General features: G+C 42.0%; 2 protein-coding genes across 2 annotated transcripts; one reads left to right on the forward strand and one right to left on the reverse strand.

The window, feature by feature from the left end:
• Positions 1 to 9,578: 9,578 nt before the first annotated feature.
• Positions 9,579 to 54,998, forward strand: arhgef39 (Rho guanine nucleotide exchange factor (GEF) 39). Its single transcript, XM_034217655.1, is given in 12 exon segments — positions 9,579 to 9,602; positions 9,604 to 9,729; positions 11,565 to 11,659; positions 16,354 to 16,474; positions 18,511 to 18,629; positions 28,376 to 28,446; positions 32,860 to 32,988; positions 41,373 to 41,602; positions 48,506 to 48,594; positions 52,516 to 52,645; positions 53,430 to 53,527; positions 53,675 to 54,998. Coding segments are annotated over 12 exon segments (1,272 nt in total). The 3' UTR covers positions 53,715 to 54,998.
• Positions 54,999 to 55,781: 783 nt separating this feature from the next.
• Positions 55,782 to 56,871, reverse strand: LOC117547146 (inner centromere protein A-like). Its single transcript, XM_034217677.1, has one exon. It carries the CDS (start codon positions 56,869 to 56,871, stop codon positions 55,903 to 55,905), a length of 969 nt encoding a protein of 322 aa, XP_034073568.1. The 3' UTR covers positions 55,782 to 55,902.
• Positions 56,872 to 72,089: the final 15,218 nt, after the last annotated feature.

Here is a 72,089-nt window from a genome sequence, read left to right on the forward strand (position 1 = left end):
GTGCTCCACAACTACCCGAAGGGGCAAGTCTCCTGTACCGGGTGCACTGGGTTCGCAGAGAATCCCACTTCTTCCTCAGCTCTTTCTCTGAAGCACACAAATAAACGATGTAACCATTGTGGTTAGCATGTCCAATTCATATCTATATGCAGTGCCAAACTGCACAGCTAGCAACAACAAAACACAAGGTTGAAATAACAAATTACATTTCACGTTAACGTCACTGTACGCTGGCAAACAATAAAAAGCCAACAATATCTGCTAAAGAGCTCAATTGATGAAAAAGATAATCTTACCCGAGAAACCAAGTTGCGTTTCAATCTCTCGCCAGAGTCCGGTTTTCACTACTCGGTTCGAGTACCTTTTCTCAGTGATTTCGTACAGAGCTGGCCTCTCCTGGATCAATGTGATGAGCAGGTCTTCGTTTGCGTCAATCCAGATCGCCATGATGAGATGAAAATGAATATCAGTCTGTGGTTGCGTTCCGATCATCCAAAAATCAGCTCCTAAATTCTAACCCTATCTCCTATTCCTTGACCTCTGAGTGAAACGTCACGGGGTTAAGGGATAGTGGATAGGAGAATTCAAAAGGACTTAGGAGAAGAGACTGCGGTACTTTAGAGAATCCGAATGCACTTTCACTATCCGACGTGTTTATGATGCGCCAGCGGACGTCATGAATGTGCGTCTGCTGCTGTGGGGAAACTATGGAAACTACAGTTTTCTATACAGCGGACTACAACATGGATGTTCAATAAGAAGGAGGGACTACTGTAAACTCATCTAGAGACTCTGCACCGTGCTCTGATGCTTTATGCTTTATGAACGTGGACAACAGAGAAACATATTCTTCATGACCAAAGTTGGAATTGAAATAAAAAAGGAAAGTGAAACTTATGCTCGTCACCCTCTCCCTCCGGTCCACATTAATACAAATGATCCCAATACGTACGATTGTATGAACTATGAAAATATCTTAAAATCAATACAAATGTATTTATTATAAACGTTAGTCCTTAACATCTATCACTGTGTATATCACCATTCAAACATCTTTTAAAAGTTGAACAAACCCCACACAGCTCAGTAAAGACTGTGAGATGTTGACTTTATTTGATCATTTCAGTAAAAACTAACGTTCATATTTCTCTTTTTGATTATAATACTGATGAACGTTCAGAAAAAAGCACTTTGGCAACTTACCACATACGTTTTAAAAAGCTTAATAAGCACCGTAACTTTCATGATATCATTTCTCGGTCATAATCGGTTGTTTCCGTGAACGGCCGACTGTTGTGATGGCAAATGCTGCGGCTGCATTGCATTGTGGGGCAGCATTTTCTCCTCTCCTTTCGGTTAGGGAGGTCCAGTGGTTCCTAAGCTAAAGGAGGTTATAAAGGAAGTTTGAAACCTCCTTTCCTTTCATTTGGAGAATTGGAACGGCACTTATCATGGCTGCCAGTGACGTACTTCCGGGTCATTTCACTCCGTTAGGAAGGTTCCTAAGCTAAATGGACTATTGGAATGCAACCTGTGTGTGCCTTCTTAAATCGTTTGTTTACGTCCCTCACTTCCGTTTCGCTTCTCATGCACTGATTCGCTAGCTGAACAGCCAATCAAAGTGATTGTTAGGTCGGACTGCCTGTCCCGATGCATGGCCATTCGGCCATGCATCGGGACAGGCAGTCCAAATAAGGCGTGTCACGGTCGACGGTGCGGGACACACCAAATTGAGTTTGGGCGACAGGACACGCTTCGTCTCCCGACTTACGAAAACAGACGAAATCGGCCTGGTGTGTCAGGGCCTTAAGGTCTTTCAGAATCTGTTGATGTTTTTTTTCAGCTCTTGGACCAAATTTCAGCACTTTGGTGCAGTTTTTTGATACTGATTTAAAAGGAACAGAGTACAAACATGGCCCAATAGTGTGCTGTTATATCCTGGAGCCTTTTCCCTAGCCCCTAGACCTTGTCTGTCCAACAATTCAATACAGGCCCATTTTACCGTTTGATGCTTAAGCGAGAGCTTTTGAGTGAGTTAGTGTCCCTGACCGTCAATTATAAGCAGACCTCATTGACACACATACACAAATCCTGCCATCCAGTGCTTTCAGTAATTGGCATGACAGTTTATCATTATCTATGAAAACCGCTGGGTTTTGCAAACACATGGCTGTTTTGATGGCCCTCCACTTCTCGAGTGTCACTCAATTTTGTACAGCTGTTTGTTTCCATGTGATTTTCTTTTTCCCCCTCTCCCAAGGCCAAATGGTCATTTTCCTTTAATGAGCTCACCATTGTACAAAACACAAAGCAGCACTGGGGTGTGGAGTGCAAAGTTCTAGAGGCTGATTGAGAGTGTTAACCAATGGTAGACAATAGGCAATTACTGCTAATTGCTTATGAACAACGTCAAAAGAACATTTACTTTATATTGTTTCTCTTTACATATGTGTTCAAAAAGAATGCTTTATCTATTCTTTAACACCAGATTCACGAATGGGTTAATTACATCTCTAAATGGTTTGTGGGAGATAAGACTTTACTTACGGTTTTAGGCCCAAAATACATTTCTGACCTCCTGCTAAATTATGAACCATCCAGATCTCTCAGGTCTTCAGGGACTGGTCAGCTTTCTGTCCCCAGAGTCAGAACTAAACATGGTAAAGCAGCGTTCAGTTATTATGCTCCAAATATCTGGAACAAACTCCCAGAAACCTGCAGGTCCGCTGCATCTCTTACTACTTTTAAATCCAGGCTGAAGACTTTTCTTTTTGTCGCTGCTTTTAATTGAACTATTAATATCTTAGACTGCACTGTAACTTTTATCCATGTATTTTTTCTTTTAATGTTTATTTTATTAGCTTTTCTTTTTAATGTTAAATGCCATTTTCTTAATGTCTTTCATTTTTTGTAAAGCACTTTGAATTGCCTTGTGTTGAAAAGTGCTATATAAATAAACTTGCCTTGCCTTACAGCTATTCAGATATACTTTCTGAGTCTTCTCATGACAACTGACACTTAAAGAGTTCTTGAACAATTGCAGAAAATCCCCCGACACTACAGTTTGTATTACTTAAGACCAACTGATACAATTATGTACTTGTCAGAAGCCCAGAAGAATTGCTCAAGTATCAACACTTGATGCAATGATTACCATTTGACAAAAACATTGTTAATTACAACTCTGCAGTTAAGTGAAGAGCTGGCACTAAAGCATTACAACATAAATGAAGCCTTTGCCCCCCTTCAGCAGAGGTAGATAATGGGATTCCACATCGATAAACACTTAAGAGATTTTTTCACATCAAGTGCCAGCATACTGCGAAAAAAATGTTATTTGACAGTAATATTTTCCCTGTATTCACTTAAGCGATTTCTGTCCAACAGTGCTCCTATTTATTTTGACGTAAGTTTTATTTGTTGTTGGGTTTTATTTTTCTTTGAGAGCCGACTCATTTGAAATCTCTTGGTCTTGCAACCTTGTTTCATATAACATCTTCCAGCAAAGGTAGCCTTGCCTCCTGTGCGTTGAATAATTCATGAGTTGCAATTCAATAAAATTGGATTGGGGAAAGGGGGACTCAAAAGTTGAATTACAAAACATCACATTCTTTCATCTCATGAAGTTTTTTCTACAAAGTGCAGAGGTCAATTATGAGTCCTCTGGCAATAGCTCGTATGAATAATACACCGAAGGGCTCCAGAACCTTGGGAGAGATCCTCCACTTGTGTAGATTATTGACGCTTTTACTTTTTTTTCTTTCTATCCTCAGGTTAAAAAAAAATGGACCCTTTGTCTGTGGTCTCCTGTAACATTCATGCCTTCATAGCCTGAAGGCAAAAGAGACCTAATTTGCACCGGTCTGTTTTGGGGCCAATTATTATAATACCAAATGTACTGGAAACACAATAAAATTGAAAACAATAAAGAGTGAGCCTACCAATATCATGCATTTTAATAATCCTCATTAAAAATGCATTTTATCTGTTCAGCAATTTGCAGAGTTTTGCCTTACTCTCTTTACATTCGGCCACATTACCTGCAGAACATTGACGTCCTGTTCCTGTTGTGCAGAGAGCTGCAGGGAGGACTTCACTTCTGCTTTACAGAAAAGGCACATGTGGAAAAAAATCACCTGAGCAAGAGCAACACCTGAAAGGGAAGTGCTTTTTAACATAACAACAAATAAAGACTACAATCATAAGTCATGACATTTGACTCTACTCACATCTGAATGAAGGTGAAAGGCGGATCAAATTGCATTTTTACATGGGAAATCCTGGGTCCCAGAAAGTCCTGAAATAAATTATGGAGGTTTAAGCATCACAATTAATTGTCAAAACTAAAAAGTGTTCATTATGCACGGTTAAAAATGATATATGTTGCATGACCAGTATTGATGCATTCATGTAAAAGCATTACTTGTTTCAGCACATCTCAAAACATTCTCTTGCTCTATTTTATCTGTTTCATTTGTTTTATGTCCTGTTGCACTGTTGGAGGAGCCTGTGACTTAAGTTACACATGACAATAAAGCGTTGAATCTTAAATCGTATGAATGTGAGGATGATTTAAATTATTTACTTATTGCTTCATTTGTTTGTTAATTATAATTTGTATAGTAACCAGAATTGTATTAGTGGAAATGGTCAAATGGTTCATTCTGAATAGTGCTGGAGTAGTAAGGTTGCTGAAAATAGAAAAAAATACAATCGTACTTAAGTACAGTAGCGGGCTATTTGTGGATATTTGGATCATGTATTTGTGTCGTGCTTTACACTTTGTACTTCTAGTCTTATAATAAGTTAAAGAGAAGAAACACATTTATAAAAAACTTTGAAAAGTAGACGTTATATAAGGCGTGTGGTGCAGTGGGTTGTGCGTTGGTGTTCGGATTAGGGGGTCACAGGTTCAAACCCCACTGCAGTCAGCATGTCGTTGTGTCCCTGGGCAAGACACTTCACCCCAAATTCCTCCTGTGGGGATTGTCCACAGTACTGAGTATGTAAGTCACTTTGGATAAAAGCGTCTAACAAGTGACATGTAATGTTATAACAAAGGTAAACCCCTGATTGTTCCTTAGCCAGACACAAAGAGACAGATGGTTTTGTAATTACCAGTCGAACTAAAACTAGATGTGAATTTAATTAAGTTACCAGCTACTTTAAAATGTACTGATCAACTGGTTTAACAATATTGTTGTACTTGTAATACGTAGGTGGAAACAACGTACAACTCCTGACACACCAGGATATCCACTGACTTACAGCAGGACTTGGCCTCTACCGGCACTAGATGTCAGTGTTCTCGCTGCTCTGTGGAACTGCAGGCAATATGAATATACAGCTCGAGGAAAATGCATCCTATTTCTCTCCCTTGAAAGTCCTCCTCGTGGATTTCATTCTATAGCCTCCTGCGTCATGACCTGATTAGTGAGGGCATCACTTTTATCTCATAATGAGCAGCAAACTGCTGAGCTGCGCTTTCTTCACGAGCCACTCTCATATCAGCCAATTCACCATCTACAGTAGCACCACTTGTTGCCAGTTCACATGTATCTTTAAATAGAAAGATAACTGTACACACTTACAAAGGGAAATCCAATGAAAGTTTGAGAATAATTTGTCCTGAGAAGGGTGAAGAAAAACAGATAAACCCAAACAGTTCCACTCCTATACAAAAAGCAATTATATTACTTAATACTTTTAAGCTAGCCTATGTTTAGTTATGACTGAAAATGTTATTTTCCGGTATAATATACCATTTGTATTTATTCTTAAAGCATTTATTTATGTTTTTATTAGGGCCGGGACTCGATTAAAAAAATTAATCTAATTAATTAGAGGCTTTGTAATGAATTAATCGCATTTTTAATCACATATAAATATTTGACCTGAGAACAGTGAGAAGCAATTTTTTTCACATGGATTTTAGTATACCAGGCATTAGGCGCATTCACCCTGCGGTACTTTTCCCACAAAGGTTCATGTTCAAGCTGCTGGGACTCCCAGCAGCTTCTACTGAAGCCTTCCGAGTAAATCGCCAGAACGCCGACACCTCCTCATCTCCACCGCTCCCATGTTTTATTTTGTGTTGCCATAAGTTAGTCTCTCTGCGTTTCTGCGCTGGGCTAATGCTAATAATGCTAATGCGAGGATAATAAAATGGCGGCTTCACAAAACTTTTTGGGAGTTTTACGGGGCGTGGTTTGCAATCCGCCCAGCCAATCAGACATATAGCTCTTTTCTCACAAGAGAGCCGTACGAAAGTCCCTGCTCTCTATCAGCTCTCTGCTCTCTAGCAGGGACTTTCGTGGGGGTAAAAAGGTTCTCATGAACTAATTTTAGTACCGGCTCTTTTTGGTGTGAACGCGATAAAAGAGGCTAACGTCCACGCTAGCTTCCACGCTAGCTGCTATATGTTTTGCATTGAGGTGATACTTGAGGCTTGATGTGCTGCGGTGATATGCGAATTCCTTTTTGCATAATTTGCACACAACCGTGCTCTTATCGACGCTTCCATCCGTCCGTTTTTTAAAACAACATTTCCCACTGTTGTTCACTGTGGTTTGTTGTTGTCTGAAGTCATGAACGTTAGTTGGTGCTCCAGTATAATCGGTACGCCTGAAACTCATCCAGTGAGAAACGTTCCGCGGTGCAAAAATAAGTGCGATTAAAATGCGTTAATTTTTTTAACGCGTTAATTTTTGTGTAATTAATTAATCTTAATTAACGCGTTAAAGTCCCGGCCCTAGTTTTTATGTTTAAAAGACCTAAAGATACGTTTTTTTAATTATACCTTACATAGACTACTTCTACACAAAAACTTCAATATTTTTTTGTCCAAAAATCTTTAAATTCTTGTTAAAAATAGATTATCCGTTACTCATATGTCAAAATGTTATAATTCATAGTTGAGCTTGGTAATGGAATAGAAAAACATTTCGTTTTTTTGTAGGGTTATTTTGGTTATTTATTGAAAAAAATCTTCATTTGGAAAACTCTAAATCAAGTTTTAGACACATTTAATTAACTACAGCACTATGGCACCACTATAAAATAAAATAAGAAGTAAATAAAAACTAAATGTGAATTTATTTGACAAATATTTATATCTGAAATACCATTTTGTTTTTTCTTTCTTTACTTTTTCTTGTTACTTTGTCTGTATACGTGTTCTCCTGATGTGAAGTTCATATTTGTCTTGAATAAAAAAAGGAAAGGAAGTTCAGAGTGGAGCTGCTGGGAGGTATTTCCTGTCATTGTCCCGACGTGGAGCAGCCAATCAGAGCTCACGTCAACATCGCAACCCGGAAGAGGGAAGCTCGAACCAAAAAGAGCGCCTTGGTTGAAAGTGGAGACGTTACCTCAAGGTAAGGCCGTACTTTTTAACATACGGTATATAATATAAACCATGTAAAGACATTTAATGTTATCTACAGCAGCTTATTCCTAACACGAAGCAGCCTCAGTGTAACAAATAACGTTATTGTTTTGTTTTACGTGATACATTGGTTGCTCATAATGCTTCTTCCCAGATTCAAGCGATAACATACTTTCGTCAAAAAGTGATATCGACGTTGCAAAAAAGGAAACATGTGTTGTATCTTTTTACTTTGCATGTGTCAAGCCGTATATTCCTCTATAAATATACAATAACTGGCAACACGTGGTAGTAGAATAACTTTCTAATGTTTGTTTAAGTAGCCTATTTTATTTATGGGGTGATTTTCCGGAAGTAATGTTATTTTAAAAAAGACAACACAACGCATATAATCATTAAAACATGTTGATCTTCTCACCTGAATGTCAGAGTGAAGTCTATTGGTTAGATTTAATTAAACTTTGAAGGGAAAAACAATTACATTGATCCACAGTTATCCAAAAAATCCCTAATCTAAGCAAGGTTAATTACAAAAACACAACAACAAAAGTTAAAATAGAAAGTGTATAAGATGTCTTACCAGTGCGAAATAAAATAACAATCAAAGGAGGATTCATTGAAATCAACCAGAACATGATACTTTATTTATCCTGGGGGGGAATTGGGACAGTTGCTGGATTTTAAAGTGAAAAAAAGAAACAGTTGATCCATTTTAATACCGTCATAAAATATGAGATCAAATAAAATAAAATAGGAATACAAATATTCATATTGTAAACATAAGAAGTTGTAGCTAAAAGCTGCAATGAATTTTGTTAATATTAACAAAGAAGCTACAGTAAAATGTCCAATAAGATAACATACAATAGATACAAAATATGTATATATAAACATAAGAAGTTAAAGTAAAAATGTGCAATAAAAAGACAATAAAATGAAATAAAGATATCCAAGGCAATGCCAGTTTATTTATATAGCACTTTTCAACACAAGGCAATTCAAAGTGCTTTACAAAAATGAAAGACATTAAGAGCATTAAACACATTAGAAACATTAAAAAGCAAAGAAAATAAAACATGAATAATAAACACATAAGAAAATAAGTAAAAATGTGCACATTGTATATCAATATATAACACATATCACAACAGTGCTGCATTACTATTAACAAGCTCTTAATGCTGAAATGCACATTTATAAGGATGTGTCTGCTGAGTGTCCTTGTGTCAGTCTATGGGGTCACAGTGAGGACATGCTTTCTACACTGAGGCGTTTGCAGCTCTGGATTCTGGCTACAGCTTCATAGTTAACTGCAGAGACGTGTTGTTGGATGGCTCTGTAGTTTCGCTCGTCCTCCAGTCACAGCGAGGCTCACCATGTGAGTGTCTCCCCGTGGGAGAGGTGCACCCTGGGTAGCATTGATCAGGCCCTCTTGTTTACAGTGTATCCTCCTCGGGGACAGAACAGGGGTTAATTGCTGTTAAAGCTCTGCTCTCTGCCCACTCCTCGCTCTGCTAATACAGAGGAGATGACACTAATGAGGGGAGGGGGGGTAGAAGCTTCTACACTGCTGTAAGTCGGCTGGGGGGGGGGGTTACCACAGCTGGTTAAAATGAACAGACTCATTTATGTCTGTTTTATCAAGTCATCCATTTTCTCTGTGTTAATGATTCGAGAATTCAAACATTTCCCAATTTGGGATCAATAAGGTATCTCTCTATCTATTCTCACTTCTACTGTTATGCCACAATTATAATGTATCTCAGACAACATTTGTTTACGTGAGTTATTTTTGTTTGGCTTAGTCAAACAGCATCAAATAGGAGAAGAGAAAGACACTTTAAATGTCCAAATGATCATATCTAGAAGTGACCTGCTGGTTAGGGTGTGGATTTTAGTAAATAATAAAAGGTTTTCATTTTGAACTGTTACTCTCCCCTGTTCTTGTATCAATATGAAGGGACGTGATGTTGGTATTAAAAGTGCTCTACTTTGAGTTTGTTTAGTCCAAATAGTATTGGCCAATCATGTTAGAGCGCGCTTTGTTTGACTGCAGGTATCAGCGGGCAAAGGAAGGAGAACGCATTGGCCGAAATGCAGTCTCTAAACCGATTGGCTATCATCTGTAAAGGGACTACTTGTGAGAAAATCAATGTGTCTCTGTCTTTACAGTGTCCTCCTCGTCACTACCAGCATGAGTTTCTCCCCTGATCCAGTCGGCCCCCCCCGGAGGAACAGATATCCAGGAGCAGAGGGACCGCTGGGAGCGCAAACGCAGCCGAACAGCCAAAGAGTTGGTGCAGACGGAACAACGCTACTGCCAGCAGCTAGAGCTGGTCACCACCGTACGTACTGATCACTCAGAGCCACCTGATCTAAAGTATCAGTGACATCTCCTTTTGCAATGATGGGTTTATTTAAGTTTGATTTATAAATGATTAGGTTCAATTCCTTCCTGAGTTTGCCTGACCTCTTCTCTCCTTGGATCCTCTCTTCTTTTTCCTCTTCCACATGCTATTTCCATTACCTTCTATGTTATAAGATAAACAAATCACATTTATGATGGCTACAAAAAGGTACCTAGTTGAGTTTAGGAAGTCTGAGATCAAATCTCTGTGAAGTAACATCTGCATCAACACTCTTTTGGACATGGTGTCATGGAGGCAGACAAAGCATCATAAAACGAATCTCCTCACTGCAGTCTTACTATTAATCTATGACTGCTTCTTTTCTAAAATGTAGAAAGATATTGGCATGCTACGACTGCTGTTACATCTGACCAAGGTTTACCTCTTCTAAAAGGCCAGTTTAGCCAAATGACCTATTATCTCACTTTTATCCAACTATGTTCTGCCCCTTATCGCGGGCAGGAATGTGTTGGCAGCAGACTAAGCAGGGTTTGAGGGTAGGGAGGTTTTTCCATGCAAGATGAAATATATAAATACATTACCATTATTTACTTTTATCCAAAGAAACTACCAATAATGACGTAAAAGGACTATTTAATAAATAGTTTTTACATTTGAATATGTCATTTTTACTGCCCTGAGCACTCTCGCCATGGCAGGATACCACTAAACGAAAATGTGTATTTCCATAATTAGGGTATACCAACCCAAATATTTTGTCCACACTGAAAATATCAGGGTTCTTACGGTCATTAAAAGCCTGGAAAAGTCATGGAAATTCAAAATGCTAATTCCAGGCCCTGGAAAAGTTATGGAAAACAATATTTTTCCCAAAGTTTTGGAAAAGTCATGGGAATGTAACTAAAGTTGCATCAAATATAATTTATATTTTATCTAATCGCCGAAATAGTAATACTATAATGATAATAAATACTGTATTGAATAGTAATGAAACGTAAAATGGCATTTATCTGACGAGGTATTTTGCTGGTGAGATTGTATTTGCTTTAGCGTGTAGAAGCTAGTAAGCCTACTATTTGATTTGTTTTAGATAGGCACAACATGTTTCAGAACTTATTTTCATGTTCCATGTTAAAATAAACCATTTTCAGTGGTACCGCTGAGAAAAAGTAATTTTTTTGGTCATGGAAAATGAGGTAAAGGTCATGGAAAAGTCATTGGTGAAAAAGTGTATGAACCCTGAAATATACAGTAAAGTATATACAGCGAATAAAGACAAAAACGAAATTCTTAACATTCCCAGAGGCCACCGCAACATTAAACACGTGAAGTGCACTTTCTGAACAACACATTAACAGAGTAAAGGTAGCATTGGGGGAAGTGGTCCTCCCTGTGGAGAGAACAGACTCACCACTGCGACCTCATTTCTACACAATTACTCACCCTCCACCCGTTCACTCCAATTAGGAGTCATTTTAGGCCTAATGCACATGCAATTTGCTAATCCCATTTTCACTTCAAATGACTTGAGACCGGCACAGCTGTCACTGTGTTGTGAGCCTTAATGTACAACAACATCCCTCTGTACTGTGCTTCATATGAGCCATGCAGATGAGTCCCGTGTAATGGTAACATATAATGGATTTAGCTTTAAGGCAAACCAACCTCTAAGTTAGTATGTGTTTTGTTCATCTGTTTGCTTAGTTTGGAGAGTGAGATGTCTGCACCTCATTAAAAAAGAAAATCAAAGGCTTATCCACTCAGATAAATAACATAATTGTATCTCTGCTCTCTTGTTTTTTTTTTCACAGTTCTTTGTGGAGATCTTGAAGGCCAAAGGAACCCTGAGGCAGGACATTAGAGAAAGCATCTTCAGTTCAATTAAAGCCATTCATTCTGTAAACCAGTAAGTATCCTCTGAATAATTTACACAATATCTGTGGGATATTGGCACGAGGATTAGCCATTCTTTCTTAAGAAACGCCATCTAGATAAGCTCTTAGTTTACCAAAGCATATTCCTTATCTTCGCCATTAGTGGAGTCAATGATATTGTGTTGCAGCGCTGAGATGTTCTCTTTCCCCGGTGGATGCATATCAGGTATAATCACTCCAGGTGGTATCACAAGTGAAGAGCTTTATTGTTCTTCTAGACAGTTCATGGCTTCTCGTTGCCTACCTGATTTGCTTATGAACGTCTCAGAGAGCAGAGACAGAGCTGAGAGAAGCCCATCTCTTCACATTGAAGTTATTTTTGGAGAAATAATACTGGAAAACACAAAGAGACTGCTGGAAGCTGGAACTGCTGTCTTTCAATACTGAAGGTTGACTGAAAGGAAAACTTAAATGTAACAATTTCAGTAAAGTACCATCTATCAAACACATTTGCCTCTTGTCTACACTCCAATCACATAAAGGCACCACCTTAAAATTCATACAGACTTCAAAGCGGTTCATTTGTGAATGATGTCACCCAAGGCTTACTTAGATGATTCCCAACAAGAAAACGGTCCTTTTTATATCAAAATATGTATAAAGTCTAATGTTTGAATTGTTCAAATGACCTCACATAATTTACATTGATCTTTCTCTCAAGGTGCAGTAAAAAAGAGATCTCCAAGAACACTTGAAAGACTTGGATATGTAAATAAAAGGTTTATGTTTGAAGTTAGTGAATGTGTTTGTACTAGGGCATGTTATATATAAATCAATGAAGTAGAACAATTTGGGGTTTTTGAAAGCTGATAGCAAAACTGAATTATTTTCTTTCAATGTGTTAAAACATTTTTTTTATATTTGTTGGATTTTAGTCTTGATTCTGAGGCATTTTACGAATGGATACACACAATTTATTGGAGAAACTCCCTCCAGGTGGCACTTTGGGATGTAGCCTTTGCAGACCATTTACATGCACAAAAACACAACACATTACAGGAAGTTGAATACCCCTAAAAGCATAAAAGGGCCCCTTTAATAATCACCCCTATTGGCTGCTGCTGGTACCAGGCTTCACAATTACGGTCAGTCGGCCTCTAAATTCGAGGAACCCACCGTATTGGCTTTCTATTGTCTGAGAACAGCTTAACTGACAAACATGCAATTCCCTATCAGAAATACACAGTTTAACAAACAGTGGAGCGAGTGGTTGGGATACCTTTGATTGGGAGTTCCATTTCCAGACTAAATAATGAGCGGTGCCGTTCCCTCAGGCTCCCATCCTCTGCAGACTGACAGGCTTTCTTGTTGAGAGTGCTACGATGAAGATTGAAGCATACATTACACAGTCTGATGTATTGGATAAATGGTTCTGCAGTTCCCATACATCTTCATTATGAGCCCCTTATTGAATCAATGGTTGAAACATAATGGCAAGCACCCATTTAAAAAGCGGTCCATGGAGAGACAGTGTGTTAGTGCTAGACTGATTTACCACTGCTCAGTGATTGATTATGGATTTTCCCATATTCTTCCACTTTCTTCACTGTGACATTTAGTATACATTGAATATATGTAGGGTAGAGCCAGGAATAATAAGCGTGGTGATAATTAGCTATCAAAGATGGATGGATGTGGGGGACTTCCTCAATCCTCTGTCAAAACATGACACGTCAAGTAAGTCAATCTTAATGCAATAAACCGTATCTAAGTAGCATGTTGCTATCGTGTCAGCCAGGAAGCGCACTGTCTCTTTAAAACGAAGGGCTGGGAATCAAACCGTGCAACTAGGCAACACAATTCATTGACATGTTATCACAAAATGGGTTAGTGCAGTATTCTAATCACAGTAGGCGTAATATTTGTGTTCATATTATTTTTGAAATAATAACCTTGCGGTGCTGCAGAGACATCCCGATGTTTACTGCAGACTTCCACAGAAATCTATATTTGGTATAGATCCTCCTGAAGAGAATCACACCTTATCATATCAATGATAATGAGAATAATGATGCCAAACCGATCTATCCCTCCAATATTTTGGATCATATTGCAATATGAGTCAAAAATAATCGTATTTCTTCCAAATGTTGCAGCCCTGCTACCAACATATATTCTTGTGTGTACCCAAATGTGCCAAAACAGTATTGTCTGGTTGGAAACAATTTTATATTGTTTTAACAGTTTCTTATTTGAATATTTTATTTGTTCCGAATCATTCTTGTTTAACCGCTCGTGTTTCAAATGCCGTTTAACTTCGACTTTTTTTTATGGCTTGTGTGACAACAAAATGAGTTTGGTTTAAACCCATAAACCCAGTAATCAAAGCCCTGTTAGATGTAAAATATTTATATTTTACGTTGAATGGTACAGGAAAGACAAATAAAACATACAGCTACGATTACCTACTCTCTTACAACTTAATTCTGTTGTAAAACAAATCAAAACCCTAAGAAAGGTTATCAGAATCAGTGCACCAACAGAAAGCTTAACAAGCAGGTCACATTATGATAGAGCTCACTTTAAACTCCAGCTGAATGCGAAATATATTGCGGATGTGAAGTGAATCGACGTCTCCATGAGAGAAATATATTCGCAAGATGATTTCAGCAGCTGGACACTGATTCCTCAGATGAGCTGTTGATCCTCAGCAGCAAGAAACCACTCGAATGGCAGAGTGAGAGCGTCAGCCCTGCACAGCCTAATGGTTCTCTGATAGTAACACAAGTGTGTCAGTGTGCGCACAGTGGAGGTGTATTCATCTGATGTTCCTCTCTTTATTTACTTAACTCCATTTGGTGTGCGGTGGAAATCGTAGTATTGAATTCTGCCTTCATTAAGCTTTGTTGAGTTTCATAAGAAAAAGGAGCTGTGAATATATTGATATGCCACGCCATTCATTCTGCTTCTGACTGTTTATGGAGAGCAATCCAATTATCCCCAGCTGCTAACAGGAGTCAGCTACTTGAAATAGCTGTCAGTGGATCCAGTAAGGAGGAACAACAATCGGCAATAGATGTGAAGGGAAGGAGGGGGGGTCACAATGAAAATAGGGTCGTGTTGAGACGACATAAGAGTGACATGAGTCAATATGTCTCAAGAATCTCATTTTACATTTAAAGCGAAGCAAGAAAACGTTTTTATACTGCTTTGTTTCTTCTCAGTGACACATGGCAACCGTTATTTCATTAAGTAGCCGTTTATGTGACACAGTGTCCTAACAATTAGTATTCCTCTGTTGAAGACGTCCCCCAAACCAAGGCGCCTTGTCCTGAATTGTTTGGTCGAGGTTGCATCCGCCCCAGATGTCGCCACCGCTCGGAATTAATGTGGATTAAAGCGACACGCACAGAATGCTAATGCTATCTCCGTCCTGCTGCTGATGGCCAGACAATTTAATTGCTGCGGGAAAAAAGCATAAAAAATGTAATCCATAATTTCATATTCATCATAATAGCCTCTGGCAGTGAGAAGGAGAAAAAAAACGGAAATACAGTTTTTCCCGCCCTTTGCCCTCGTTAGAACTCTCTCGGCTGCTCCTGCATCTCCTGATTATGAACAGAGGCTACCTTGGCGCACAACTTCATTAAAATCTATTTAAATCAACTTCAACGGCAAAGTGCTCCTTCTTTCTGTATGTACGAATGGAAGTCTCTGGGAACATCATTAGAGGGTAGGATTGTGTGTACGTGTGTGTGTGTGTGTGTGTGTGGTACTTCCTCTAAGTTTGGATAACAAGCTCCTTCACAAGTGTCAACACCCCCAACCAATTGCGTCCGTGTTACTGTAATGTGCCTGACAGGCTGAACGACTGCCATGCCTCCGCCTTGATCCAGTTGTTTTGTTCCTGAGTTCAGCGTGGCGTGTTCTCACTACAAAGTGGCCCTGAAGGTAGACCCACCGCCTTGGTCCCGAGTAAATACGACACCCACAGGGAGAGGCCTTCAAATGAAAACCGCGGAGCCTCGCCCGCTAAACCTCCCATTAACGGGGAAGCAATCCTCTGAGCTTTGCTCAACCTCCGCACTCTTTCTAAACAAGTGTGTCTTCGCCGAAAACGACGCCTCAGATATGATCTCTCCTTATTTGAGCTCCCTTTTTCCCACTGATGCGTAGCAGCAGTGCATTGTCAGGCAGTAATGTGCACTAACTCAAAGTCCAATGCGGTTTGACTGCAGGCTAAGTGCTCACTGGGGGGCACTTTGAAAATGAACGCGGCAAAGATCTGTGATGCACAAAAATATGCCGCACATATTGAGATACTTACCTCTGCCATGTCCTGGGTTAAAATAGGCGTGTTTTCTGATTCAGTAATGAGGGCTGCCTGTTTGCATGCCATGGTCAGCATGTTGTACAAATGTATGATGTTTTTTTATTTAATCCTACTGGACTTTGAGGAGTAAAGAAATCTAATGTTTCTGACCAATGCTGGCAACACTTTTGGTAAAATAAACTATAGGACTTGTGGTTCCTTTAGGAAGTAGATGCTATGTTTCTAGATGCTTTAATAGCTGATGTAAACCTTTTATCTCCAGAAGCACTTAAGAAAATTACCGATTTATAATATAATCTCAGCTATTTATTTCCATTATTTTGCAGTCATTCAGCCCTAGTATGATTATTTTATATTTGATTATGTGTAAACTGTTATTCGTTATTTTTTCAGATCTCTGCTGGTCCATTTGGAGAACAGCTACTTTGGCCGAGGTTTCGAGCAATTCTGTCCCCACCTTTCCCACTACAACACGTATGCGGACAACATCTACAAAGCCAGAAAAGCGCTCACGGTAGGAACACAGTAATTCCACATGTAAACACACTGCTCTCTCACACATTACATTACATAGCTGATGCAATGGCAACACTTTCATGTATAGCATTGCTGAACTAGTTTGCAATCCACTTTCCAAATAAATTGGTTATATGGTTCTATTATGAACTCTAAATAGTTTTTACTAGAAATTGCATGCTGGAACTATTTCTTGGCGAACAAGTTATGGGTGTAGTAACTTTAGTCTTTATGGACTTTACTTTAGAAGTAATGGGCGGATGCATTTATTGTTTGTCGAGAAATCGTTTCCGCATGTAACGCCTGCTGAATTGATTGTCAGTGAGCTTACAAGGTGTCAGTAGGTGTACTTTTAAACTCCATACAAAGTTTCCCGGGCTTCCAGTTCTTATGCTAGCACGTCCTGACTCGAACTACATACTTGTCACAAGACACGATTGATTGATGTCACACATATTAATCTCAGAAGAAATCAAACGAGCATATTTCCCAAACTGTTGTAATATTCCTTTAAACTTTACCCCAGCACATTTCAACACAGCTTTCCATAAAACCAATCCTGGTACAGTACAACTTTCTGCTTTGTTTGTGGATTAGCCATGCCGACGTCTTGCTAGCTTCGCATCAAAGCTGAAAAGATAATATTGTCTTAATTATGAGGCACGATGTGTCGGCGGAACGTTGACTAATTGCATTGATTACGTACCAAGCCCTGTAAGTTTGCATTGATCCTGCTGCAGATCGACATCCATTGTAATTGACTGAACAGGGAAGCGTGTTGTAGTGACAGGTGTGCTCGTTTACTCAGGTGACCAATGAGCAAGCTTCTAGTAGAAACCACTCAGTGTCTTAAGAAGATTAATCTATGACCCACATCAGTCGGATCATGTTAGGCCTGTAATAAAAGAATGGGCTAAAGAAATCTAATGTGATTGATGCTGTGTGTGTCTAATGCAGTGCTGTAACATTTGTTTTTATACTCGAAGTTGGAAACCTTCAACACTAAATCCAAACAGATTTACACCCTGACTTCCCTCTGTCACTACTACACCTCCTCAACCTGATAAGGGATTCCTCTCACATTGTCCACATCACTCTACCTACACACCACCTGTCTGCGTACCACAGATGGCATCTAAAGTCAAGTGGCATACACTGATGTTTCCCGAGTTATGAATTAGCTATCCTCAGGTCTATTTAAATTCAGCAGCCATGTTTATTTTGATGATTTACGGGGATGACAAGATAAGGCTTTTGTCGTGCAAATGTTGACATACACTCGTGCTGACATGATGTATAAATGCATATTTAATAATACCCACAGCCTCCCTTCCCCTTCACCTCCTCATTCCTCAGCTGGAAATCTAGAATATTGAGTGACAATGAGACGATTGTGGGGTCTTGTCAGGGAGAGAACGCATCTAGAAAGTGACATGAGATTCAGGGATCGTCACTGGTTGTGACATGTGACATTACTCGTCAACAAGCTGCATGCAGATGCTGTGAGCCAAAAACATGCAGAAAGTACAGATGGGATGCTGTGTTTCTGATTAAATGCTAGGCACAGTCTCATAAAAAAGGTGTAGTTACATGAAGTGCAGTCTTAAAAATGTTATTTTAAAGGTCCCATATTATACAGTTTTTCATCAATATATTATAGGTCTATAGATATACTAAACATGTCTGTGAAGTGTTTTGCTCGAAATACCAAACAGATCATGCATTGGTTTTGGTATTTGGTTAAAAACAACACAATGGTGATCTAGGAGGAGATTCAGGTGATAAGGGGGGGGGGGGGTTACCTTGGTTGGTTATTGGCTAATGCTTACACAAGCCAAAAAATCGTTATGACATCATAAAGTGGCCAAAATCTGATCAGCTCATTTCAGACAGGTTTTTATATAAATGGATCAGGACAAAAAGTGAGCAAATCTTTTTTCCTGAAACTTTCAGAATCTCTTTACACAGAGGGGACACATGTTCGCTACTTTGTACCTGTCAGAGAATAACTTCACAGCTTTTTTTTTTTTTTAGATCCAGCTGAAGAAAAACAAGGCCTTCAGACGCTTTAAGAAACTGCAGGAAGCCCGAGAAGAGTTCAAAAACCAAACACTGGAGGAGTTACTTCAACTTCCGGTTCTGAGGATTGATCAGTAAGATTTTTGTTTTTTTCTTTGAATTAGACGACCCGAATGAAGTAGTCCAATGGAGGCGTTTCAGGCAGAGTGTGTGGGAGAGAAATGTGAACTTTGGGATTTTAGCCTTTGCAGATCATTTACATGCACTAAAACCTATACAACACATGGGAAAGGGAAAACCTCAACAATCATAATAGGGCCTCTTTAAAGATTCATGTTATCAACCACTTCAACATGACTGATGTCGCTACACACACACACACACACACACACACACACACACACACACACACACACACACACACACACACACACACACACACACATACACACACACACACACACACACACACACACACACACACACACGTCAGTATAAGAAATAAGTATAATAATAATAAAGCTTTATTTATATAGCACTTTTCAGACAACACATGCAGCTCAAAGTGCTTTACAAAATGACACATCACAAGTTAAAAACAAACAAGAAATTCCCCTCAGATTATTTGTTAAGAACTTTACAGGTACATGCAGCAAAATATAAAATGTTATCAGGTTAATAGACATAAGGAGGTAAAATGTATGATAATAAAAATAAAATAATTAATGGTTTCTCTCTGACAGATAAGACACAAGACATTGACAACTGAGTCGATGCAACAATATATAAAATATAATATAAAACCCCATAAAACAAAGAGTGGGCGAATTCTATCCTAGCCTCCTATGTTATGATACATGAATATAACATCATATTCATCAGTGTTCCCATGATGTAATGTCTTTTAAATCAACAACTTGATGATCTATATATATATATAATATAGCTAGAGGGAAATGTTTACTGCACGTTTTCAATTATGTCATTGTAATTGATGCTGAAGTGATATAAAATATCTCTTTGTTTTACTTAAACACCATTTAAGTGTTTGCGGAGGAGTTATCGTGTTGTTGTTCCACCGTGGAGGAGATGGGTCACAGATTCCATGCTTGACTTCTGTTACATGTTTTCCTATTACTAGTCACCCACCGCACCGCACAATCTATAGTCTTTGTGACAGACGCAATTATTATTATTTGATGTAGCAGCCATTTAAGTACTCCAACTGTTCACAAACTGTCAAAAATCTCTTTTGTTAAGCATAAGTTTCCGTTGGCTGTAATTTCATGCGGTCTTGATTTTGCTTGTTAATTAGTGGAACGGGGAGAAATGGGCTGAAACGTGCGTACCAATGCAGCGGATATCTGACAATGGATTGTCAAGCTGCTTGTTTGTATCTTAATTAGGCTCTTCTCGTGTTGACATCTCTACAGATGTACAGTTGAGCTCTATAAATGTTACATCCATCCATCATGCAAGAGGGAAGTTTTCTCTGAGATCCCCCTTCCCTTTAACAACTGGACACTTAGCTGTGTATTTAATTGATGTTTACTTTCTCCCCGACAATCAATCACCGTCCATTCCTTTTCTCACTGCTCCCACGCTTCTGGGAGAATGAGGGACTATGGAATGCTTGTTTCCAGTCCTTATAAAATGTTATAGGGATGAACCAATTAGGGCTGCTCAATTAATCGTATTTTAATCGCAATTACGATTATGGCTTGCAACGATTACGAAAACAACGTAATCAAAATAAAACTATTATCTTTTTTTTTTGTATTGGTTTTTCAGTTGAATTATACTTAAAGTTCAGGGTATTCAACTGTTCAAAACATACTGTTCACATTTTTTTTCTCAAATAAATTGATGTTTTCAAAGTAAATGGATAATCGTTTTTAATAATCGTGATATCAATTATTGACCCAAATAATCGAGATTATGATTTTTGCCATAATCGAGCAGCCCTAGAACCAATCAATGATGACCCTTTATTAATTCCCAAGGCAAAATTAATCTCCATTGTAAGTCAAAGATTTTGAATTAAAATCGATTTTAAAATATAGAACAGTACAATTTGAAAGAAACAATAAAGGAACTATATTGTCAGCCATATTATATTTCAATGGAAAATAACCAAAAATTACCTATCTATCAGTATTTCCCTTAGCTGGTATATACAGGACTCATAATGTCCCTTTAACATGTCGTAGCAGCTTTAAAATCAGCTGTGGTCTAGAGAGAATAATCAGTAAGGTAACAAACGTACAGCAACACAATATTCGTATTAAAAGCAATAAGGAACGTTATACTTGCAAGTATGACGTCTCCTCCAAAGAGCACGTACTGTTCTGAGTAAAACAGGCTCTCTTTATAAGAGAGACATCAAAGCAGATTTACATTACAACAACATTCTGGGAGGCCAGTGGATACCGCCTCTGGCACTGTATGCAAAACCATCACACCCTACAAGACAGTGGGATATACAGATACCCCTCAGACACAGTATGCAAAACATCACCCCCTAAACACGTCTGTTGACCACACATACATTTAAGGTTCACTCCCAGATGCCCCTTTCACACCAACGCGTTTTCAGCTCCGGCTCGGAGCTGGAGCCTGAAAAGTGCCGGTTTTTCCTGTTCACACTGCAGCGGCGCCGCCTCTTAGCTCCGGAATCCGGTTCACTTCCAGCACCAAAAAATTGTCGGTCTAGAGGCAAGAGCTTCGGAGCTAAGAGGCGGCGTCGCTTACGTCGAGGCGTGCAGGAAACTAAACCCACCTCCCCTGAACATGGGTCGACTGTCATGCCTGCCTACAAGCAGTAGTGCTTATAAACACACTTTATAAAGTCAGGCAACACTAACCAGGCTTCGTGTGATTCTGTTTATTTGTACCTTACTTTGACCATCCGTTCACTGTTATTGATCATTATGGAGAGAGGCAGACGTTTTGTTTTGTATTAGCTATCGGATGGAATCAATACATGGGCTGCACAGGTTGTCGTGTCCGACTATCACAAGTAGAATCATAATAAAAATACGCCGGTAAAATGTGCCTGGAGAAAACGGTTTATGCCACAATAGGATAGCAATAGCAAGTAGTCAGTTTAGCTTCGGTTGCTATGCTAACATCACCCATTTTATACCAGAGAAACTTTCATAACAGCGTTGTGATACCAAACAGCGTCAATTCAGACTGACACACATTCACTTAGGCTAAGGGGAACTGGGGATATGTATCAGCTGCTTGTGTGAGTCGGACAGTGAATACTTTAGAGCGGCCGCTGCAGTGTGAGCTAACCGGGAGCTAACGGGAGAATAAACTCCCGTGGAAGAGCAGCCAACACTGCAGCGGTCGGTAAATGCCGCAGAAACACATTAATAAACAATGAACCACGGCACTCTGGAGAAAAGTGTAAGGTTGGAGAAGTCGTGATTTAATTTAATCTGGCTTCGTGTGATTAAAAGCAACACGATCAGCTCTGGGCGGTGTGAACAGAGCGGGAGCAGAAAAGGGAAACCGGAGCTGAACCAGAAAAGCTCTAGCTCGGAGCTAGAAAGGGAAAAGCGCTGGTGTGAAAGCCGCAAGAGAGATGACCTAATCAGAGAAACTAAGGCCCCGGCCACACGAGGACGAAAACGGTCGTTTGCGTTACTGTTTAGTGTCATATAGACCGTTCGGCCACATGAGGACGACCGAATACGGCACTAAACGACTGCGGAAACGATAACGCTCTGGGGGGTCCAACGGCTCCGTGTGTACGCCCCTATACGATCATTTTCTGATAATGATTGCGCAATAGCCCCGCCTCTCCCCACCTCTGCTGCTCACCTCCGCATCAAAGTAAACTGCACACTGAATTCAGATTATTTATCTTTCTCTCGATATGGACATAAACGCGAGTGAAGTCTAATCTGACAGGACGGAGACACCTCTCAAACTACCTAAACTAGTTATAAATATGTTTATTTGTACTGTCGGCCGGGTCACTCATTACTGGATCAGCTGCTGCATGAAACAGACACTGACGCTGTCCGAAGAGAGGGAGGAAAAAGAGAGGCTCCATGTATTTTATTATTATATTATATAGATTCGTTATTCATTTGTTTTAAAGCTCAATAAATAACAAAGAAGACCTTTGACCGGCACTTTTATAATTTTGTCCGGAAGATTTAAACTTTCCCTCGGCCCCCACCGCGGAGAATAAACAGAAGGGCAACCATGACAACCATGCTTCTTCGCTGCTTTTGTGGAGGAAGTTACAGCGCCACGTACAGGCTCCTGCATATGTACTGCAGCTTCTCCAGCGGTTGGAGCTAAACTGAGCTGTCTCGTGTGGGCAGACACTATCCGGTGAATATTACGTGTGGACGGAAGCTTTTTTGCGTTTGCGTTAATCCTATGCGTTTAGCCGTTTTCGTCCTCGTGTGGCCGGGGCCTAAGGTTAGCAATGTTAAACACATTTGATTGCACAATTTCCTTAACAAACAAAAATCACCCGTAGCACAATTTGAAGTGTACTTAAATTTGTACGGTGTCGGCCCCATCGCGATAATATCGTAATATTGTTATCCTATGTATTTTGGCCATGATTATCAAATTTGGTGACAGCCCTACGTCTGCTATATACAAGTCTTAATGCATTTGAAAATATCTTTCAATATTGTCTCTCCCAGTGTGGGAGGCCTGTTTGCTTGTTACCAATAGGGGAAATGACAGTACTCTCCAATGAGTATGCTGACCACTGTTGTATTTGACTCTGACACATAATCAGTTGGCCTCATTCTCTCCTGCTCTTCTCTCCCTCCGCCTTTTCCTCCCTGCACTACCCATCATCATCATTGATTTGTCTGTCGTTCTCGGTGAAACTCAGGAGACTCGAGGGAAGTGTCTAATTGTCGGATGATTTTAAGTGGCAAGGCTAGATAATCATCTGCGTCTGGCGCCTCACCTTGCTCCGGCTCCGTGGACGGGAATAGCAGGAAATTGTTGTCACTTATCGCCATTCAAGGATGATGGATGGCGAGCAGGAGCCCAGAGTGTGGATACTTATGTTGCTGCTGGGGGAGGAATAAAATCATTGCCTTTATTAAGTGGCATTCACTTGAGCCGGCTGGAGCAGTGATCGGCCTCCTCCCCGCTGAGATCACAATTATGACAGCGATGGGGTCTCGAGTTGATTGTTGCGGTGAATAGCAGCCCTTAACGCCTGTGTTGGCAGTGTTGTGTCGATAATAGAGATGCAGCTCTCATAAAGATGGCAGCACTTGGAGGCCTTGGGATGTATTTGCTCTAAGCTGGGCACCATTTAATATAACAAGGGAACGGCCCAATGGTCGTCTCACTGTAGAGAGTGAGCAGACTCTATGTAAAGGTCTCGGGGTCATTGTCATACTTGCCGAGCGTTGTGTGGAGCTGCGCTGGCCATGCTTGATTTTGTCTTTCAATTGTCAAGATGGGATTTGAAATGGACTACTTTATGTGCTCGGGTAGTTCCATCCCCTCCAAACAGCTGAACACAATGAGGTTCTCCGACACAAGGTCAGAGCATTGATTAATTTCTTTTGAAATAATTCTGAATATAGCATGGAGTTTTATTCTTGAGTAGTTCCTCTCAATGGTTCATCTTCAGGTTGTGTTTCCTTTTCAATAATTTGCGTTACTTTGTCTGTTAATTCGCCCAGTAGTTCATTGCCAAGTTTGAAGTGAGGCTTGCAAAGAAGCAGTGTCTCAATTATGGTGTGACACATTGTTCTGTTGTGAATCATCCATTGATTTAAATCACCCTGAATGTAGAAACAGTATTTCATAGTTCACGATAAGGTTTAATATTGGGATTATCAGGGTTTTGTCTAAACCGGGTAACAGGAGCGCTGCGCCCTCATACCAAAATGCCGATTATCTCGGCAAAATGTTAAAGTGATGCCAGAAAACAATATTTATGTTCGTAAAAAAACTGTATAATTACTCCAAAACTGTGATTTCTGAATTAGATAGTTTCTTCCTTTTTTCTGTAGAGGAAGTAAAAAAAAACGTTACTCGGGATTTATTTGTTGTTTGAGGTGCAATATATGACTCAACCGCTTCAAACTATAATTTTCCACGGCGCTCTATGCATTTTCTTCACCGGGAAGTGGGCGGGGCCGTCATTTTGTCCGGAAGTGACATTAGCGTCCTCATACTATATTTTTCTAGAAAAACCCCTGGGTTTGACATGCTCTAACACAATCAGTCTGGTACAGTATTTGTTTTTTGTCCGAATATTGAACTACCTAGAACAAATTTAAATGAAAAATATAAACATTGGCTCTTATAAAGTTATGATGACAAGCGGAGAACAGATCAACTTTACCTAATAGGCATCAGTCTCACTCACCAACTTTGTTCCATGCTACTTTCCCTAATCAAAGAAACATAAAATAAAAGCATGTCAAATTGTTCCAGTGTTTGAAAGTTGAAATGCAATTAATTCATTGAATAATTGTTTTGTCTGCCATGTCAAGTATACCAGTTTGTGTTGGTACCTTTAATTACCTGTCATGTGAGAGCAGCATACTTACACTAAATACACTTAAAGTAGATTATATTCAAAGTAGATACTGTCTTCAAAGATGCATCCTTTGTCCATATAGCACTATTGAAAGACTGATTTCAAAAGGATGACACTGAATCATAGGTTTGAGCCTTTTAAAAAACGCTTTACGAGTGCTGTACATTTCCCAACAGAGAATATCACTCAGCCCACTTACCAGAAACCAGATTTTAGTCAAGACTGTTTGTGAAAAGTAGTTGGTTGAGTGTAAGAAAAGGGTGGGAGGCATATTGTGGAAGGGACATTTAGCTGAAAAGCGACTAATGATAAAGGGAAGAAAAACAAGTCTGATGCCTCGACTGACAGGATTCTTTACTGATGATAGTAATCATCAAAGTTCATGAGGCAGCCCTAATTATTTCCCGGCTTGTATTAACTTAAAACTGCCCGACTCTAATTTTCTCACTGATTTAGGTTGACTTATGCAGCAGCAATCGTTAATAAAAGCTCTTGTCCTTCTGAAGTTTGACTGAAAAGTGTTTCCTAATGTCTACTTCCTTTTCTCTTTGAGTAAATTCCCTTATAGTGAAAGATAAGACGCTCTCAACAATCACTTCATATTACATTTTAATTGCTCAATTTTGGACAGTGGAGTATCTCTAGTCTCCTGCATTTACCACGGATGTGCATTCCTTTCCTTTTAAGCTATTAAAGTTGAGTAATTACCCACAAGCCCATGCCATGTTCAGTAACCCATGCAGAAGCCTGCCAGCGCATCTTGTCTCTTAATTACACATTTGAATCCTTAATGCACGTATGGTAAGTACAAATAATTAGACAGATATTTCCTCCGTCTCTTTTCCTTTACTGACGTGTGTGCAAATGCCCAAATGACCTGACATGTGTGCCAGGAGAGAGTGAGAGAAAAGCCTTGCATATCATCTGCATATTATAAAGGAATTAGCAGCCGCAAACACCTCCCTCCACCAGCGCATGCTTCTCTAAAGCTGCATTCTTCATTAGAATATCTGAACTGTCATAAATATGGTTCAGATTACGCTATTGTCTCATTATCTTCTCTTTGCTTTGCTGCTAATGAGCGGGACAGGGCAGCTAAATGAGAGAGTTCCGTTTACATTATTTGAAATGTGCTGTGATAATGCTCATTAGAGTGTTCTCTTTTTGTTGCGCAGTTGCTTTAATTAGATTTTCGTCTCCACTCCTTAATAAGAACGAGGGCATCCATCGCTAATAATGCCTGTAATATATTTGTTAGTACAAGAAGAGACAAGAAGGGAAAGGAGTGAAATGATTTCTCTCTTTAAGCGTCTCTTAATTGGAGGAGGCTTAATTGGGTCTTGTTTGGCTTTCGTTTTCTTGCCAATGAGTAATCGACTACATGCCCTCCTCCTCCTCCTCCTCCTCCCACAGACCCACCGCTCTGCTAACCTGCCGTTCTATACTTCCGCTCTATAAATGATTGGTAATGCTTCACAAGCACACCTGACCAGGTTAGTTTCAGTTCAAGTTTTTAGTGATACCCCAAGGCTATCTTGAGTGGATGGTGTTTCTCAGTTTTCAAGGAGCTACTGGGTTAGTTGTTTTCACAGGAGCAAAATATGAAACCTCTGCCTCGTGAAAACGTGGGGAAAATAGCGACTTTGTCATCTCAGGTATCGGATATGAATTTCCTCATTAATCTTAATGTCTGGCCGCCCTTAGCTCGCTGACCTTTGACCTCTTCCAAGTTGATATGCAGTAGATGATTTTGGTGTTCACAAGCAGCTTCGGTTGTCTGTTTCTGAATTGACTCGTCTTGCTGTTTTAGTGATGTTAAACACCACTTCAGTCTTCCTCTCAGGGCAGGTTCTGTTGCAAGGGTTGAACCACAGATATCTTGATCTATGGACAGGCAGATTTAAAAAAACTGGCTTCTGTAGAGGTTTTTTTTTTTTAGTCGGGTTGGGTTTCTGACCAACCACTTCTTGTATCTATTGGTCTGGAGCATTGATGTGTAAAGGATACACAGTGCAGTGTTTCCCCTAGGTTTACTGCTTTGGGGGGGTGCTGCCTGAGCGGGGGGGGGGGGTGGCATTAGGATATATATTTTTTTAAATCCTCTGGAGCAGAGAGAGGAGCTGTGGATTATTGTTATTGATTAATGCATCAGTGTTTCTTAGGGTCAAAAACACTAAACTCACAACTTAAAATGAAAGTGTTTAGTTTATTTAATAAAAGAGCACATGTTCAATGTGAAAAGTGACAGTAGATATAGATCAGTTGCAATTTGGTGCTATATATATATTTAAAAAAAGGGGGGGGGCTCGGTTGGCGGGGCGCAGCGCCCCTCCAAGACAATGGTAGGGGAAACACTGCAGTGGAGGCGACTCCATTTATTCCTTGCTTGGTGGCACATAAAGCCAAAATGGCCTGAGATGCTCCCTGGTTCTTCTGTCAATCTTGCACATCATTGGGCCGAAAGCATGCTCATTTGCTTTTTCCTAAAACCATGCCTCATAGCTGCGGCATCACAGCAGTGTCACGTCCGATTAGGCTCAATCAAATGAAGGGACAACTCTGGATTCATCTCATTGAAACTTTTATGACCTAATGAAATTGAAATAATGGTGTTGAGTAAGTATTTGTCCTGGGAAGTTGATTATCCTAAAGCTAAGAAATCGGCTGAGTTACAGACAAAATTACTAAGCAGTGAAATCATAAGCATTCAGTCAAGCAAGAACATGTCCTAGTGCAGCTTAAAAAATGGTCATTGTCTTGTTATATTCTCTACACACAGTCCATATCACACTCTCCAACACGTCTCATGCCACCACATGGACCAGTAGCAGTGGTGTACAGTCTTTCAGTATCACTAATAGCCTCTCTCAGTGGCACCACTATGTCTCTCAAACAAGCCCAGACTGCACAGAGAGAGATGCTGCACAGGCAGACAGACACAGTGGAAATCAATGGCGATTGTCAATGCACTTCAAGGTCACATCATCCTGGTTAAAAGGATAAAGATTTCTAAGGAAGCTTAAACTGTTACTTCAGATGCAAAAAATCTGTTGTGTTACTTTAGTTTTCTTCGAAGCAATGTGTCTGAAGAGGGCTCAAGTAAATCCACTGCAGATGTGTTACAGCTGTTTCTGTCAGATGTTGTCAGCATCAACACTTCTGCAAAGCAAAACCTGCTCTCCGTCTGTATCACTCAGGAGTTTAAATCAGCCACATTTATTCTCCAGCATCCATATACACGAGCACGTCACGGTCTCACTCCCTTTTTCCAGTGATATGTGTAGATGTTGAGCGTACAGTGACCTTGTTTGTTTTCTACTTTTCTAACAGGTATAAACACTTCCTACAGGACCTGACTGCCAACACAAGTCCAGACAACCCAGAGTTTCAGCAGCTTTCAAGTAGGTTTCTTTTTCTTCTGATCATGCTGCTGCCTTTGTGATACATTTTCTGTATTTCAAATGATCTGCAGATTCATGCTTCAAAGCTGCATTCACATGACAAACGGCTTCGTGCTGACATTGCCGTTGTGTTTCTATGGAGGGAGCTACTATTGACGTTCAAATTATTTCAACTTTGACCTGTTTTACCGCTGACATTTTGACAAGCAACCAATCAGATGACAGCTGTATGAAGTGCCGCAAGCTAGAAGCAAACGTAGCTATAGAAACAAAACTTTTCTTTTTTGTATTTACTTGCACTATTTTTTCAGTTTTTATTGTGTTGCACTGTTGGTGGAGCCTGTGTCCTAAGATTGTCATCGTCATGACTACACTGTAGCTATGTACGTATGACCATTAAAAGCCTTGAACCTTACCTGAAAACTTAAAGGGGCCATATTATGCTATTTGGGATTTCCCCTTTCCTGTAGTGTGTAATATAGGTTTGTGTGCATGTAAATGGTCTGCAAAGGCTAAAATCCCAAAGTTTCTCTACAACACACTCCCACCCTTCCTGACTCGCCTCCATCGGAGTCCTTTTTCTACCTCCGTAACATCGTGACATTCAAATTCAAAAGCTTTTATTGTCATTGTACAGAATACAACGAGATTTATAGTCTCTGCTCCAGCGAGTGCTTTAAAAACAGACATATTAAAACACAGATTAAAAGGTCTGACAGTTTCGACCAGCGAGTAGTGCACACAGCTTCGGATGGTCATGTAGATGACCAGGATTAATAAATTAAAATAAATAAATGAATAATATAGAATTATGATAAAATATATATGATAAATATTACAGTGTATACATGACATCACTGCGTAACACACGTTTCTTTTGGCTAGCACTCCAACACACTGTACATAATAGGCTGAGGGGCGGGACATCTCTAGGCTGTTGACAAACCGCAACAGAGATGCCAATCACAGCTGACTAGGCTCTGGTTTCAGACAGAGGGCGAAAAGAGGGTCTGCAATGAAGAGCTTTTTGAACATTAAAGCATGGAAACATGTCACAGTAGAGGCACAATCACGGGATGCAGTGAATGCACCTCAAGAGGGGAGCAAATAGACTCCTTGCTCACATGTGCACACAAGTGAAGATGCGGTTGATGTTGTTGTCACCTCTTCCTGTTGCAATCTGTCAGGATTGTTGGGGTTTGTTACCTAACAACAAGTGATGAGTGTGGGAAGATGTGTTTTGCATCACTAGCCACAAAGCCTTTTGGCTCACTCACAGTGCAATCTCTTCCTTCCTGTGACAAACAATTTGGAGTTAAGTAAAGCTGCACAATTATAGAATGTAAGGCCATTCCTCCAACAGCTGGAAAACAAACCCAACCTGCGGCGACTTTCATCTCAGCAGTCAGACTCCGTCACTGGGAGAGACAGCCCTCATTATCTTCATTTGAGGAACAAAGAAAAAGTGCTCTCTTTCCCTTTCATTCCTCACTTGTTGTTATTGTCACAGCAGCGCTTGGCTAGCAGAGGAATGAAAGCGAGGCAGAGCTCAATATGCGTGTAAGTTCTAGTTTTGATGTGGATTTTGACATAATTAATTGGGAGCGGATCAGAGGATATTAAGCGGGAGCTATATTAATAAATAAAATCTTCAGCATCAACACGGAGCCCGATAATGACTAATTTCAATCGTCAAATAAACAGCGAATCGGACTCAAGTGTGAATGTACACAAGGAATTATTTATGTGTATCAATTAAAATCTCATTGCTGGTGTGCTGCCTTTGCTTACAAATTAAAACAGCCCCTGACTCTAAGATGAAGGTACATATCTAAATGTGCTCCAACATCGCCTCTTCCTCTTCTCATTAGAGATCCTTTTTTAAACTCTGCTGAAAACTCGTGTGTGTGTGTGTGTGTGTGTGTGTGTGTGTGTGTGTGTGTGTGTGTGTGTGTGTGTGTGTGTGTGTGTGTGTGTGTGTGTGTGTGTGTGTGTGTGTGTGTGTGTGTGTGTGTGTGTGTGTGTGTGTGTGTGTGTGTGTGTGTGTGTGTGTGGTGTGGTGTGTGTGTGTGTGTGTGTGTGTGTGTGTGTGTGTGTGTGGTGTGTGTGTGTGTGTGTGTGTGTGTGTGTGTGTGTGTGTGTGTGTGTGTGTGTGTGTGTGTGTGTGTGTGTGTGTCTATACGTCCTATACTCAGCCCGGTTGTATTGTAAAGGGAATTATTTAAAAAAAGAAATTCCCGACAAATCACATTGTATATGATTAAGCAAACTAGCAGATAGAATCACAAGAGGCTTTGTTGTTGTTGTTGTTTTCTATTGTTGTGCTGCTCTGTGTCAGTTTGCTCTTCCTCTTTGTTTCCTTTTTTTTCTTCGGTGCATTCAGGCTGGATTTAATTGTTGTAATTGCATTGCTTCAGGAGTTTTTCATCAGCCTCGCTTTAATACTCTCCCCCACGACCTGATGCAAACTCTCTTTAACAATAAAAGTTAACCGTCCTCCTGCAGTGGTCAAACAGTGTCTAAATAGTGAATAAAGCGCCGTAAGAAGGAGACTTCAGAATGTCTAATGCGCCAGATGTATTATTAATGCCTCGGCCAGAACTCAGCCCAAGAATGCTGTAATTAGGAGTTGTTGTTTTTCTAAAGCAGGCAATGGAAAGTATTCCAAACACGTACAACAAAGGGGAAAAAGTCTACACGGATGCCTTGTTTGGTTTACATTGTAATTGTTGTGAAGTTAAGCGAGCCAATTAGGCCGTGATTATTTTAGTGTAGACAAGTCACCCTGAGGATCGAGTTCATCCGCTGAGTTTCATTGCTCGGAAACAAAAGGAGGAAAAGTTGAGCCTGAAATTAGAATCCATCTGTTTGTTGTTATTTTGGACGCGTTAATGATGTAGTTCTAAATGTTTACAGCCATTATTATGGCTGGCACACAGCAATTAGATGCGTCTGTCTATTCTGCTGATTTGCTTATTTGTTCTGGTTAGATTTTAAAGCTTTGTGCAAAAAGAAGTTTGAGACTGTAGACTCTTATTCCATTAACAGTTGTATTAACATTAAGAAAAAAGTCAGTATTGAAAACCAGGAGGAAGCTAAGTACATTAAACCAAGGTGCATTGGCTTTTGTTCAATGTTGAACAAAATGTGGTTTGTGGAAACATGCTCTGAGCAATGTTGTACAGGAGTGGGAATGGTTCGATGTTGTGGTAAACACTTTGTAGGAAATAGGTTTATTCAACCAAATGTGCTGTGCTACTGTGGGGCTGCTTGTTGTTTGCCAACAATTACATTTTGACAGCTCAGCTGATTTGCGAAGAAGCAATGGATTATGGGCTACAAGGGCCGCTGTGGTGGAGACCAGCATCCCTCTTAATGAATATGACCAAGGTTAGGCGTCCCCTATGCACACATTCAAACACAGTGCATAACCCCGCCGGAGCCCCTCGGCACCATGAGGCCCAATCAGCACTGTTTGAATGTTTTAATATGCACAGCTACATTCTCTTTAATTTCTTGCAGATGAAATCAAACTCAAACAGGCTGCCATGCTGAAAGAGTCCCTACAACAAAGATTTCAACTGGTTGACTGTGTCTGTAGCATTTAGTGGGAGGCTTTATACTTTGGTGTATTGACATGTATTTCTTAGTAAATGAAAGAGGACATATTATGCTCATTTTAAGGTTCATATTTGTATGTTCTGCCTCTGACTTCTCAACATGCTCTAATGTTCAACAAGCTCTTTATTTGTCTCATACTGCCTGTGCTGCAGCACCTCTTCTCACCCTCTGTCTGAAACCAGAGCCCAGTCTGCTCTGATTGGTTAGCTGGCCGGCTCTGTTGGGATTGGTCAACTGCTAAGAGTCCCGCCCCTTAGCCTATCACGTACAATGTGTAGGGCAAGTGTTAAAAAGTGATGTCACTATGTTACAGAAGTAAACAAAGAAGTCCAATTGAGGCAGGGGGGGAGAGTGTCAGAGAGAAACCCCCTCTGGGGTGAAGTTTGGGATTTTGGCCTTTGCTGACCATTTACATGCACTAAAAACCTTTGTAACACATTTCAGAGAAGGTAAAACACAAAAAGCTGAATAATGCCCCTTTAAGTAAATGTAGGACTCAAATTACTATATATTTTGTAAGATAAAAGCCAGTATCCAAACAATGGCTGGCCAGCGTGAATAAATGGTGGTAGTTTTTTTCTTGGGGGAGACATACATCTTTCTTCAAACCAGTTTTTTTTCTTGCCGTATGAAAAACTATTGTGATACACTTAGTTTTCCAGAAAATGTATTTCAATAGTTTAAATGTAAGCAGACAGGAATATCTGTATTTGGAGAGAGATATTATATTCTTACTCTCAGATGAATGTCCAACCACTTGTATGGTAATAGAAGTGTTTGTGCTTCCTCTAGGTGCTGTGACTGCGATATGCGACGTGTCCTACCGCATCCAGGACAACACCCGGCACCATGAGAACCACCTGCAGCTCTGCCGGGTGCAGAAGCTGCTGAAGGGGCGAAAGACCAAGGTGTTGGCTGCAGGTTAGAGCCTCTGATCACATATTCCTTTCATCCCCCAACACCTCCATCTCCCCTCCTTCTGCATCTATTGCTCTATGTCCTTTGGGACTCACAGGGGTGGATGGGGAAGGGAGAAATCAACTAAAGGGAAATTAGCTAAGTATTGAGACATTGTGTTTAATCAATTGATTTAATCTGACTTCCTGCAGGAAACTAAAGTATGTAGCGCATCCCGCCACTTTATTAAAAGCGCATTACTGCTAACTGTAAGCGAGTAAATGTGCTTTCCTCCTTCATCCTGCCTACTTCCCTACTCATTTATATCCCCCCTCATTGTGGTTCCCTCTCTACTTGTGGAGCGGTGGCCCTTCTTCTTCCTGCCACTCCCCCTCCCGTTGTTTGTCTGGCCTCCGCGTTGCTCCGCTCGCCCTGCCAATCTCCCCTAGGACCAATTAGAGCCCAGCCTCATCTTGCCGACCAGCACATAAAAAGGAAGTGTGTGTGTGTGTGTGTGTGTGTGTGTGTGTGTGTGTGTGTGTGTGTGTGTGTGTGTGTGTGTGTGTGTGTGTGTGTGTGTGTGTGTGTGTGTGTGTGTGTGTGTGTGTGTGTGTGTGTGTGTGTGTGTGTGTGTGTGTGTGTGTGTGTGTGTGTGTGTGTGTGTGTGTGTGTGTGTGTGTGTGTGTGTGTGTGTGTGTGTGTGTGTGTGTGTGTGTGTGTGTGTGTGTGTGTGTGTGTGTGTGTGTGTGTGTGTGTGTGTGTGTGTGTGTGTGTGTGTGTGTGTGTGTGTGTGTGTGTGTGTGTGTGTGTGTGTGTGTGCGTTTTCTTACTTGGATATGCAAGGTTTTTGTTTTTTTCAAAGTGTGTACTTCCGGACGTGCCGGCTGGGAGCGAGCGCTGAATAGCAGCTCATCTCTCTAATGCCGATATGGGAAGTTTCAAAAGCTTCCTCTCATCTAAGTTCTCAGGCCCGTCGCAACTCCGCCGTCTTCCTTTCCAGCTAATAAAGCTCCGGTCCCACCAGGCAGACTTCAGAGCAGCACCACCCCGCCCCACACCGACCCATTCTCCTTCCTCCCCCACCAACACCACCTCTAATGTGGGTAAAAGAAAAAGCGCTCTGCCTTTTACAGATGAGAAGCGCCGGAGCCCCTCAAACATATTAAGTAGCTCTATAGGAGATGAGGGGGGGGGGCGATTGTGAGACACAAAGCCTGAATCAATGGGACATCGATACAGCAGACAGTCAGCCTGTTTCCCTGGGAGGCCGCAGATTTGTGTCTGCCTGCCTGTTCCTTCAATTTAAAACAAAGACGTCTCACATTTTCTATCTTGTTGTACATGGATTTTTTCCCCGATTTGTCTCTTTACGTTCCTGACTGTTCGACCTAAAGTTATGATATTTTATGTCCTGATTTCTATGATCATCATTGTTATATTATATATTATATCTAAATCACAATTTGAACTAGTGTTGTATCCAAATAAAGTAAGCGCAATATTTGTTAAAGGCAAAATGTGAGATGTGTGTCAGAGCTGCGGTGAAGTCCCGACCTACAATCTGTATTCTACAGACTTATTAATAAATCCTTTTTTGATACAGATCATTTAAAAACATTTAAATTATGAATAAGATTTCAAAAATGATCATTCCCTGTAATAAAGGAAATCATATCTGAATTGCAATATACTTCAAAAACTGCACAAATTCAATTTAAATGTTAAACTTTTGAACATTGGTGAGTCAGTTTCAGCTTTTATCAATTCATACAAAAAAGATGGAACTAATATACAGTTTGGTCATTCATCAAGCGAAAAAAGCAAACACTCTTTGGCAAGAACATTTTATAATACTGCTTCCTGTTCAACTGACTGCAAATGCAATATAATGTCAGGCTGATATTTCTTAAGTAGTTTCTTAATGTGGGTACAAGTTTAATAAATAGGAACGTGTGAAGGCAAGGCAACATATACATTTAGCTAAATTCAGTTTGGGTTGTATATGGCCTTTGTCTCAATGCTAAGTTAGGTCATTTTAACACCCTTACAATAGATGGTTTGATAGAAAATGAAAATAATAATTTGTTGCTGCTTTTGTCTGATTCTCTACTCATGAGTTCCCTGTTCATTTGAATCATCAATACCCTAAAAAGTCTCATTTCCACTGCACCTCGTCCCTGCCTCCAGTATAGTGCAGTCACCAACAAAGTGAAAGAAGCCTGTTGACTCCAAACTCAGCGATGCCCAACCTGACCCTCATTCTGCCGCAGCGCTTGCCTCTGTTCATCCTCTGGCCTCGGACACATCAGGGGGAATAGCACCCTTTGTAGATCTTTTTTTGTATTTCCTGCCCCCGCACCTGGGCCAGCCCCAAAGTCTTTGTAGTAAAGCAGAGGTGCTCTTTGACAAGGGAAGCTGAAAGGCCTGGACATACAGAGGAGTGTTGGCACTTCCTGCTCTTTGAACCTGCTGCAGCCTCAAAGCTCTGCGGATGGTCAGCTGTGAGCAGGGGGTCTGAAGAGAACCTGGTCCACCAAAGAGCATTTCCAACATGACTGTCAACTTCGTCTCTTAGGGGGTCTGATAGGGAATATCTGATACGACTTTAAAGGTTAGGGAACAGATTGTGCTGAATTTGGTTTGTATTCATTTGTTAAAAACAAGCCAGTAAGTTTGTTCATTCATCTTTTCTTCTGTTGTTTCTACACTTGGTTATTGTTTATATTGTTTCTCCTATAGTACAAAACTCACCCCCTAAACCGAAAACACATGACTGGCTATCTAGGTGAAAACTTTAAGAACTTGTTTCCTAGTCGGATATAGTTTTAAAAGTAATAGTCGCAGAGGGAATTAAATGTGGTGTTCTGCTATCACAGAATGATGCTATGTATGTTACTCTACCTGCTCTATAAAACACTTTAAAACACAAACACATAAATTGTACTCTCTATCTAACTTAGAAACAGTGAACACATCTAACCCGTCCTGCACTTTTGCTTTTTGAACCACACAAACATTAACTGGGGAAAAGTACAATGTTAATTAGCTTCTCAGATGTAGAATGGCATACAATGGAGTCCTTTTCCAGGCACCTGCAATCTTAAAGCATTGTATTCAATTAAAGGGGCCCTATTCTGTTCATTGTTAGGTTCATTTTTGCTTTTGCAGACCATTCACAAAAAACTATATAAAACACTACAAGAAAGGGAAAACCCCCGAAAAGCACAATAGGGCCCATTTGTATGCAGTAACATGGCCAGAACACATATTTGTTACATGGGCATCTCCAGTAACAGGTCAGTTAGGGTGCAAAGGATCTGTTTCATGAGGACACTTCTTACTACAGTTGTCTTTTATCCAGTGGTGGTTCTTTTAAGACACATTTAAATCCCTACTTCCCTACATGTTTCTTGAAAGGCTTGTATAAATCTCAAGCAGGATTTTAGTTATACAATTAATATAACGATCACAACCACTTCTCCAATCTCCGCTCAACACCTGAGAGAGTCATGGCGTGTTTCTTGACTGTTCCGTTTGAGACCCATGGCATTTTAAAAGCAATTTGACCCCCGTCTGGCCCCGGCACTTAATCTCAGTGGGCTCGTCTGTAGCTGAAAATGTCCTCTCTGAGCCCCAGAGGCATAGCTCCGACCACTCAGGCTAGCTGCAATCACAGGCTACTGGCTGGGGCAATTACAAAAACACCTTGGACCCAGGCTGAATTTCCATCTTATCTATCCAAATGTCAGCCTCTTACTTATTAGCTATCATCATTCTGCTGCCAATCATGGTGAGAGAGATGAGAGCCTTCCTCGCAAACCACACCCCAACATGTCTACCTACTACTTAGTACTCCCTAGATCAGTGGTTCCCAACCTGGGGGGCGCCAAAGATCGCAGGGGGGGCGCCAGGCCTCAGATGATTTGAGGCCAAATATCATATTTAGACTTTTTTCTTTTTCTTTTTTCACTTTTTTTTTTTTTTACATATAATTGTAAGGCAATACATGATTGTCACTAAAAGCCTTGTCTCTACATTACAATAACATATAAAAAATAATTGACTAATTAATTTTAATGAAAATTCAAGTTAGTATTAAAGGCATAAAAAGACAGAAATGTATAATTCTTTCTTTAATATAAATGTTTCTTCTGCCCATAAAGTGTCCAAACCAGGCTTTTCTGGATCAGCGCATTTTTAAAACATAGTCATTGTCCATGCCGGTTTCAGTTGGATTATTCGTCACAGTTGCTCCAATCAGATCGGTCTCCTCCATTTTGTAGATTATTTACGACTTTTGAATCCACATAAACACATCGGCAAAATCCGGCTTACTTTGAGCATGTGTTTTAAACAGTTTAATCCCTTTGTGAATTGTTTCCACTTGCGCCGTCCTTTAATTTCTTCAAACAGCGGGAATCCAAATAAATTAATCCTGAGTCCAATAACCATCAAAGTCACTCCAATAGTGCTCCTTAATTACGCTTTCATCCTCCTTTAACAAAATACTTCACAATCATCCAGTTTGTGACAGCAGTTGTAGCATTTATGAGACTTTTAAACTTTAATTACTGCTGTTGCGCCCCCCCCCCCTTGTGTGTGTGTGGGGGGGGGGGCAAAACTTCCAACAGGAGTCATTTGGGGGGGGTCAATCTTATTACTATCAAAATAAAAGTGCAAAACGAAAACTTTACCATAGGAAAATATTGGCATACAAATATAATCACTTCTCTAAACGGTAACTCATTTTAAATATAGTTTATTTATATATAATAATAATAAAAATATTAATATTAGTTATAAGCTTTATATTTGTATAGCACCTATTACAAGAATTGTAGCCAAACTCGCTTCACAGCAGTTCAATAGACAGATTAGTATAACATGACAGGATAAAAGCAATGTAGAGGAGCAGCTACATTTCAACACATATATCCACGAAGATTAATACATGAAGACTTGTGACTCTGACTTGACTTGGACTCTTCTTAGGTGACTTGGACTCTGACTTGAACACAGGTAATGATGACTCGGACTCAACTCGGACTCTCCTTGGGTGACTCAGACTTGGACTAGGACTCGAACACAGGTAATGATGACTCGGACTCGACTCGGACACTCCTTGGGTGACTTGGACTCGGACTCGACTACGACTCTCCCTTGGTGACTCGGACTTGGACTCGAAGAGTGGTGACTCGAGAGTGACTTGGACTCGTGAATGGGTGACTTAACTACAACACTGGCTTGTTACAACTTTAATTTGCCGTACTCTCCATAAACTGTTATTGCTCAGGTTGATCCTGCCCCCACCTCCGACGTAAGCGTGACATATGCGGTTCTTGCTTCTAGACCGACAATTTTTTGGTGCACCGGGTTTCGGAGCTTGGAGGCGGCTCCGCTGCGGTGTGAACAGGAAAAACCTGTGCTTTTCAGACTCTAGCTCCAAACTGGCTCTGGAACCGCGTTGGTGTGAACGGGGCATCAGAGGGGCGTGGGGAGTGGCTCCTTATTTTCATCTAAAGTAACAGACACAGAATCAGCACTTTTGAAACAGGGCTGAAACAGAGGGGATTATGGGATGCTACAATGCATGATCTGTTTAGTATTTGGAGCCAAACATTTCAGAGACATGTTTTGTATATATCTGAGACCTATAATATATTGATGAAAAACTGTATAATAAGGGACCTTTAAGAAGCATTGGTTGGCTATTTGTAGGGTTCTATAGCATTTTACATTCTGAACCCAACTCCAACCCAAAGCATTATTGGTCCTTCATTTTTTTTTGACCTAATCAGATATAACAGAAAATAATTTGTATTTAGGAGGGACACATATTTTATGGTATTGAATTGTAATAGCTTTAACAAACTACTCAATACACACCATATAAGAGAATTGGAACTGAAACATCTATATACTTAATACAATGTCGTTTTGTGGTAGAAACCATATTGTGTGTGTGTGGATATACAGCTGTAGTCTGCAGTGTGTGAGAGGTGGAGAGCAGGGATTAACTTGTGACAACAGGCTTCAATGAATGGGTCAAATGTCGCTTTTCAGCTTGTTCACTGGAGCTTGTCGTACAAGGGTTTCCTATATGACAGTGGCAAAGAATGACTATTGTAACATAATGCCCTTTGCACTCTACAAAAGGCAGCGGGGTTTCAGCCTTGAGAATAGGATTGTGCTGCACCATTGATACCTCTAATACCGTTTGTGTAAAAGAAGTACTACACTGAACAAAAATATAAATGCAACACTTTTGTTTTTGCTCCCATTTTTCATGAGATGAACTCAAAGATCTAAAACATTTTCTATATACACAAAATAACCATTTCTCTCAAATATTGTTCACAAATCTGATAAAATCTGTGATAGTGAGCACTTCTCCTTTGCCGAGATAATCCATCCCACCTCACAGGTGTGGCATATCAAGATGCTGATTAGACAGCATGATTATTGCACAGGTGTGCCTTAGGCTGGCCACAATAAAAGGCCACTCTAAAATGTTCAGTTTTATCACACAGCACAATGCCACAGATGTCGCAAGTTTTGAGGGAGCGTGCAATTGGCATGCTGACAGCATGAATGTCCACCAGAGCTGTTGCCCGTGAATTGAATGTTCATTTCTCTACCATAAGCCGTCTCCAAAGGCGTTTCAGAGAATTTGGCAGTACATCCAACCGGCCTCACAACCGCAGACCACGTGTAACCACACCAGCCCAGGACCTCCACATCCAGCATGTTCACCTCCAAGATCGTCTGAGACCAGCCACTCGGACAGCTGCTGCAACAATCGGTTTGCATAACCAAAGAATTTCTGCACAAACTGTCAGAAACCGTCTCAGGGAAGCTCATCTGCATGCTCGTCGTCCTCATCGGGGTCTCGACCTGACTCGTAACCGACTTGAGTGGGCAAATGCTCACATTCGATGGCGTCTGGCACGTTGGAGAGGTGTTCTCTTCACGGATGAATCCCGGTTTTCACTGTTCAGGGCAGATGGCAGACAGCGTGTTTGGCGTCGTGTGGGTGAGCGGTTTTCTGATGTCAATGTTGTGAATCGAGTGGCCCATGGTGGTGGTGGGGTTATGGTATGGGCAGGCGTATTTTATGGACGACGAACACAGGTGCATTTTATTGATGGCATTGTGAATGCACAGAGATACCGTGACGAGATCCTGAGGCCCATTGTTGTGCCATTCATCCACGACCATCACCTCATGTTGCAGCATGATAATGCACGGCCCCATGTTGCAAGGATCTGTACACAATTCCTGGAGGCTGAAAACATCCCAGTTCTTGCATGGCCAGCATACTCACCGGACATGTCACCCATTGAGCATGTTTGGGATGCTCTGGATCGGCGTATACGACAGCGTGTTCCAGTTCCTGCCAATATCCAGCAACTTCACACAGCCATTGAAGAGGAGTGGACCAACCTGATTCCACAGGCCACAATCAACAACCTGATCAACTCTATGCGAAGGAGATGTGTTGCACTGCGTGAGGCAAATGGTGGTCACGCCAGATACTGACTGGTTTTCGGACCCCCCCAGACCCCCCCAATAAAGCAAAACTGCACGTTTCAGAGTGGCCTTTTATTGTGGCCAGCCTAAGGCACACCTGTGCAATAATCATGCTGTCTAATCAGCATCTTGATATGCCACACCTGTGAGGTGGGATGGATTATCTCGGCAAAGGAGAAGTGCTCACTATCACCGATTTTTTCAGATTTGTGAACAATATTTGAGAGAAATGGTTATTTTGTGTATATAGAAAATGTTTTAGATCTTTGAGTTCATCTCATGAAAAATGGGAGCAAAAACAAAAGTGTTGCGTTTATATTTTTGTTCAGTGTAGTTCAGTTCCAATGCATGTCTGCTCTAGTAATGCTATGAAACACTTAGTAATGTCAAATGACAAAACAACCAATGGTCTCAAACTAACATACAAACGTTGTTAAAAGGGACAATCTTGAATTAGTGTTTTTGTACGGTATATGGATAAGTTGGATGGATAGCATTGTTGATATTGACGATGAATAGATGGATGGACATAGAAGTTGTTGGATGCTTGGTAGATATACGACTGGCAATGGATTTCTACACAACGTTATGATTGGCAAAACAAAAACAATTGTGCTAAGGTAAAAGAAAAATGAAGGGATTGACTAAATGTAAAACAAGCCAACATATTCAACAATTTTCCCTTGCTTTTTTAATGTTTCTTGCTTGCACTATCTACTAAGGAAGTGTAGTAAGAAGGAAGTTAGCAAGGCAACAACAGCTTCCGTGATTGGTTTGACACAGTGAATCCTAACCCTAGAAGGTGGTTTGGAAACTCTTAGGCCAATGGACATAAACCACAGTGTCTCAGACTCTTTCCGTTTCCTCCTCTCTCACAGGGAGGTGGTTCATCCGTGAGGGCTGGCTGAAGGTGGTTCCTCGGAAAGGTGCGGTCGCCAAGCCCAAGATGTTCTTCCTGTTCTCCGACATGCTGCTGCAGGCCACGCGCTGCGGCCCGATGCAACTCGCCAACAGGGACAAGTTCGCCGGCAGGCACGCCTTCCCCCTGCAGGAGTGCATCATGGAGAAGGTGTTCGGCCACACCAGAAGCCAGGGAGGCCTGCTCAGCGTGAGTATTCATGTTTCCAGACATATCAGGGAGTTTCTAAAGCAGGGGTCGGCAACAGGCGGACCGCGGTCCGGATCCGGACCCAGACGCCGACCTATACGGACCCGGAGCTATAATCAATACATTAATAGGGGATTTTTCGGCGCCTCCCGCTTTTTTAACGCTGATTTGGGTGACTTGTGTAATTCATGGAGAACCGAATAGTTTTAGGGGTGGGGGGGGGGGGGAGTCCGTCCGTCAGTCCGACTGGCGGACAACTTCTCACTTAAAAAAAGAAGAAGAAATCTAGACCGCAAAAATAATTAAACAAGCGAGTACCTGTTTTTCCTGGCCAAGGACAGGTTCCTTGAACACAACACGAGCGTAACGTGTCTTCACATGGTATATGTCTCGTCTGAAAGGAGTGCTGACAGAGAGCACCGGAACGCCGCTCCAGCTCTTCAAATATTGCAGTACCCATAAGGAGCCGTACACATGCCGCAGTGTTTGCGTGGCTGTGTCTTTAGTTGTAAGCACAGTGGCGATCTGTTGTTATTAGCATCTGGTTAGCTAGCTATGCTAACGAATTTAAAGAGCTTTTCTACAACCAGGTGGAAGAGAGCTCTCTCCTGAAAGGCTCACATAACCTCAGCTCAGTGAGGTTAAGGCACACCTTGATATGATCATTATAGTTATTAATGAGACTAAATGAACAACAGGTATAAAATACTATATGACAGTATCAAAAAAGTTGTTAAAAATAACAAGAATAGAGTTTAAAAGGGGAGTGATTAGTAAAATATCCAAAAAGAAGAATCTGCTTACAGTTCTGTTTCATATGGGTGTTGAGATGTATCCATAGATGTCCTAATGTTGCTCTCAAAGTGCACCAGATTGATGCTTTTAACTTCAATATTTTAAAAAAAATCTTCCCGGGGGAGCATGCCCCCGGACCCCCTCTAGAGGAGGTTAGGTCCCCCCCCCACTTAAATCATGTTCACATGGATAGGATACTAAATACATTTGCACACATCTTGTGTCCATATCTTTCTGTTTTGGTGGTCATGCCACACCGTGCACATGCATGCGCGAGTCATGGTGAGATATCTGGATTCAGAGGTTGCTTTTTCTTTGCACAGCATGAAAGAAAGGTGAAATGAATGGGCTGTGATTTTAGTTTTTTTAAGCAGAGGTTGAGCTCAATCATTTGTACGACCCACGGAGGATGTTGTAAAAATTGAAAGGAAAAAAGGTTCCCCACCCCTGCTGTAAATAATAAAAACCCTTGTTTTTTAACTTAACATCTCTGTCTCCTATTGATCTGAGTATAAATAATAGCCAGTTAATTGAAGCATTATAGCACAGGCCTTTGTCAGATGGTATATTACGCTGTTTTTTTTCTGCTTCGAATAGTTCTCTCTTTTTTCACCGTGTTTGCATCACTGAAACCAATGAGCACCTGCATGTGTATGAGAATGGCCCTGACACCATTTCAGCCCAGATTTACAAACTCCTGGCAGGACAAGCTCCAGCTCAATTCTCACACTGAATTTAAAAAAAGTGAGTGAGGGACTGCAATATAAGAGGGAAAGAAAGAGAAACTTTAAAACTGTTAAATTGTTATGATGTGTAAAGACTGATATGTTCTATAATCGTCTGAAACTGTTAAGTCATGATGTGAAACGGTTAACAAAGAAAAACTCAAGCTGCTGCTACACTTTATTTTATTTATCTAAAATTAAGCACTTTAAGATGCACATATTTTCAAAAGCTATTTTATTTATTTTCTCTATTTTATTTTTAAATGCAGCCCGAGAGGAACATTACACATATCCACAGTATTTAAGTAATGTTAATTGACAATAAATAGTTGTTTTTGAATTGTACTTTCTTTATTTGATTGGCAGTCAGTTGTTGATTACATGCAGACGTTGATAAAGCTACAGGTCACTTCAATATATATCACACTAATTCATGAAGCAAGTTAGACATTTTGATGTTGGGGAGATTTTCTCTAACTGGACCTCGTTGAATTTGAGTTGAAGACCGCTGTTCTAGAGCATTGTAGCAGATTTTGTTGAGACTGAAGAACCTAAAACTGAACAAAACAGGAAGGAATTTCTAACTTAAAGGTCCCCTATTATACTGTTTTTAATCAATATATTATAGGTCTCAGATATATACAAAACATGTCTCTGAAGTGTTTGGCTCTAAATACCAAACGGATCATTGTAGCATCCCATAATCCCCTCTGTTTCAGCCCTGTTTCAAAAGTGCTGATTCTCTGTCTTTTACTTTAGATGAAAATAAGGAGCCACCCCCCACGCCCCTCTGAGAGAGATTTGGTTAGAAAGAACACAATGGTGCTCTAGGAGTAGATTCAGGTGATAAGGTGTGTGGGGGGGGGGGGGGGTTATTCGCTAATAACACAAGCCAAAAAATCGTTAAGTCTCCAAACAATAAAGACTATCCAATAAAAAAGAAAATCAGTAGTTAAATCTACAAGGATATGTTAGTGCTGTTAGTTCATCAGGTATTTCCCATTTTACTCAAAATGCATGTTTTATTTAGATTCAGATTACCATGCCACAGTTACAAAGTCATTGGCTATCACTGAGCCTTTTGTACAATATATATCCCAAAGTTCTTTGTGCAGATCCTACTCTTCGAATGTTTCCCGCACTAAGACCATTAACAATAGGTGGCGCAGGATTTTGGATAACATAAAAAAACATGTAAACATAAAAGTGTTGAAAAGTTGAATATTCTCAGAGTGAGTGTTGGGCAACAGGTGGGAAGACATCTGTTCATTGATATGAATATACACATGAGTGAGTCCTTAACAGAAGCATTATTTAATTTCCACTTGTGATGCTCTGATTTGTCTTAGTTATGGCCATGACAGTAGCTGTTCTACAATCTGCCAAACAGGGGAGTGTTTTCCAGCCTTATTGAATACAAATGTCATTTAGTTGTGCATGTCAGAGAAGACTTGTGTTCCCTCGCCTCCTCTTCTTCCTAATCACCTCAAACGGTTGTTGTTAAAGTATCCCAGAAGCTGAACTTTTAAGGCGCCTCTCCTCTCAGTCTGATCAGCGTACCAGGTCTCAGTACAGCTGCCGGCTGACAAATTGTGTCTAAATGATGTAGTTGCTGTCATGAAACATTCAAAGGAAGGAGTCACGCGTCATTGAGTGAGTAACGAAAGCGTTTATGCAGTCGAGTGTTTAGTGCCAATGCTGCGTGGTATCAATATTCATTTCGGCAGATACACTCTCCCTCAAAGAGCTCTTTATGTTGTGCTGCTAATGTGTTTTACTGTGATGCACAGTGGCTATGCAGAGGTTTCATTACTCTACTGTCTGTTCACACTGCTGTCTGCCCAAAATAATGGCAGCATGTTGATGCTTTTTGACATTAAAGCTTGATTCACATAACACAAGTAGTATACAGTAGGTCTGAAATGACCTAATAAATCATCCAATAGCTGATATTTTTTCATGTATTAAGCAAGAAGACATGGACATTAGGGATACCAAATAATGAATTGTAGCACATTAAAGAACCTGTGACAAGAAAATGTTTCATATTTTTAACATTGTATGGTTGTTTAAGCTGTTTGTCAGTCATTTCAAATATGACTGCACTAAATGATTATGTCCTTATTAATAACTTCAATAACTTGAAAATCATTAAGTCTATCAAATGTCAAAAATGGAAAATATCCATCCAACCTCAGCTGACATCTACACCATTTTGTGTTTTGTCTAATCTACATTTATTCAGTTTAAAACTGAGAAAAGCTGCAAATCCTCACGTTTGAGATAAGACTAGATATTTGACAAATTAGCTTGACAACTGTATTAATTAACAAATTAAACCCCATTAATTTTCTGGCAATCATCCAAATAATTAATGAAATACAGATGTGATAAGTTGTGAATCTAAGTGTTTTTAAAATAATAATAATTAGATAACGTCAACAAACTATTGTTACATCCATAAATAGTTTTTTGGCACTGGTTCTCGATCCCTTAAGAATAGATGGCATCACAATTCACCTTCTGTATTTCACTTAATAGGGAGATAAAATGTACAATAATTTGAGAAATATGTCCAAAAGAAAATCTAAATGTATTTAACACAAGACCCCAACATTATTTTACTGTAAATACTGTCTGGAAACAGGCAGTAGTAACATTTAAGTGTAATTAATTTCAGGTGTGAACGATTATTTATTGATTAATCAGTTTTAATCGTACGACCATCATGAACCGTTCTGTGTATAAAACATAACATGACAAATATTTATTTTCAAACCAACAGTTTAATGTCTTCATTCACATTTTGCCTAGGTTTATGCAAGCATTACATTTTGGATTGATAAGTTATTTTATTTTTTCATTCTTGATTGACTAATCACTTAATCAACACATAGTTTAAGCTCTTGATAAAATACAGTTTTAACATCTGATCAGACATTAAAGGCCAGTTCCTGATGATTGACAGCGTTCAGCTCTGAGCTAGTTAGCGCCACTTTAGCCGGTTTACCTGCCAGGTCAATCAATCGTTGGGACCGACAACCATACAGTAAGGTAAGGCTAATTATATTTATATAGCACATCTCCACCACGAGGCAATTCAAACACATTAAGATAAGCAAAAGAAACACATTATAACATTTGATTCAAAAAGATTCAAAACAAAAACAAGCTAATAAGGAATAACACAGGTATTAAATCCTAGAATAAAGCCGAATGTAAGATATTAAGAGTTTATTTCATTAAACGAAACAGCGAAAAAGGCCTTGATTTAAAATGTGTTTAAGTACAGAATTGATTTGATAATGTGTTGCATAAAACACACATGAGAGGGTGAATTCCAGTTATCCCCATAAGAGTATCCATCCAGCTTGTGTGACTTCATTTGTTGAAGGCAGTGTGAATTAAAAGCATCCTTTAAGGGACTAATGAAATGGCTGCAGATGGGGGAGATTAGTCAGAGCTGTATTATTTGGTGTGTGTGTGTGTGTGTGTGTGTGTGTGTGTGTGTGTGTGTGTGTGTGTGTGTGTGTGTGTGTGTGTGTGTGTGTGTGTGTGTGTGTGTGTGTGTGTGTGTGTGTGTGTGTGTGTGTGTGTGTGTGTGTGTGTGTGTGTGTGTGTGTGTGTGTGTGTGTGTGTGTGTGTGTGTGTGTGTGTGTGTGTGTGTGTGTGTGTGTGTGTGTGTGTGTGTGTGTGTGTGTGTGTGTGTGTGTGTGTGTGTGTGTGTGTGTGTGGCGATGGCTGCCTGCCTGCTGTAACAGAATCTCTCAGTTGCTGGATCAGATTAGGCTGCAGATCCATCTCTTCCGGCCCTCCAGTAAATACATCTTCCTCAAGCCTGTCGCCGCTCTCCGCTACACGTTATCTAATGGCTGAAATGGCATTTCATTAGCCCCTTATCCCACCGAGGCCCAAATGCATACTCAATAGCATTACACGTAATTTCTCATAAGGACACATTATTGATCCCGGGCCCCTACCTGAGCTCAAAGAAAAGGGCTGTCAGCACTCCAGGGCCCTCCTCAACCAGGGCCATGAAGAATTAAAGCCAAATTAAATTTGATAGCTGTAAATGCCATGGCAATCTATATGCAAAGTTTGGGTGGAAAGAAACAGCTTTTATTAAAATGTCCAGTGTTTTTTTTTGTATTTCTCTTGGTCACACATTGTTTGTAGAGAGCTACCTTTTTATTTGTCTCGCCCCACGTTTCCCTCTTTACGTTCTCCTCTCCCTCCATCTGTCGACCTTCCTCCTCTTCCTCGCCTCTCTCCCCGTCTGCCGTCTTCCTCCCGCTAATATCCCCTTGCCGCTTGAATATTTTTCCCACATCCCTGACAGATTCTCTTTGATGTATAAATAATCAAGCTAAATTATGTGCGCCGATGAGGCTCCGCCGTTCTTATTATACAAAGTAATTTCTACCTAACAGGGTCACATTTCCTGACAAATCCCTAATTACTGCATCGCAATAGAAGTGGAATCTATTTGTGCATAAATCAAACCGCAGTCCCCCCAAGTGGCGAGTGTCTAATGTCATGCGGCACTCATTTCGGTCCCATTCACTGAACTCTGTAATTAGATAATACTTTTGATGATATTACATTTGAAATCTTAATCTATTTAATGTATAATGAGAGGCTCCCCTCCCTGTATAGAAATCATCATTATGTTTGATGGTCTATACCGAGTTCTGTCCAAATACAAACGCATATGATCGATATGTCACTTCTCAACAAGCTAGCTTCCAGTCTACAGGCGGCAGCTGCAGGTAAATGTGAAAGGTCATTTAATATGGTGAAGGCCTGATTTTGATCCCATGTATTTAATAGCTTTCCCAGTGTAATTACGCGTGGCTAAAAGCCCCTTTTGTCTGGTCTTCAGACAACTCCTTTTGGTTTGTTTGACTTGTACAATCTGAGGCAAGTTGGTAATTACTGTTGACTCAAAGGAAGAAGACCCTGTCTCTCTGTAAACCTGAGAATATGTCTCTGTCCAGCTACCTGCAGGACACAATGGAGTAGACATTATAAATGTGGCAGATTCTGTTACTGTACTAGACTTTGTCCCTTTTTTCTGTACCATACCTACAGACGTCAGTGTTTAAAGGTGATTAAAGCTTGTGAAAAGCAGCACTTGGTTGGCAGGGAGAAGGTTTTTGCTTGATTTGTTCTGCCCTCTTCTGTTTTCACTATGTTACTGCAGTTTTAAGCACTCCTGTAGAGAGGCCTTGGATGACTTGGAGATGGTGTTTCTACTAAAATACAACAACCAAAAGCTGACATTACACTGTATCCGAACACCCACCATGAAACCATAACACCTCATCATTCACACCTGCCAACAAACATCCTAACTACCCTCCTGTTCCTCCTCTTCTTCCAGTTGACCTTCCCTAAAGCCAGTCTTCTGCTGATGTCCTGCAACCAGGAGGATCTCAATGACTGGTACCAAAGCCTGAGCTCAGCCATCAGGTATGTTCCTACTACACACACACACACACATTTTAATATTTGTAAGTACCCTCCTGAATGAATTACCTAAATCCTAACCATCACAACTATAATTGAACTATAACCCCAACCCTAAAGCGCACTCCTAATGTCTAAAAGTCACCCTCATTGTGACTCTGACCCCCAGTTTCCACCGGGTCCGTCTGTGCCGTGTTACGGCTGCGCCGCGGCGGTCGTAAGGATCGCGGCCACTCTAGTCAATGGGTGCTATTCCACCACACGTGCAGTGTTACGGCTCAGACGCGTCCCAGAAGCGGCTCGGCGCAGCGCTTCTCTAAAATTAGGATGAATCCTATTTTTGCCGCGGCGCAGCCGTAACGTAAGGTCGGGCAGGCAGCCCCCACTCGCAGGAAGTGGAAAGGTGAGCATCCGGGCCAGGCCCATCCCCCACGTATACTAATTTAGCAGACACCCCCTCCTTCATCACAACACCTCCACTACAATACGCACAATGGACGACGAGGTTTTCATCATGGAAGTGGAAAAACACACTATTTTATATGATGTAACCAATGCTTACTACAAGGACAACATCAGAAAGGACAAGGCCTGGTTTTTAGTGACTGCAGTTTGTAACAACTACATATTAATGTTTTAAAGATAATTAATACTTGTAGGTACAGTACAGAGCCATTCAATAAACACAATTTAAACAGACACAAAAATAAAACATTTAACTACGTAGCCTACTTACTTTCTTGTAGAAGTACAAATGTCCAGGATGCCTGATTCAATAACAAAACTGCGAGCCTGCAGGCACGACGCTACGCTTCTGAAACGCTTCTGGGACGCGTCCGGTGGGTTATGGCGCTAGAGGAGGTCGGACCAAAACCGCGGCGCAGCCGTGACGCAGCGCAGCGCGGCGCAGACGGACCCAGTGGAAACTGGGGGTGAGTCTGTAAAATGTCATCATTAGATTAGATTAGATATACTTGAATGAATTGGGCACTTTTGTTGTTACAGCAGCAGCATGTAAAAAAGACATTGCACATGAATAAAAAAAATCCCGCCAGGAACACCACCACTAGTATGCCATTGAGTAAGGCACTTAGTCCTTAGTTACTCCAGGGAGAATGTCCCTGTAATTGGTAATTGTAAGTTGCTTTGGATAAAATTGTCAGCTAAATGAAATGTAATAAAAAATTAAAATAAAACAAGCAAATTCAGTTTAAAACCTCAATTCAGTGCAACAAAGATAATATACCATATGACAGATATACCTTTCAGTCATGCCCTTTTTGCATCAGTGATTTCCCCAAAGTATAGAAAAATAATTGAAATGCCTAAATCCCCCCTAAACAATGGGAGTGTGTGGGAGAGAAACTCCTTCTGGAGGGAACTTTACGATGTTAGCCTTTGCAGACAATTTACATGCACAAAAACCTGTATTTTGTTATGGCCAGGCGGTGGTCCAAATGACAGCCCGGGGGCCAACTGCAGCCCATTGTCCATTTTGAAATGGCCCGCAGCAAATTATAAAAGTAATTTACCCTTAACCCTTTATATTTCCCCTTATTATAAGCAATCTGAGGCTTCTGTTTTAAGGAATGAGCTGCCAACACTTTTAGTAACTAAAAGAATGAAACCTATATGGAGAGCTGTGATGTAGGCACTTTGTTTTCTTAAAGCATATTCAATTATCAAGCATCATTTACCTACTTTGATTGATTTTGATAACTTATAACTTAATTTATCAGGCAATATACCTCACCTCTAGTGGCCAAGACCTTTGTATATTTGTCTGTATGCGGCCCTCTTTTAAAAAAGTCTGGACACCCCTGATTTAGGCATTGTAGTTTTTAGCAAAAGTAAGTCAAACAGTAGGAAAGGTGCATCTGTTAGGGACTATTTTCAGGTGCGGATTAATCAGAAGTTCCATAAATAATGGTGGGGGTCTCAGTATGCAGTGTGTGGACAGTGGTTGTCTCTCAGTAAAACATTGACGCAGGCTGGAGCTGCACCTCGGGCTGTCTCTCAGGCAGCCTCTCATCATTGATCAGCCAGACTTCAGTGTCTCACCTCCCCCCCTCCCCAGCCCGCCTGGCCCCAGGTTCCCCTAAGGAGGGTCCGGGCCCCCTGCGTTGTGGAGGGGGGGGGGCAGCTATGCTGAAGGCCCCGACCCCAGAATGCCCGGCCAGGCTAATTAGTTTATCACTTTGTCAGAGGGGGCTGTCAAAGAGCTCGGACCACCCAGCAGACGGGGGGGCCGGGGCTGCAGGCTGACGGCTCTAAACTCCAGGGAGCGTAATTAGGACTGAGGAGAGGACAGGCCGAGAGGACCGGGGGTCAGCAGCGCTCACACCACTGGGGAGGGGAGCAGGGTTGCGAGGGGGGGGTCTACACATCGCTAAATTATTGATTGAACTACACACTGCCTGGACTGACATCTCTGAATCTATCGAATGTTGCTCTCAATGATTATAAAACATTTATTATCGTCTGTGCTGGAGTCATATCACATTGGTAGACATTGTTTTCTCTTCTTCACAAAACTGCGGTTAGCCAAAGAAAGTTTTACACGGATTGTAGTTAGTGCAGAGTTTTTCCTTTTGTTAATAAAATGTTATTGACACACTAAAAAAAGGTCATAGCCAAGGGACTTAATTAGCGTGCAGATCGATGCTCGGTGACAGTAGGTGAGGCTGGGGGCTGTCCACAAGGGATGCATGGAGGCTAAAGACAGTTGATCTGCACAACTCTGACCCCCTACCCCTTCTCAAGCTGACATTACGAGATACATTTATGATATATGGCTGGAAATCATTTACATATTATCATTATTAACTAAGTGGAAATGCATCGAGATCATGTTAGAGTTTTAAAAAGGTTCATGTTGAAGCCAGTATCGTTCATTAGGTATTCTGATGCTAAAGTTATTGTTTCTTGAGAAGTCCTGGTAACAAATGTGTCCTCTGGTCAGATGTGGAACATGTTCAGATGAATGTGAATTGATTCTGCAAATTGTGTTGAAGAACTTTCTTTATTTTGGAGTTTATGTTATGGGCTATAGTGAATCACAGATCAAGCGAGGAAACCTTTAACACAATCTCAAACTAAGTATATTATTGGTATTTGTGTCACAGGGTGTCTAGCAGCTAGTAACTAACAGCATCATGGATTACATTTATATAATCATAACAGCAATAGGACGTCTATATTTGTCCCTCTGTTTTTAGGATGAGCATTTTTGGGGGGATATTTGTTGGCATGCTTACTTTGGCTTGCAAATAAGCAAAGTTGCCCAAAAAAACCACCAACTCCTTATGTCTCTCAGTCCAGCCAAAAAGTATTTTATGAACTGAAAAAAGTGTGAACGGGTTAAGTTCAAAGATGACAAACCAAAGCACCCAAAAACAAGCTTGTGACCATTAATATGTACCCACAGATTGATACCCTCTGAAAGGTTGCTACTGTAGCGGTTTGTCAATCACAGGGTAGCCACGCCCCTAACTCTACCCTGCTTTATTGCCTATTTTACCCTAAATTGTCCATTGTTTACTAAATGAACGTCATGTTGTATTGAAGAATCTAGCAAATAAGAACATACAATCACGAGGAAAATGTTTACTGAGGAAATAGATTAAATGAGAAGTTGGGTAATTTTCTCATAGACTTCTATACATTATGACTTATTTTTACAAGCAGTTGAGCCGACCCCTGCTGGCCATTAGGAAGAATGCAGGTGTAAGACAGATAAGTAGATAGATGGCAAAAAAGAGTAGTTGCAACAAGGCCTGTCAGGAGAGAAATGTGATATGTTACTGTATATTTGAGGTCATTTAGAAGCCTTACCGCACACGTATAAATATGTTTTTCCCTTGAAATGTATGTTTCATTTGTAGTTTTGTCGAAACTGATAAATTGAGTGTATTCTCTGTACAGGAAGCTGCAGTCTAAGGAGACAGTGGTCCATCAGAGGGATGAGTTGTGCCGGAGACCCCTCCGATCAGCCGCCGACAGCCACAACACGCCGAGCAGCAGCAGCAGCACTCCCGGCAGGAAGAGAACCATGGTGGGTGTCACACACACACACACACACAAAAAGATTGAAACACATGCAAAGATGTTTGTTTTACAGGTAAATACAGTTAGAACAGATTAAAACTAGAGACCTTTTTGCAATGGGATCACACCAAATCCAGCCAGTGGGGGGGGTCCAATGGCCCCTTCCCAGTTCCTACACCCTTAGTTCCAGCACTTGCTCTGACAACATCCATGTTTCTAACTCAACCTTAAATGTTGTCACCTACACACAGAATGACACAGATACCTTGTCCAAAAATGGCCCCTGTAGGTATATAAGAGTACATAAGTATAATAAAAACATCACAGTACTACCACATGTTAAAAAACAGAATATATGTTTCTGTTATCAGAGTACATGGAGAATGTTTGTTTGTTTGTTTGTAGCCTTTATTTAACCAGGTGAAAGCCCCTTGAGATCAAAAGATCTCTTTTTCAAGGGTGACCTGCAAATGTAAAACATGAATGCCACATTTAGAACATTGGGTAGTGGTGCGTTTCAGCCTCTTGTGGTCCAAACATGTATTACAACAGCAAACACCCTTATTTGCCTATTTCGGCTTTTATAGTTTTGATATAAATTCGTTTTTTGTGTATTTGACCCTTAATCAATAACTAAACAGTTATTTTCAACTTTTTGTGTCTTCTTATTCAGTCTTAAATATTTTAATTTTCCAGAGAAATATTTAGATTTAAAACCAAGTTTTCTGAGACTTTAATAATTCTCAAGCAGTTTCCATCATATTGAGGTTTACCTCTGTCCCTCTCCTCAGGTGGGCTCTGAGACCAGTGAGCAGAGTCAGAGGCCCGCGTCTGAGTCGGAGGGCAGCGCCCCCAAGAGGCTGAAGCCGACTGACGCTCCAGAGCACAGGTGGGGGGTTTTCAGTTGTCTTTTGGTCCATGGTTCCTGCTAAAGACATATGAGCAGATATTGAACTATTACATTTCAAAATGGTGACTGTCTGACATTGAAATGGTTTGAGTAAATAGGATTTGAAACATGTTATTCTGTGTCCAGCAGTGAAGAGGCGTCCCCTTCCAGCTGTGTGATCCTCTGAGGGGTCTTCAGTCTCAGATGAGGGTGGGTCCCACTCAGGCTGTCTGAGAGTTTCACTGCAGACTGATTTAATGCCAAACATAACGCACACAAAGCTATATGTCTGTGTTGTTAACATTACGTTTGAACTGTGCAGGTCAGGAGATTCTGATTATTACTAACAGCAGCGTCCGCTTCTGCTCATCCTGTGCAATATACACTTTTTATTATATACTTATTGTATAAATCCTAAGCTGCTTTAAAGACCAAATATCATGAATGTTTAACTGGGAGCGTTGTGTTGCTGCTGCTTGTCTAAACATACAATGTCAAAACCCCCACACTGCAGGTAACTAATCATGATTTCTCTTCTGGATGTCATGTTTCCGGGCAGTCCCTGAATGCACCACTCCCCCAGTCATTATCTCAGTCTGTCATTTACACTAGATACAGACTTTAGGATGAAAATGTGTATTTATTATTTGATTTGATTTAGATAGAGGAACAAATAAACAATTCATACGTGGGAAACTGACAATATAAACAAATGAATATAAACATTATAAAATCAATCAAGTAAAATGGATGACCAACTTTTTTAAAGATAAACAATTAATCACTTTTTATTTCTCACATATAATTTTTATTTTCCTTTTTATTGTTACATATCTTGTCTCTTGTCAGGACAGTTTTAATATCATATATTCAATGCCCTCTCACCTTTGAGTCAGAAAGTGTTGGTGAGAAAATTAGAAAAATTAGATGGAAAAGGTAAAACTGTAAAAATAAGATACCAAAGATTCTGATAATATAAAAATTCCCAATAATATGTGATTCATTATTTTAATTTAGTGTACATTTTTTTATATTGTCTTATTCTCTTTTATTTAATAGCGTCATATGACATCCATGATTAAGACTGGGAATGTTTTGTCCATCTTAATACAGATCCTAAATGATTCATTATCTGATCATCGGTTCAAATGTAGAATCACTGGTGTCTTTTTTGATTGTTTGTTTGCATGTGTGGATTATTATAATTATTTTCAAATGGAATCAGTGCCTTTAATCAGCTCCACTGTTTTCTAAAGATGACTGATTTATGTGTCTGTGCAGGCGAGAAAACCTGGCTTACACATATGCTACTATCATGATGTCCTTTATTTACATTTATCCTTTTATATTTCCTTTATAAATGAATCAACATATATTTGCATCTCTACTGCAAAGCTCTTCATATATTTTATTCACACTTTTGAAAGCTGTTACAAATCATGTTAACTTCCCAATAAAACTCTAAAACAAGTCATATTGTTTTTGTCTCTTGGATTGACCAAATAACCACTAGATGGCGACACAGAACAGCAGCATTATTCATTTGACTGGTTCAATCTTAAGGGTGTTTTATTTTACATTTTGCTACACGTTTTTCCAACTTGTACTTCTTATTGACAGACCCAAAGGACAACCAACACTGCAAGTCATCTTTTCCTGCTAAGTATGACAACTTGGTTCCTAGAACTTCATCAGAAATTAAGTCTTAAAGGTATTTGTACACTTTGAGTCAATCCCTAAACAATAGATACCAATAACTACTAATACAGTTTTCTATTCGCTGTAATAATTCCTGTTTATATCCAACAACAAAAGTGAAGCAGTCAATACCTGGGCATTTATTCATCATTGACACATGATCCACAGCCTCAATATTGCTGTCCACATGAACACAGTCAGCAGCCACAAGGATCTCACACACACACACACACACACACACACACACACACACACACACACCCACACACACACACACACACACACACACACACACACACACACACACACACACACACACACACACACACACACACACACACACACACACACACACACACACACACACACACACACACACACACACGTGTGAGGGGGGAGGAGACAAAACAGGGCACCAGGTGGCCACAATCACCAGTAACAGACAAGACGGGGAACACTTTTCAAAATAAAATAAGAGATAGACAAACTAAAACAGACAGATCGTGACAAATAGATGCATAAATGACATGTATATTCACATTCTTCCTGTGCCATGTTTTAGTGTAGAACAGATCAATACTTCGCCAAATATGAAGCTATATTATCCGTAACGGAGGCCGAGATCTATGGCCCCAGAGATCACCTCCGTTACATTTCCTTACCCCTCTCCCCAGAAACTACAGTGTTTTAAGAATCTTGGCTTCCTCCATGGGTCTCCACTCCGCCCGGTGTTTCTGCTTCCCCTTGTGCAGCATGGTTTCCTCAGAGGGGGGCGTGATGTCGAAAAGAAGCTTCTCTTTCTCCCTCTTCGGGATCTGATTCCCTTTTGCTTCATACTTGTGTTGCAGCTCCTCCACTCTGAGCTGCAGTTTGATCTTGTCACTCTGAGTCTGTTTGAGCCGCCGTTCAGATGAGTAGAGCTTCCTCTCCAGCTGAGCGGGGTCCGCCCGGAACTGCAGCACCTGCATCAGAGTGGCTATCTGCCCCTTCATCCCGGTGAGCTCCCTCTGGCGCTCCTCCTTCTCCTCCGTGCTGCGCTGCAGGTGACGCTGTAGGCTGCTGTTGACCTTCTCCAGCTTCTCAGCGGCCGCTCGCTCCAGTTCACTCTTCATCTGGCGGTTATTCTCCTCCAGGATTTTTACCAGCTCCTCTCGCTTCGATTTTTCTTCCTCCTTTCTGGCCTTCTGGGCCGAGAGCTCTGCCTGTCTCCGTCTCTCCAGCTGCTGACGCTCCATGATATGCTTCGCCTCCTTCTGTTGCTTCTGACGGTCCTGCTCCCGAAGCTCCATGCGGTACTCTTTAATCAGCTGCATCACTTTTTTTTTTCTTTGGGTCTGGTCCCCATACCAGACGTTGATGCAGTCGAGCTCTTCAGCCAATCTGCCGTTTTGCCTCCGGAGTCTCCGTTCCTCTTTTATCAGGGATACCTGTTCCTGTATCCGTGTGAACTGCTGCTCCATGCTCCTCAAACGGCACTCCTCCTGCTTGTCTCTGGCTGTCTGAGACTGCATGAATGACATCATCATCTCAGTCAGTTCCTCAAACTTGCCCCCTGGTTTAACAGCCGTGGCCCCCTGGTCAGTTCCAGGCCTAGCCACACCGTCATCTGGCTCCTCTCTTTGGTCGCTCTTCTTTCCTCTCGTCATTTTCACCTCACTTGGTAAATCCCACTTCTGACACCAATTGAGCGGCCCGACCAAGCAAGGAGGCAGAGGCAGAACGTCCAAATACTACCCGGTGTGGGCATTTATTCATCATTGACACATGATTCACAGCCTCAATATTGCTGTCCACCTGAACACAGTCAGCAGCCACAAGGATCTCACACACACACACACACACACACACACACACACACACACACACACACACACACACACACACTAACAAGTGTGACCTACCTGGGGGGGGGGGGGGCTGCGATAATAAAGGGGGTTAGGATACTTAACGCGAACCTGGGTTCCCCAATACGAGCCCTTAAGACAAGTCACGCAGATAAGAGTAAGAGGATGGACTGGGACGCGGCCTCAAGTTCAAATGTTTACAAAAGTGTATTATATAAATAATCAGGTAAAAGTTCAGTATTATAAAATGCAGATTAAAACTTGTTCAGCTTCCCCAGTCAACACACCTAAGTCCCACGATTGAAGGCTGGCTCTGACAAGGAGAGAATAACTAGAAGGATTATAATATCACACATATACAGTGGGGCAAAAAAGTATATAGTCAGCCACCAATTGTGCAATTTCTCACACTTAAAAAGATGAGAGGCCTGTAATTTTCATCCTAGGTATACCTCAACTATGAGAGACAAAATGAGTAAAAAAAATAATCCAGAAAATCACATTGATTTTTAAAGAATGTATTTGCAAATTATCCCTTTCATGCATAGAGGTCACTACAGTGGACAGCTATTCAAAAGGAGTTTTCTTGTATATGCATTGTTTTTTTTTTGCATAGTTGCACCATCAGCCACGACATAGGACCCTATTGCATCATCCCATACACTGCCACTCAGTGCCAAGTCAGTGTAAGTGCATGATACATGTCTCTAAACCAAGATGGACGACAGAAAGCCACATGGACCAAGTCACCCATCTATATCCTGCCAATCCTTTTATGGAAAGCGTCCCCTGCAGGTATAAAAAAGGTGGTGACATCAAGTAACAACTAAGGAATCATATAATTCATAAATTATCAAAGTATTGATGTTATGTTTGCAGGAAATCATGATTAACCACCTGTCCACTACAGTGGACGTCATGCATCACTACAATTCATACTGGTACTGCTGCTGTTGTTCCCAGGGCCGTCCCTCCCTACAGGCAGATCATGCAGACTGTGTGGGGCCTCACCTTGTGGAGGGGGCCACACCTTCCGGAGGGGGGCCTCATCTGAGGCGCACCTATGCGCTTATGTGGCGCAATTAGGGTGGCGCGGCACGGTTTCGCCGCTGCGAGGCTCCACTCAAATTGGCCCCTGGCCCTGGTTATTCTTGAAAATACTTCATCTGCAATATCTTTTTGGGCCGTAAATCAATATATTTATGTTATTATAATGTCATTTTAAGTTTGCACATCTTTATTTATCTCTTCAGTTCAAACCCTGAACGCATACTGTCCACCTGAGTGGACATATACAAATCTATTTGAAAAAACTAGATTAAAAAAAAAAAGTTCAAATCTTGTTTTTCATGCACCAAGAGCATTAGGCGCATTCACACCGCAGTACTTTTCCCACAAAGGTTCATGAGAACTTAGTCCATGAGAACTCTTTAGTTCTCATGAACTAAGTACAGATCGCGTTCACACCGGAATAAGTCCCTGGGGGAGGATTAGGCAAATGAAGCCACTGACGTCACTTCTTCTTCTTCTGCTTTGGGTTTACTGGCAGGCCGCAAACCACTTCACGGCGTATACTGCCGCCCAAAGTCCCCCGGCCGGAAGTCCCCGGAGTTGGGGACTGGCTTCTACTGAAGCCTTCCGAGTAAATCGCCAGAACGCCGACACCTCCTCATCTCCACCGCTCCCATGTTTTATTTTGTGTTGCCATAAATTAGTCTCTCTGCGTTTCTGCGCTGGGCTAATAATGCTAATGCGAGGATAATAAAATGGCGGCTTCACAAAACTTTTTGGGAGTTTTACGGGGCGTGGTTTGCAATCCGCCCAGCCAATCAGACATAGGAACCTTTTTCTCGCACGAAAGTCCCTGCTCTCTAGCAGGGACTGAAAAGGGGGTAAAAAGGTTCTCATTAACTAATTTTAGTACCGGCTCTTTTTGGTGTGAATGCGACAAAAGAGTTCTCATGAACCTTTGTGGGAAAAGTACTGCGGTGTAAATGCGCCTAATAATAACACTTGGTAAAAAAATCCTGACTGAGGCTTTCATAATTCATGCATGAAAGGTGGAAAATAAGTATTTGGTCACCTACAAACTCCACTATGGCCAAGACCAAAGAGCTGTCAAAGGACACCAGAAACAAAATTGTAGACCTGCACCAGGCTGGGAAGACTGAATCTGCAATAGGTAAGTGTAACGGGTCACAACCGTAAGCGACCTGTTATCGATCAGGGTTAGGGGTTAGGGTCTTTTCTGGCATTTATTCTGAGAACAAAATAATATTCTCTTTACATCCGCGTTGCACATCCTCAGCAGTGATCACTTCAATGTCTTAGTATTTATTTATACATTGAGAAAATATAAAATTACCAAGAAAATCTGAGGTTACCTACTGTAACCCAGCTTCTATGAGTATTGGCGCAGCCCTCTAAGGCTATCGCTATTGGGTTTACCCTTCTGCGCCCCCGCGCAGTACTGAAAACACTTGTAGTCCACGCCCACCCGCTAGGTGGGCCCCACCCTCGGGCCTCCTTCCGGTATAAATAGGGAGGTTGCCCGGCGATCTGCTCCCATACAATATAACTTTTCTTCAGCTATTCGTAGAGCCAGTGGGGCCCAGCGCTTAGAGGGCTGCGCCAATACTCATAGAAGCTGGGTTACAGTAGGTAACCTCAGTTCTATTTCGTATATGGCTTCGCCCTCTAAGGCTATCGCTATTGGGTTAAGGGCGAAGCATGATGTAGTCTGCGCCCCACTGGGTCCGTCCAGCACTAGAAGCACAGACATACCTGCTTAATAACACCACCCTGCCTGTTGTGCCATGCGTAATGGCACATCCCCGTCCCTGGAGAAAACATACCTGTTTTCCTGACGGGGTGAAGGCTGGGAACAATACATACCGACCGCTGTGAGAAAGTAGAGACGAAGGTCCCACCTTGTCCTGCGATCATACAGGGGGAACAGCCGCTCTCTCCGTGTCAGCCAGGTAGGAGAGCTCTCAGCTGGATCCCTGACGTCACTCACTCTGACCAGGCACTCCCTACGAAGTGTGTCAGAGGAAGGGGAACGTCCCTCTCCTACGAGGGGAAAAAGGGCCGCTCTCTGTGTGCCGCGAGGCAGGACAGAGGCGCACAGCTGGATCCCTGACGTCACTCACTCTGACAGGACACCCAGTACAGGGCGTGTCAGAGAGGAAAGGGAGACATCCCTCAAATACAATTGAATAAATGAACAGGGGGAAGACCAAGATGCAGCCGTGCAAATATCTTCCACTGACATTCCTCCGCGCAACACCGAGGAGGAGGAAATTCCTCTGGTTGAGTGCGCTTTGATATTCTCCGGGGGCTCCACCCCAGAGGAGACATATGCCTGTAACACAGCCTCACACAGCCAGTGTGACAGCCGTTGTGTAGACAGAGGTTGCCCGATCGAGCGCTCTCTGTAGTGCACAAACAGGCGCTGAGAACGGCGCAATGCCGCCGTGCGCGCCACATAGCAGACAGCGCAGCGCGCGCACCGGGCAGAGGAGATGAGATGTTTCTTCTTCCTCCGACCTGTGAGGAGGGGGGAAGAAGCCAGCCAGGGTGATCACTCTTGACCTAAAGAGTTGTGATGACCTTATAGGCATGAAGCCGGGTTAGGGCGTAAAACAGCTGAACTGCATCTCCATGGATCCGGAGACATGACGGAGCCACCGGGAGAGCAGACAGATCACCCTTTCCTCTGATAGAGCCAAAAGCAGTACTACTTTGGCTGAATACAGTTAAGGGGAACCTGATCAGGTTCAAATGGGGTTTTTCTTTAGTGCGCGTAAAACCAAAGCCAAATCCCACTGAGGCGCCAGTGTGCGTTACATTACATTACATTACATTACATTGCATTTAGCTGACGCTTTTGTCCAAAGCGACTTACAATAAGTACATTCGACCAGGAAGACACAACCTTGAAGAAAACAGAATCATATAAGTATATCAGGTTTCATAGAGCCAAACATTTCAAGTGCTACTCAACTGGCTTTAGGTAAGCCAGTCCTTTATTGGTATAAAAGTGCTTCGTTAATCGTTCTAACGCTCGAAGTGGAGTCGAAAGAGATGAGTTTTCAGTTTGCACCGGAAGATGTGCAAGCTATCTGCTGTCCTGATGTCAATGGGGAGCTCATTCCACCATCTTGGAGCCAGGATAGCAAACCCACGTTGATTGATTGATTGAAAAGTTTATTAACAGCTTGTATATTGGGTACAGTACAGTACAGTACAGTACAGCTCAAAACATACAATTGTTAAGGGGATGCAGACCAGAGAAAGACTTTCGTCTTGTTTACATCAGGGTCCCCCATTTCCAATTCATCATGTCATTTAAGACATATAAGACATATTTGACATACAGATGGCTTATTTACAATTTACATACAGGTGGTTTTTTACATACAGATTGCTTATTTACAATTTTCATTTTAGATTTCGTTCTAATACATCCTAACCGGACATTTAAGACATACCAAGTCTACAGATATACAGTTAGTAACAGAGTCTAAAATGCGAGTATATACATAGATGGGGGGGGGGAAGCTGTCCATTGAACGACAGGTTGAGATTTGTACCATTACCGGGGCCAGTTTTGCAATGCTCTCCCCCGAAGGTGCTCTTTAAGAGAGGTTTTGAAGGTAAGTATAGTTTTACTTTCCTTTACAGTTGTGGGAAGAGCGTTCCACCTTGATGTGGCATAATTGCGAAACGTGTATTCCCCCTTTTTTGTGCCAAATCTGGGTTTCACATGATTTGTGGAGCTCCCTCTGGTGTTATGATCATGGTATTCCTTGACCTTTGGGAAGAATTTTGACATGTACATGGGTACCATAGAGGTGTAGTGGATCTTGTAGACCAGGCCCATTGCAAGTAGCTGTACTCTGTCGTCTACTCTAAGCCATCCTAGGTTGTCAAAGTGGGCAGAGGTGAGGTGGGTTCTAGATGAAAGGTCAAGCAGTAGTCTGACCAGTTTATTTTGCGATGTTTGAAGTTTTATTTTTAGCGCCTTGGAGGTGCTATGATACCATGACGTGCAAGCATAGTCATAGTACCCTTGAATGAGTGCTCCTGCCAGAGTCTTCAGGGTGTTTTTGTTTACCAGAGGAGATCCGGTATAGGAATCTAGTTCTTTGATTGACTTGTTTTATTACATTGGATGCCATTTTGTCACAGGAGAGGTTTGCCTCAAGAATAGATCCTAGGTATGTAATTTCCTTCTTACTTGTGACAATAATGTCGCCCACTGCAACTGAGAAGTCGTCGGATTTGCTGAGATTATGTTTCGAACCGAAGAGAATGGACTCTGTTTTACCCAGGTGTAATGATAATTTATTATCGGCGAGCCAGGTGCAGATTCTGCCGAGCTCGGAGCTGAGGGTTTTTTCAACCTGCAACCTGTTCCTGCCAGAGACCAGCAGGGCTGAGTCGTCCGCGAACAGGAACAAGTTGCAGTCACATGCTGATGACATGTCATTTACATAAATTAGGAACAGTAACGGACCTAATATGCTTCCTTGTGGAACACCACAGCTCACAGCTCACTCACCATCTGTTCTCTCCCCTCCAGGTAGGATTGCATCCAGCTCACCGATAGTTTATCAAAACCAATTGCTTTTAGCTTGTCAATCAGAATGGGGTGATTGACAGTGTCGAAAGCCTTTTGTAGGTCCAGCATCACCATGCCGCAGTACTTGCCCTCGTCCACCTCTTGTTTGATGTGGTCGCTCAAATAAAAAAGGCATGTGTCAGTGGAGTGGGATGTTATAAAGCCAGATTGAAATTCATAGATTAGTTTCTTTTCCGCGAGGTACTTTTCGACCTGTTCATATACTATTTTTTCCATGACTTTCGAGATGGAGGTAAGTATAGAAACAGGGCGGTAGTTGCCTGGGTCCAATTTGCTGCCCTTTTTGTGCAGGGGGGTTACTCTTGCAATTTTGAAGTCTTTGGGTACTTTTCCCTGTTTTATGGAGAGGTTAATTATGTGAGCTATGACTGGTGAGATGGCGGTTGCTGTGTCTCTGAGGAATTTGGAGGGGATATTGTCGTGGCCAGTGGCCTTGTTAGGTTGGAGGGCGCTCAGTTAATGAGTACCTCTGCTGTTGTTACCCTTGCTAGACTGAAATCATCTTTGCGTACCCCTAGGTTTTTGTAGTAGGTGATGATGTGATCTACCCCAAAAAGCCCTGAGTGGGAGGGTAATTTATTTACAAGAGTTGTGGCTATGTTTGTGAAAAAAATGTTAAAGTACTTGGCCACATCCAGTTTGTCTGTGATGAGCCTGTTATCTGTCTTTATGTTTAAGTTAGAAAATCTCGTTTTGAGTATTTTACTGCAGCCAAGCTGGTTATTGAGTAATTTCCAAAGTTCACGGGGTTTATTTTTGTTTTCCTCAGTTTTGACATTGATGAAATTCTTTTTGGCAGTTTTGATCATGGAGCTTACGTCATTTCTTAGTCTGTTTCTTTCAATTTTGAGTTCAGTCACGTGGGCCTGGAGTTCACTGCTCGTGCTTTTGGAAAGCATTGACTGACTTTTATGAAACTCAGAGCATTTTTTGTCTCTGGTTTTCATGGCGGTCAGTATGCCGGAGTGCATCCACGGCTCAGCGCGATTTTTTACCCTGGTTGTTCTTAGGGGGGCCAAATCATTGAGTATTGGAGAGAATTTGGTTTTGAAACCAAGCCATGTTTCTTCAACTTGTGTACCACTGAGCTCATCTGACCAGTCCAGGCTCTCCAGTTCTAGGTTAAAGGCCTCGCTAGAGTAGTTTTTGAGGTCTCTAGATATGACTGTTTTGTGACAGCCGGCCCTTTGTTTTAGCTTTTTGCGGGTACAGAATATCATATAATGATCACTTAACCCGCATGCTATAACCCCTTTACTGGAGATCCTGGACTTGTCAGAGGTCAGAATGAGATCAATGGTAGTTTGTGTTGTTTCACATACCCGGGTGGGTTGGGTGATTAGCTGGCTGAAGCCGTGCAGATCACAAATCCTACTGAAGGACTTGAAGACGGACGTGTCTTTACGTTGCATATCAGTGTTCCAGTCTCCAATAATAATTGTCTCTACATCCCCCACATCAGCCAAACACCCATCTAATGTATCGTGACACCGGTCTGAGTCTCCATACTCCTCGCATAGCACGGCTGCTGCGTTCTGCGAGCCCCTCGGTTAAATTCACCGGAAATAACACTGTTCCTGGGATAACGGGAGTGTTTCTTGCATCCCATGGAACTGCTGGGGGGAGAGGCTTCTCTGTGATGTGCCGTAATGGTCGTCATGGTGACGTGCCACGCCCTCGCCGCTGCTGCCCGTGAAGCAAAAAAGCTGCGAGGGAGTTTCCACACGCTGCATTCCACTCTGTCTCTCATCATGAGGCGCGTACACGCCCAGAGGATGAGAGGTGTGTGTATGCTGTCCTCACGAGGCGTTATAACAGTGCTTGTGGATTTATTATGACCGTGTGTAAGGCATATCTGGGACAGAGGAATGCCTCGAGCTCTGCAGTTTATAAACCAATAGGTTAAAACAGCAGGCTTCTGCAGTGAATGAAGCACCTCTGGAGACTCCCCCTGTGGGGGAGACCCAGGGGAATCCCCCCCGTGACCAGCTGACGCTAATGCCGAGCAGCTGCGTTATGGAGAGGCCTGTGTGGTTTGTGACACGCCGGAGGAGAGCTGTCAGTTTCTCACTCGCTGCCAGAGAGCGCTCTGCTGCTGGCTGAGTTTTTAATTCCACTCCAGATAACGTTTGTCTGAGAGGGAAGGGAACAGCTCTTCTTCCAACTTGTTATGAAACCCAGGCTTTGACAGATGCGATACGAGATGTACCGTCTGTAAAGCGACTTCCTCCCTGGAGCGAGCCAGCAACTAGCAGGTCGTCCAAAGGAAACCACCCTCTCATCCCTCCTCTGTGTAGCGGCTCCAGCCTTCTCTACACAAAAATGGGAGGAGCCAGGAAATATCCAAACGGCAGACGATTGTCTGGTCTGATATTCCCTGAAATGAGAAACCGCAGGAATTTCCTGTGTTTCGGGATGAGGGGTACGTGGAAGTATGCATCCTTCAGGTGGAAGTGAACCAGTCGTCCTGGTGAACACATTCCAGCCCCTGTTTGATCGTCAGCATGTGGAATACTGACAGATCGAGGATGTCTCATTGCCCCAGTCTTTTTCGGGATTAGAAAAATAACGGGAGTGAAAACCCCTGATTTTCCTCCCTTTGAGGAACCCTGGAAATATCCTCTTTCAACAGGAGTTCCAGCAGCTCGGATTTGGAGCGCAAGACATAGCTTCTGGGAGGACAGGAGTGTTTCCTGTATCCCATTGAACTGTGGGGGGCTTTTTCGTCACCACGCTGCGGGGTGTGACACGTCGAAGGAGAGCTGTCAGCGTGTCCACTCCACTCTCTGCCGTGAGAGTCGTGCTCTCATGCGGGCTGAATTCAATTCCACCCAGGTAAACAATACTCTGGGCTGGAATAGGACAGCTCTTTTCCCAATTTATCATGAAACCCAGCTTTGACAGATACGATATGAGTTGTACCGTCTGTAAAGCCGCTTCCTCCCTGGAGCGAGCCATGCAGCAGCAGGTCGTCCAGGTAAAAATAGTACTCTCATCCCTCCTCTGTGTAGCGGCTGCAACGCCGTCTCTACACACTTTGAAAAAGTACGAGGAGCCAGGGAATAGCCGAACGGCAGACGGTTGTACTGGTACGCTATTCCCTGGAATGAAAACCGCAGGAATTTCCTGTGTTGCGGAATGATGGGTACATGGAAGTATGCATCCTTAGGTCTATAGAGGTGAACCAATCTCCCTGGTGAACACACTCTAGCACCTTTTTGACCGTCAGCATGTGAAAAGGCCTTTTCATTATTGCCTTGTTGAAAACTGACAGGTCGAGGATGGGTCTCATTCCCCCTGTCTTTTTCGGGATAAGAAAATAGCGGGAGTAATACCCCTGATTTTCTTCCTCCTGGGGAACCCTGGAAATAGCCTCTTTCAACAGGAGTTCCCGTAGCTCTGCTTGGAGCGCAAGACACTGTTCACGGGATGTTAGGCATGTCACCTGTATCCCGTTGAACTGTGGGGGGGGGAGGCGAACTGCAGGGTGTACCCTGCTGATCAGCCTGTGCATCCATCCGTCCATCAAACACATGCGCTGCCACGCCGAGAAACACTCTGACAGCGGGCGCGCATGCTCGAGATGTGTTGTGGTTGTCATGACGACGAGCCACGCCAGAGCCCTCGCCGCCGCTGCGGCAACCCAAGGTGGGCCTAGAGCGAAAGGGCTGTGCGGAGGCCTCCACACGCTGCGTATCACTCCGCCTCGCATCATGAGACGTGTACACGCTCAGAGGATGGATGGAGGTGTGTGCAGTAATATCCACATGAGGCGTTAACACTGCGCTCCTGGGCTTATTATGACCGTGTATAGGTGGCGTATCTCGGACAGAAGAATGCCGCGAGGTCTGTGGTTTAATAACCGAAGAGTCATAACCACCAGAACCCTGCAACGAACCATACTGCCTACTAATCACCAGATTGAAGGCAGCTGGTGTAATTACCAGAGGTGGGACCAAGTCATTGTTTTGCAAGTCCGAGTCAAGTCTCAAGTCTTTGCGCTCAAGTCCGAGTCAAGTCTCAAGTCATTGTTTTGCAAGTCCAAGTCAAGTCTCAAGTCAGGATGGGCAAGTTCAAGTCAAGTCCAAGTCCTAAACTTTGACAAAACGAGTCATAAACAAGTCATTATGTGTTTTTCACCAAATGTAATGACATCGATCAACAGAATAATACTTAATAATCAAATTGCTCTTTATTAGTCACATTAATAATTTAATAATCCATTTTCTCTCTGCTGGTAAAGTAACGTGTGTTTTTCTAATTTAAGAGGGATCAGTAAGGTAAGGCTACCGTGACGGTTTGATTCAGAAGGAGTTTAATGTATAAGATCCCTGATGTTGAGGTAACCAGAATGTTTATTTCCACTGTGTACAACATGTTATAAGGGACCCACAATCTATCTTTATGCAAGGGATAATGTGCAGCGAGGTGGTCTCTATGGGGAAAATAACACCTGCATCTAGATCCCTCTGCAGGTGGTACTTTAAGTATATATTGATGCTAATACTTTTGTACTTTTACTTGTAACATTTTGAATGCAGGACTTTTTATTGTACAGGGTTCCTGCAGGTTTCGCCAACTCAAATTTAAGACTTTTTAACACCTTTTTAAGACCACTTTGAATAGAATTTAAGACCTATTTCACGGCAATAAAGTATGAAGGAAAATGTATATAAAGAAGAAATACGTCCCATAATCACTTACAAAGTAAATGTATTCATGTTCAACATAAGAACAATGACTGAACACAACAGCGTAACAGTACAGAACTGTGTTAGCGTGTTAGACAAAAAGTGTGTGTGTGTGTGTGTGTGTGTGTGTGTGTGTGTGTGTGTGTGTGTGTGTGTGTGTGTGTGTGTGTGTGTGTGTGTGTGTGTGTTAGGGCTGTGCAATTAATCATATTTTAATCGCAATTACGATTTTGGCCTGCCACAATTACGAAAACAACATAATCGGAAAAAACGATTATTTTGCTTTGGTAGGTTGTGACAGTGCACCACAACATATTTGATCTAATGATTTTTTTAGTAATGTATCATTTATTTAATTAATTTTTGTATTGGTTTTTCAGTTGAATTATACGTTCAGGGTAATCAACAGTTAAAAAGATACTGTTAAAATTATTATCTGTTTTAAAGTTCAATAAATGGATGTTTTCAAAGTCAATGAATAATCATATTTAATAATCGTGATATTAATTATTGACCAACATAATCTTGATTATTGCCATAATCGAGCAGCCCTAGTGTGTGTGTGTGTGTGTGTGTGTGTGTGTGTGTGTGTGTGTGTGTGTGTGTGTGTGTGTGTGTGTGTGTGTGTGTGTGTGTGTGTGTGTGTGTGTGTGTGTGTGTGTGTGTGTGTGTGTGTCTGAGAGAGAGTGACAAGAGCTATATTCAGACTGAGCTCTGCTGCCTTGGCTACACTATTTCATCGTTGCTGTTGTATGATTGGTGTTTAGCTACGGTATTTAGCGTCTACAGCACCTCCGCTTTTAGGGTTGACGTAGACCCAAACTTCGCCCGGAGGTCCCCCGGTGTTGTTGCGGGAGCTGCTGCACTAGCTAACACTCCACTAGCTAACGCTGCACTAGCTGCTGCTGCACTAGCTAACGCTACATTGGCTGCTGCTGCACTAGCTAACGCTCCACTAGCTAACGCTGCACTAGCTAACGCTACATTAGCAAAACAAACACTAATTTATTTTGCAAAAGGTGCAGCGGGCTTCAAACACGTTCCCTCGACTGGTTTCAACCAAACACTAAATTAGATGTTTTCCAACCAAATACGGTTGAACTTACACTTCCCCATATTTATTTGCAAGTAGATTCGAAGATAAGCTACATGAGCTGAAGCTTGGTTGCTAGGTTACTAGCTGGGTGTTCTCCAATAAGGGGCCGGGGAAAACAAAGTTAGTGATTACTGGTTCCATGTTGATTTAATTCAATACAAATTGTTGGGGGGAACTGAAAGGCTATTACCGTACTGGTTACTTTGCAGCCCGGACATTTCCCCAAAAACACATTTAGACGCTATCGCAACACAGAAGTACCTTTCAAATCCGATAATTTTTAAGTCCTTCTGAATCATATTTAAGACCTTTTTAAGGCCTTAAATTCTGATTATCAAATTTAAGACTTTTTAAGACTTGTTAAGACCCCGCGGGAACCCTGATTGTAACTTTGTTTAATTGTCTGAACTTCTCCCACCTCTGACAATAAATCCTGAGTGTTTACCCTGCTCTGAAGGTTATTTTCATTTTTACAAATCCTGCACTCAGCTTTGCTTTCTCCAATATCATTGAAAAGCAGCCAGATGCTGCTTCTTTTTTCGGTTTTCGCTCATTTCTTGACTTTTTCCGACGCGCTTGCATTTAAATCCGGCTCCCCGTCTCCCCGTCGCTCTGCACATGCTGTGCCCCCACCCTTCTTTCACATAATGGTATGATCCTAGTGTGTCCTCGCATATGATTGGCCGCATGGTGGCCCAGCTAAATAAAGACCCGCCCCTGCCTGCAAGGATTCTCAGCAAGAGTAGGAGCGGCTGAAGATTCTGCTTTCCCCGACGGGAGTCTGCTCTTCTAACGGCAGCTCGCGATCGGCGTGTTGGAGACCTCTGAATTAAAGTAGCAAGTCACCTCAAGTCAGAAGGCTCAAGTCCAAGTCAAGTCCCGAGTCATTGGTGTTCAAGTCCAAGTCGAGTCGCAAGTCTTTTGTGATGTTGTCAAGTCGAGTCTCAAGTCATAAAATGTGTGACTCGAGTCTGACTCGAGTCCAAGTCATGTGACTCGAGTCCACACCTCTGGTAATTACTGTGCTCCGCAGCTTATTAATCGATAGATTAAATAGCGCAGGCTTTTGTACCGAACCCGGCTGGCTATTAACCGGCCAGAGTGGGGGATATGTGAAACACATTTGAAACTGATGACTCAGCCAACATGTTGGGAAATAATCTTCTTTTATTTTCCTCACACTGCCTCCCCAACCGTCAAGGCCGCTCTGTCTCCTCGGCGGCTCTCATGGAGCAGACGCCGAACGGGAGTACCTCACTCCCTTTTTACCCCCCCTCTCCTGGTGGGGGGGCGGAGGCCCCGTGAGGCAACCCAAGGTGGGCCTAGTGAAAAGGCTGTGAGGAGGCCTCCACACGTTGCATTCACTCCGCCTCTCATCATGATGCGCGTACACGCTCAGAGGATGGGTGGAGGTGTGTGCAGTGATAACCCCATGAGGCGTTACCACGGCGCTCATGGGCTTATTGTCACCGTGTGTAGGTGGCGTATCTCGGATAGAGGAATGCCGCGAGGTCTGTGGTTTAATAACCGAAAGTTATAACCACCAGAACCCTGCAGCGAACCATGCTGCCTACTAATCACCAGATTGAAGGCAGCTGGTGTAGTTACTGTGCTCCGCAGCTTATTAATCGATAGATTAAAATGCGCAGGCTTTTGTAACGAATCCTGCTGGCTATTAACCGATAGGTCATAGACAGCTGGTTTACCCAGAGTGGGGGATATGTGAAACACATTTGAAACTGATGACTCAGCCAACATGTTGGAAAATAAGCTTCTTTTTATTTTCCTCACACTCCCTCCCAAACCGTCAAGGCCGCTCTGTCTCCTCAGCGGCTCTCATGGAGCAGACGCCGAACGAGAGTATCTCACTCCCTTTTTACCCCCCTCTGGTGGGGGCCCGTAGGTGCGGGACGGTGCCCTGGAGGTGTGGGCCGGTGCCCCGGCCGCCGCTGACGGACGATTCTGACGCCTCGGCTGCTGTTGCTGCTGGTGTCTGTCCGTCTGCCGCTGTGGCCGGGTTGGCTGCTGCTGCTGCCGCTGGTGTCGCTGCTGCTTCACCGCTGGCTGGAGCCAGCCGACGTGCTGGCGGATGTCCTCCGCCTGCTCCGATGCCGCCTTCATGGAATCAACCATGGCCAGAAACTGGGGCCCGAATAGCCCGTCCGAGCTGATCGGAGCGTCCAGTAAAACCTTCCTGGCTGGCTCTGTGACCGCTGCCTGCTGTAACCAGAGGTGACGCTGGATCTGTGTCATCCAGGCTGTAATCCTCGCCTGGGACACCGCCACGGCTGCGCACAGCGAGAGCGCCGTGCTGGCCGCCTTACCCCCAAAACACACCAGGAGCGTCTGCGCCGCGTAGCGATCTCCTCCGCCTCCTCTGGAGCCACGGTGGTGTGTTCTGGATGGGTTCCTGCCCACCCCAGACGTCTTCCTCACCCGCAGCAGCTAGAGCGTCCGCCCTTCGCTTCCTGTCGGATGAAGGAAGACGCACACAGTGAGGACATGCGACCTGCTGGCTGAGAGCCGCGTCCGCGTGCTCTGGCCCCAGACAGGCTGCGCATATCGGATGCCAATCGTAGCTCATAATGTAGCCCATATTGCACGAAGGGCACATACGGACACACTCTTTATTGCTCATGATGTTGCTTTTCTCGTGCTTCAGTAAACTGCTGGTTGCTGAAGAAAAGAGGGAGCAGATCGCCGGGCAACCTCCCTATTTATACCGGAAGGAGGCCCGAGGGTGGGGCCCACCTAGCGGGTGGGCGTGGACTACAAGTGTTTTCAGTACTGCGCGGGGGCGCAGAAGGGTAAACCCAATAGCGATAGCCTTAGAGGGCGAAGCCATATACGAAATAGAACTTATTTTTAAGTAATAATGCAAAATACAAACATACCTGAGAACAACAATAATATTCTCTTTACATCCACGTTGCACATCTTTACAAAAGAAAAGAAAGAAAACTCAAAGTGTTGACATGTAAACAAAGAAAATGACGCAGATCGCGTTTATTTCCCGCCAAAACCACACCGTAGATATCACTAAAAAATACAATTTCTTACGGTGGAAACTTAACAAAAACGGGTTAATAATATACCCAAATTGACACTTAACAACATACGTCACTTTCATAAACTTAAATAGCCGGTTTACCACACAAAATTGTAATGAACTATAACACAATCCCTAGCACAGCTTACCCTCAGCAGTGATCACTTCAATGTGAGGAGAAAGCGGAAATGACATACAGGAAATGGGAAAAGAAAGTGTTCCCACCAGAAACATAACTCAAAAATATCAAAAGGAAACAATCTCATAAAAATAAAATTCACAACCTATTATAAATCGTAATTTATAACTAATAATTATGTCTACACATTTTTAACTCCGTTACACACACCCCCACTGAATTTTTACTGAATATGAGCATAGACTACATAATAGTCACCTGACATTACACCACATCACAGAATAAACAACACAGAGGGGTTTTACATAAAACAAACCAACATGAAATGTATCCCTTTAGGATGAAGTGGTATGAGAGCAGCGCTTATCTCTCAACCCAGCAACTGGTAACAAGGTGCC

Source organism: Gymnodraco acuticeps, unplaced genomic scaffold (assembly GCF_902827175.1).
Source record: "Gymnodraco acuticeps unplaced genomic scaffold, fGymAcu1.1, whole genome shotgun sequence".
Taxonomy (NCBI): Eukaryota; Metazoa; Chordata; class Actinopteri; order Perciformes; family Bathydraconidae; genus Gymnodraco; species Gymnodraco acuticeps.

Coding starts and splice junctions, on each gene's coding strand:
- LOC117547146 (XM_034217677.1), bottom strand. CDS start 56,871: ATGACGAGAGGAAAGAAGAGCGACCAAAGAGAGGAGCCAGATGACGGT.